Source organism: Rhodamnia argentea, chromosome 4 (genome assembly GCF_020921035.1).
Source record: "Rhodamnia argentea isolate NSW1041297 chromosome 4, ASM2092103v1, whole genome shotgun sequence".
In the NCBI taxonomy this organism is placed as follows: domain Eukaryota; kingdom Viridiplantae; phylum Streptophyta; class Magnoliopsida; order Myrtales; family Myrtaceae; genus Rhodamnia; species Rhodamnia argentea.
Window position 1 is genome coordinate 3,989,193 of NC_063153.1, and position 72,089 is coordinate 4,061,281.

Consider the following 72,089-nt stretch of genomic DNA (forward strand, 5'->3'; position numbering starts at 1 on the left):
CATTTACTTTTGCCAGGATGTGTATGTTGTTTGGTTCAGGCCTGAAATGCAGCTGACCAGACTTTATTTTACAATTTATGTCCTGTGGCTCCATATTGTAAGAGTTTGTCTTTTTTGAACGACACCTATGTCTGTGTAGAAATCGTAGTTTTAACCACTTGTTCAAATTTGAGTTGGTCAATTGGCATTTGTTGAACTGTGTTTATTGCCAACTTTCATACTTAACTGGAATGCTTGGATCTGCCGAAAGTTTGAATCATGCGCTAATGACTGACTTCATGTTTTCTCCTCAGTAAATGTGCCTTTTGACTTGCACACCTAATATGATGCATGGCTCAGTGCCAAAACCTTCTGTAAGGAATGCCCAAGGACTTCAAAGTCCTGAATCCCTTTTTTAAAATGTCATCCGGGCGTCATTCCTTTATTCCAGAAACTGAACTAACCTGGTTAACCCTGGTTCAATTAGTTTTTGACCACTAAAAAATTCAACAGTCTGAACCTGGACATGACAATGGTTAACGAGTTGAACTGCTTGTGCCAGTTCCGTCGTCTTCAACACTGACAAAAGCCAAAATGAATTTGCTTTTCCCCCATGTGCTGCCTATTATTGCATTATTGGATGGGGTGCTACTGTTCCCCAAGTCATGCTATTTTAGAGGATGTATTTCTGCTGTGATCATGAAAATGATTTTTTTTCCCACTGTGCTTTTCATCTTCCAGTGTACTGCTGGCACAGTGCTATTCCTGCATACTCAGGATTAATGACAAGACTTGTCTGACTATTTAGTTGAATCCAGGGCCATGTTCAAATTGAGGAATAACAACTAATTTTGCATATTGTGAAAATTTAACATAAGAATCATGTATGTTGTGTGATTGGATGGAGGAGATAGATAGATCTGGTACTTACAATGGTATCTCAGATATGATTGAACAAGTTTTGCCCTTTAGTACCACTTAAAAGATTAAGATGATGGTTTATGTGCACATGAGCATGGCATGGAAGTTGTGCGTGTTGCCCACAATGAATCTTTAATATGCTGTTGAACATGTTATTTCCACTAAGTAATAAAGGACATATAGAGCAATTCTAACGTGAGAACGAGAACAAAAGGAAAACTAATGGAAAAAATACAGGAACATTTACAATGCTCTTCTGTGAGTTACTTTTTGTCAATCTTTTATGATTTTGAAATGCCATTTTTGTATTCTCATGGAGTGAACTGTGTTTTCTCAGGTCAACACCGAAGGACTTAGCCGTTTGAAATTCAGCACGGAGAATGAAGTTTCATTTTCGGCCTTTTATACCCGATCTTGAAATGTGGTTCCGGTTATGTTGACCTCAGCAGTAGGCACTTGGCATTGGGTAGTCATCTCTGTTGCTTTCCTAAGAAATGACAGAAGGTCTATTGGCTTGACCCTAGGATGAGGCGCCATTGACACAATCTGATTATTTCCTTGCGATGTTACCCCGCAATTTATCTGAACAAAGCTGCAGGGCTCCAAGTGAAACACTTTCATGTATTGAGATCTATTGATTTGTCATCAAAGTTGAAGTGTCTTATTCTACTTGTCAGGTCTTTTATTTGGTAATCTTGATTGATTGATAATCTATTGACTGCTTTACTACATATACCTAGCGAAGCGGGAGCAGTGCTAGAGGCACTAAAACTTCTTATTGAAACTTCATAACAATGTTTCTGTGATACATCTTAATTTCACGTAAAAGCTAATAGGTGGGACCATGCTCTGATGATTGACAACTCGTTTGAATTAAAACATCCAATAGGATCTGGTTACAATACTTAGTAACAAGTTTTACTTCTCAATCTTGGGTTCAGAACAGGGTAACTTGCTAAGACCACCATAGCCAAGAGATACTCGCACCCTACATCCTCGACTAAGTCATGTCTTATAAGCTCTGGAAGCCACTGGAATATAGTTGAATGCTCATAAGCAAAGTCGAACTATTACGCTCCTTTCTTCAGGCTGCAGAGAAGTGGCAGCTTGAGACGAGAACAGTGTCCTATTGTTTATGCAGGAGTAACTGCAATGAAAGTGCATGGCAAGCCAGTAAATGGTGAGAACTATGGTATTTGGTACCAAACATGGGGAATTTTGATAACAGGAATATTTTCAGGACGAAGATGGATATGGATAAACAATTCAATCTTTCTGGGACATCAGATTTGTCTCAAAAGAAATGGTCTTTGCTTGGATCATGCTCCTTTGATGATGCTATAGAGTTAAAACTTTTTCCACAAGAAAAGCGAAGAAGAAACAGTAGATGGATGTAAAAAGTTATCAAAGACCACTTCCATATGTGATGGCGTGCCTTCTCTAAGCTGGAGGAGACGAACTCAAACAAATCACCAAGTCGTTCTAGCTGTTATAGAGCAGTTCATCCTTGTACTTGAGAAGGGGAAAATAGATTCCACTTCTGAAGACATGGTGATCTGCAGGGAAAGTTCATGAATAAAGTATATCTCAAATTGCACCCTTGATATTCAAGCAAGCCATGTCTTATAAGCTCTGCCATCTAGCTAAATTCAATCATTTTCAGGTATTAAACCTTATGCTAGAAATGCTCTTTACTTTGCAGTCTTCTTTGGGATATGCTAAAGAGTTGTAAAAGAAATGATATAGGGCGATTCATCCCTGGACTTGAAAAGGGAAAAACAGATAAAACCCCTGAGGACTTGGTAATCTGCAGGGAAACCTGTTGAACAAACCAAATACTGGGTCAAAAATTTGCATCTATAAAGAGAGATCACATTGCCATGCAAGTCCTCGCTCCTCCCTCGACCAATACTAGCCTGCGCAGGGATTAGAACTTGAGATCAAGGCCCTAACTCCTCTCCACAACCACAATGAAGTTTCTTTCCATTAGCTTTCTCATCTTGGCTTTGGCAACTGCCGCTACTGTTGCTTATGATCCGCAAATCCTCTTCAGGACATATACGTGGCCACCAATGACCTGAACTCTCAGGAGGTCGGTTGGTCCTCAATTTGTGAACGGGAAGTTCTGCAAGGACCCGAAGCAAGCCACAACTGACCAACAGGTCGGTCTCTTTCTTGTTTGTCAAATCATCCTATTTAGGAGGGATTTGGAACGTACAGTGGAGTATGTCTGATTGGGAAGATCTTGGTTTGTGGCATAGGAAATCTCAATTATTGAAATTTGTCTATTCATCTTGCTGCTCTTTGGCTTCATTGGGTTATATCTCCTCCTTGGGATATACCCAGTGATTTCTCATTGAGGTTGAAGTGTCTCGTTTTATTTTACAGGTCTTTCATAAGATTGTTTCATAGATCGACAAACTATTCGGCGACTCTTTACGGAGGTACGTGAGGCACAATCGAATGATCAGAACTGTCAGGTTTTTCAGAGTACTTCTTTAGGGGCTGAGCGCCGGTGGACCATGGCAAACTTGAAGCTTCCTCGAGTGAAAACTAGTAAGCAAAGCTCTCAATTATTATCAATCGTAACCATGTTGAACAGTTACAACTAGATATCGAGTTGTGCCCACGAATCCCATTCCACAAAATATGATTCCATCTACAATTCCATTCAACAAAATATGAGATAATCCTCTTAACAAAGCCCACTGTGTGATAAGATATGTTTCAGTCCAACACGTGGAAGAGCATTGCAAGCAATATATGCTCTGAATTTCCCCTGTATTTTTCTCCAAACAAGAGAGTGGGTAAAATTTTCTAATTCAACAAGGAACAACATCAGAAACCACAGACAATTCCTTTCATGAAGGCAAAGAGCAAATGTCTCTTTTTGTAATTAATGCAGTAAGTCGTTGCAAAGTAATCACAGCAAATTACTTACTAGAAATCTTACGAACTATAACTCACTACTCTGGATCTTCTACTTCTACTTTGCTACGACAAAGCGGACACGAGTCAGTCCTCTCGAGCCAATAGCAAGAATTGCAGAATCTTGAAACTTTGAGAAAGCTGCGACTCGGCTTCAAAACCAAGAATTGCAGAATCTTGAGAAATCTGGGGCTTCTGCAAAATCGAAATTCTATTTGGAGATGGAAGACAATAGCAAACCCGCGGACACCGAGAATCACTTAGGGAGAGGCCTGAAACAGAGCTTGAAGAAGAAGAAAGAAAGAAAGAAAGAAAGAACAGAGGAAGAGGGGCAGTTTGAGCTGAGCGAATGATATAGCCGTTGGTTCGTGGTCTTACAAAATCAAGCGATGGTTTCCTGTTTTGTGCGCACCCTCTCTTTCGCGGTGAATTTTAAGTCGTTGGATAGAGATTTTTCGATTTCATGCGAGATTTCGACTGATTATTTTCTTCATACAGTTCTTTTCCTCTATAGACTAATTATTTCTCTAAGGCTTTTCCGGAATAATATAATACCTACAAGTAAATTAATTTCAGTACTAGACATTCGACCTTTGACGAGGAAAAATAAGAATATTTTATTACTAAAAATTGGGACTAAACTAAATTGCAATATTGTAGGCTTATTACACTCCGTTTGATTAGCGAAAAATGAATGATTTGGAAAACGTTATGCTATAAAATGATCTCTTTGTATAGTTTAAAATAATTAGTCAATGGAAAAATACTTTCATTATTGCCGATAGTCTATGTCCCAAAATATTTACGTAGGCGATGAAAATATCTTTCCGTTTATTAATTTTTGTAAGAGATATAAGCGATCGTTTTTAGAAAAAAAAAATAATGTTTTCCAAATCATTTTTATTTAATCGTGAGCCTCCGTGACAAGTGGAGCCTCACGATTAAAAATAGCGTTGCAATTAGAGTTGTCATGTCATGTCAAATCTAGGTCGAATTCGAATACCACATGTTTGTTAACCTCATCTCACTTCGAAACCACACAATTCACGAAACAATGTTACATGACACGACACGTTTAACACATTTTCAACTGCAAAGCCTTGCCATAAAATCCAAACTTACCGTGTCTACACTAGACGTTTGTAAGTGTAACAAAATGATTGAAATAATCAAATATGACATAGTTATTATTCTTGTATAAACGGCCGGATCCATTTACGGTGCGGATATTATTGATCTTTACCCGAACACGCTTAATTACATGTCGTGTGGCCTAATTAGTGTCAAAAATTGCTAGCTCTGATTGAAATTGACGGTAGGATCACAAGTTTCCTAAATTCAAATTGAGATTTGGAAATTGGATATCGAAATTGTAACCAGAAAGTTTTAAGAAATTGAATTCAGAACACTCTATATGGAAAGCATGACTAAATTGGGATTTAACTATAAAATCGATTCCCTAGACCAACCTTGTTGTCCAATGGCCAAATAAGGGAATTTCCTCAGCCAGGTCGACTCGCCCAGAATCATATCCACTGTACAGTTTGCAAAGGAAGGATTCAAAGCCTCAAATCATTCAACCGATTTTAACAAGTTTGTTAGGATGACAATGCACTCACATTAAAGTGCCGATTCACGTGCTTTGTTACCTCTCGATATCTTGATAAAAAGGAAAGATTGGAGCCTGGAAAATCGCCTTCGTATCGCAACGGAAAACTTGCTTTTATGGCAACAAAATTAGTAGTTACGTGCTTCTATGTAGTTCAGCCTCGAGATGGATAAGGTGTTTCCCTGAACTTTGATCCATTGTGTAAAAAAAAGAAAACGAGCAGCCGTGATTTCCACCATTATCCTGGAAGAAAAAGTTGCTGTATGATATGTAATTGTATTTAAGTTACTGAGTTCAATTTTGATAAATTACAGTTGATGACATTAGCCTTTCTTTATCACAATGTGTGTGTATGGACAAAGACAAAACCCGTCTTCTTGATCTCTTTCTTGAAGCAATCAGCGTTATAACCTCAAAAAGACCATCAATGGATATAGTGGGGGAATGCAGAGACACGAATGCGTTGCTTCTTATGCCCTGATTTTCGACAATTTCCCAAAGAGCTAGAAAGCTAAAGTTAGCTTGGAAGATTTAAACCTCTATCCAGCAATTGTACAGAAAAAAAACTCAAAGACAATTCATGGAGATGGATATGAGTCTGATCAAAACCGTGGCGTAATTCCTGCTAACTGTGCAGAGGAAAATGTCTAGATTACATGCCAAGAAGGGCCAGCAGACAGAACAGAACCTTTTGGCATTCGTTAACATGTGCGCAGTCGAGAGAAATAAAAACACAGTAGCCTATCAATCAGTAATCAGTCAAATAGGGTCGTTAATTGTCTATTTTTTTTTTTCTCATTCTTCAACTGAATGACCCATATATATATAAATCAGTCATTACATATTTTTACAAGAAACTCAAAAATTCTCCATGGGTGATCTTATCTCCGTTATGTTGATGACTTATTTTAACTAAGCACGTTACCCTACATGCATGAATGTGAATTGAGTCTATCGGTATCTGGGTAGACATAATTTGAGTTGTAAGTAGTTTTCTTACTCATCGAGTAAGTCCTTCACTGATGCAAATTCTTGCAGACTGATGCCTTTGTTTGGTGGAAGATCAAAGTATGTTTGCTCATCCCCTTTACATTGATGCAAGATGTTCTCATTATCGGCGAATATATTTAGGCACAAATTATTATTGATGATAATATTATTCTAAGCGATGCAAATCTTTGATTCTTCGCGAAACAAATATTCATCAGTTTCATCATGCAAACCAAAAGTATAGTAATAACATAAAGAGAGGAGTAATGTTTCACTAAAATAGCTGTCATATAACCATACTTTATCTCATGAATCAAAGTACACAAATATCATCGTACGGCTTCATCAAGGGGTGTTTATTTTTTGAAGGCGGTAATGGCTAACGCAAGCTGGCGGCGTCGCCGAGAAACAATTGCACTCGGTTCTGATGCAAAGTCCACAGCCTTCAGCGCAAATGGTGGCACAATCCGAGTCCGTCTTGCATTCACCAATCACGGCCATTGAAGATGGAAAACTTGTGTACATCAAAACGAAGACGAGCATGAGCCCGAGAGCTATCTTGGATGAACTCTTCTCCATCTGGTTCGATCGGCTCTATTGCTGATGTAGTATTCACTCCGAATGAATCTTGTATGTAGGATGGTGCATTTTTATAGGCATCATTGAGGGAGAAAGTAATTACGTCTTATCTTGTTATATTTAGTCATTTATGGAAATCGAATCTGAATTAGAACCTTTTGTCATTTAGGTGTTTTTAATGGGGAAATAAATGTGAATTTTCTGGATTCTTTTAAAATGTATAAGTGGTATTGGAAAATATGGTACCCGCATGTTTGGCAAAAACTTTATCGTAATTCATTTGCCGCATTTTTACGAATCAATTCTCGATTTGCCAGATTTTTTTAATTTCAATTAGCAAGTGATTATTTGTGATCTCCTCTTCTTCCGAATTATTATGGTGATATCTGCCGGAGCTTTGAAATATCTAATTAAAATTCTTCACATTCTTTTGATAACTTAAAATCTTGATTTTCTTTTACCCAAAAGAAAATCTTGAAATTGAGTTGCCACGACCAAATCTTTATTTCTTTTACCCAAAACGAAGATTTTCTTCGGAGTTCTTTACAAGTGTTTGATATGTGCTCTTTCAATATACTGATATTGGTATTTATCAATCGAATATTGCGCTATCACTTTTGGAAGATTCGGAATCGTATATTTAGATATCAATCAAAAATTGAAAACTTTCCTACTTTCAAAGATACGATTTGAAATCAATCAAAACTGATAACACATTCTTTGATATCCAAAGATACGATTCTGAATCTTTCAAAATAGACAACGCAATATTCGGTTGATAATGTTGCTACTTGGCGATAGTGATGGGGACGTCGAACCTAGACGCGCACCACAAGCCGTTGCATTTGGTATGGAAGTTCTCGACTTATCACTATATCCAATGATTGGTTGCCGAAATTTTGTGGTAGTAGATCTATTCTTGGAGGATTATTTGTATGATTAGATAGCCAACTATGTCGTAACTTAGCTTGATCATGAGGAAGTTTTATGTGACGTATTCAACACAAATGAAGACTTTGGACAGAGTTCTTCTAAGTCCCAAAATTTAAAATACCCATGTTGAAAATGTTTTAGATGTCTAGACATCACATAATCATCCATATATTCTCTTAAAAGTAACTTAGTATTTTATTTTATACGATCATTTTTTGTTTCAAGATAAGGATGTAAGTATGATTCGAAGTGGGTAGATATCCTCATTTGGCTTCATCGAGGAGCGTTTTACGCTTCGAAGGCGGTCAAGACTAACGTAACTCGGTCGAGAAACAATTGCATCCGTGCATAATGAATAGTTCAATGCCTTCGGCGAACTTGGTGGTACAATCCTTGTCCGTGTCGCAGTCATGAAACCGGGCCATTGAAGAGGGTAGATTTGCCCACAGCAAAACGAAGATGGGCATGAGCATGAGAGCTAGCTTGGATGAACTCCTCTCCATCAGGTTCGATGGGCTCTATTGCAGATGTAATGTTGTAACCGAATGCATCTTCTGTGTATGATGGTGCATTTTATAGGCAGCATTATGGGAGAATGTAATACATTTTAGTATTTTATATTTAGTGATTGAGGAAATCAAATTTGAGTTAGCACTTGATGAGAAAATGGATGTGAATTTGTGGATTTTATTTAATGTGTTAGGGATCCTAGCAAAAAATGTACATACATATGGGTTTTCGCGTGACCTAAAAAAAACAAAACCAAAAGCTTCGAAGCAGTAGCAACATGTGTGTCACACCCTAAATCCTGCATGAAGGGATCGCAGTGCATGTGTTACACCGCAAATCCTACAGAAACACGTGTAATGATAGAGCCATCATTTTTTTTTTTCCATCTAAAGGATGCAGCCCCAAAGTCAAACTAACATACCAGAAGTTCTATAATCCAACAAAACGTAAGAATACATCTACAACGCATATCCAAAATTCAACTACCAAAAGTTTTCCGCTATCAGCGCTCTTGTCCTACTAAGGGGCTTGAAAATGATATGGAGAGACTGATATGAGCAAAACCAAGTGAGTAGTACATCTCTTCTAAGTAGATCGAATATCCACTATGCACATTGTATAACAATATCAAAACTCATTTATCTCAATCCAGTAGGTAATACACATACAATATCGAATGATTTGTATCAATTTAACCTAATTATACACGTATAATAAATAATCATTTAATCAACAAATTTCATAACAAACATCAATCTCAATCAAAATGAAACGACAATGGTCGATTTGATCGGCCAATTTAATGCTCAACATCTGGTTATGGTCACGCTTAATGCCCGTGATAGAGGGGGCCAACTTTACAGTGTGCATACTGACCCCCTCAATGGATTCTAATCATAATGACATGAGCATAATTCTTCAACCTCAATCTCCAATAACTCACGACTAAAACAAAAAGCCATCTGATAAATTGATTGCACAAACCTAATCATATAATCTTGCTCAATTCCATCTATCAAATAGAATGCATTTTATAAACCATTTCACAAATCAATACATATAGCTTTTGGCAATTCCTTTAGCAAAGCATTTAATTAAAATGTTCACAAACGATCATTTTAAGTAATGCCTTTCCAATGCCTTGTCAACCAATTGAAAATGTAGGAAAAGCTCAATCCAATTTATGCAAGAAATATGTACTTTCATAACCGATATTATATTAAGTCTCTACCACTTTCAAGATATGAATTTGTATATTTATAAAAGAGATGGCATCACCCTGCCAATTGAAAATCAACATGCGATGGTTACTCGAGCCAAAGCAGTAATTTCCTATCAATCATTGAAAACGATCTCAAAATTCAAGTTGTCTAACCAAGTAACTCTAGGATGAATATCCATCTAAAATCTGTCGAAATGAAACAAACTGCATCATTTAGATTATTTGATTGACTTGCTGTTGCTTCTCATTGAAGGGTGTAATTAAGATGATACGTCATTTTGTTTTTGCTTTCGATGTCCAATCTATTGGCAAGGTAAAATAAGGTATAAACATATCATAATGAATTTAGCATGGATCAAAGAATGTAATGATGCTTAATCATTTTATGTCTAAGTGGCCCAAATTACGTGCACGTGGAATTACTACGATGTAGGTATTAAATAACAAAATCCATGAGACTTGAGAATTATAAGACAAAAACTATAATAATAATGAAAGACGAAAGTCAGGGAGTTTATTGTTGAGCCAAATATAACTATTATCTATAAAAATTAAAAAAGAAATTAATCTATAATAGTAAAAAAAATTTAATTAAAATAAAAGAAAATAGATCATTCAATGGATCTTGATCACAAAGAGTGATCATGATAATCATTCTATTTCTCTATTTTTCTAGTTTTGTGAACTCGTTGATAACATCATTTTATTTTTTTTATTTCTGAAAAAAAATTAGTTTTTTTTTGTACACTAAATAAATTTTCTATTCCCGGAGGACAATAGAAATAAAATCTCTCCCGTTCGTGCCCCGAGCGCGCTCTCCATACGGCCCCCGCTGGCTGGGAATTCGCAGCATCCAGATAAGATGACCATCTTCGGGAAGCCAATTTGGCGGCGGTGCCGCCGATTTCTGCAGCGGTGGTTGTTTCATGCCCTCTCTCGGTCCATTACGCAGTTTGCCGGTCCCTCTTCCGCCTCCCCCGCCAGAGTAAGTAGTACTGCACGCTCTTTTCCCCTTATCGCGCTTCTTCTGAACGCTTGAACTTCGTCAGCAGATTGTCCGGTTCGAGTGGCCGTGTCCCGATTTAGCGAGAGATTGAAGCAGGATTAGGCGTTTGGGAAAAATGAACTGTCTGTCCATCTCTTTCTGATTCAATACCTCGAGGTTGTGCTATCACACTCGCGAGTTGCTTACATCCGAGTCGTGGTGCGGATGGAATGGAGAGTTAGGGTTTTGAAGAACTGTAAGTGGTTAATTGCAAGTGGAATTCTAATGCCATGGGCAAACGTTCATCTTTTGCTGTTTGGAACTAAGAATTTGCCTTTGCGGAACAGCATAGAGAGGTCTATTGTAACATGGAGGATTGGTAAATGATTGATATGGCCGGGGTTCATTTACCTCTGTACTTCACTTGTCACGCCCCGAACCCGTCGAGCTCGTGAACATCCCATCTAGTTGTTTTTGTTTTAGATTGGCTTCAAGGATCCTTCGGCCCACAATTTCAAAAACCCATAAAACAGGCGAATGCGGGTAAACATCTCCATACATCAATTCAAATGAATGACTTAGGACAAAAGTGGTATGCATCATACATCTGTATATTACAATTCAATTGATAGAGCGGTCAAATACCAATGGTTCAATCTTAATCCATAAAATCCAACATAATCCATAAGGCCACAAAATATCTTATATTCTGTCACGACCCGAACCCTACGAGCTGTCGACATCCCACACGGCCACGACGGTGAACAGTTCTCTAGGATCCAAAGGCCAACAAAATAAAATCTCGCGGAAGCAACAAAATCTCCGTACAGAAAACTAATAACACTACGATAACTTGGGATGGTAAAAACACACATATGTACATATATACATAGTTGTTACAAACTGTCAAACCTAGGGCTTTAGGGGCCACTGTACAAGCCCGTGACCACCTATAACAAAAAGGCACGTGGTCGAAGCCCGCAACACAACCAAAATACAACACCCTAAAAAAATTATGAGGCCAACTATCCTAATCCTCGTCCTCGCTACCCAGCACAAACCCGTATCGGGCTGCCGGCTCGGCCTCATCCAACTCTGGAGATTGCTCAGCATCCAAAGGCTCCACGACTTCGCCATTTTCTTCCGCAGGTATCGTAGTTACGGGATCGGGCGCCAAAACTTCAGGTGCAGCCTCGGGATTCACCACCTCTCCATCCGGTGGTACAGCATTCGTAGGATCGTACTCCCCGACTCCATTAAAGGGAACATCGAAACCGCTCAATGGTCCCACGGTTAGGTCCTCGTGGCAATATGTCCATGCCACGTATGTCCGAGGCTTCCAGTATAGCTCTCCGGTGTCTACCCAAACCGTAGTACCGTACCTATAATAAACTTGGTTCTCCCCGACGGGATACTCTGTCACCTGCGTATCCATGTCCCGAGGAATACCGAACTTCGGGGGTGGAACACTCATGGCTGAGGCGGAGGGTCTAAAAACAACGAACCCACGACGGGGTGAGATAAAATCTCAGTAGGAAAATCTCTAACCCTAGATCGGGTCGCTACCGCCTCCGGACACAACTTAGGCGAACAACAATTTCCAGCAACTCTTTCCTTTTTACCAAAAAAATTCCACAATTAATTCCAGTAAATTCCATTCTTTCTCCGAAAATTCTCACACCTTCTCAAATATTACGTTACACCCGTTTTGGCGTTCCACGCCTCAGTCCGACAATAAAATATTCTACGTGCTCCAGGGCCCATATTTAACACATCAGGCCGTAATATAAATATCCACATTACTCTGAAAATTTCCACGTTACTCCGAAAATATTCCATGCTATTCTAGAATATTCCATGTTACTCCACCTCTATCAAATAAGTTCATAACATTGAGCCTCGAACCTTTATGGAACACGGTCCTATATATATATCGGGGTCTCGGACACAAAGGAATACGACTCACAACTCTCGGTCTCGGACACATAGGAACACGACCGGATCAAGTCTTGGACAATTAATCGAACACGACTTTCATACTTTCTCGATCTCAGACAATCGGACAAATACGGCTCACTTTGGCCTCGGACGACTTGATTGAATACGACCCTCCCATTTTCTCGGTCTCGGATAATCGGACGAATACGGCTCACTTTGGCCTTACACGACTTGATTGAATACGACCCTCATATTTTCTCAGAATAGTTCGGGACCACGTGATTCACTCACGTTAGAGAATTAATAAATCGGGACCACCCGATTAAGTTACACTAATCCAAAGATTAATCCAGACTACCCAATCAATCTATGCTACTATAGAATCCAATCCACGCCATGCGTCCATATTATACTAACGTCGCAATATATGAATAACGTGCAATTAAAATTATACTAACGTGGGAATTATTAGGGCCGAACAACAATAATTTTCTAACGTATAATTCATTTACGACTATAGTACTAAATTATAGCAATGCCATATTTAATTAACACCATGGCATAACAACATTTGTCACATAAAAGTAACCCTAGTTAAAATATAAACTAACCATGGTTCAAAATTCACTAGAGTCAAAACTAACCTAACCATGATTAAATAATAGCATAAAGTAACTATAGTTAGGCATAAAGTAACTAGAGTTAGTAAAGTAACCATGGTCCAACTTTGACCAACCAATTATCCTCTTGAGTTTACTATTCATTTCAAGAACAAGCTTTCTCTCTCCTCCTTCAAGCAATTTTCGGCCACCTCCATTCAAGCTCAATCCCAACAATTTCATCATCAAAATTTCACAATATCATGGTCTCTTAGCAACCTAACCACCTAATTTAGGTTTAGAAATAATCCAACCTCAAAAACTTGCAAAAACCTCCGTTGAACGGTTGCGAAAAGCTCGAATCAAGTGGCGATTCCAGCGGTCCTAGCATGGCCGGCGACTCGACGACGATCTAGCAACTTCAAGCGATCCAAAGCGATGCCGGTGAAAGCTTGAAGAATTTTCGGCAATGGAGGGTGAGAGAGGGAGAATTCGGCCAAGTGAGGGAGTATGAGGTAGAGAGAGAAAGTGAGCTAGAGAGAGAGTGGGCTCTTGAAAAATGAAGAAGAAGAGGGCCAAAATAATAAAAAATATAGGTTAAGATAATTATTTGGGTCCACAAAGTCAAGAGGGATAAAAAAAAAAATTTCCTCCCCACCAAGACTAATCAATCTCGGCCAAAGGGAAAAATGACGAAAATACCCTTCGTTCCAAGTGAAAAATGGGGTATTTTTCGAGGGCAAATGGGTCTTTTCCCATTCCCAATCCAAATCTACTTTTCCTAAACCTTTTTGGGGCGAATCGCGAAGGAATAGCACACGGGATGAGGAAATGTCCAAAATTTTATTTATTGAGATCCCCGAACGTCCGACATCAAATTTTGAAGCTCGATTCGCGATCGGTCTCTATCAATAGAATTTTCAGCGTATCTCAAACTAACGGGCGGCTTTTAGGAGTTACGCGTATCAACCCGTGATTAAAATCACGTTTAAGAATTACTTGAGCCATGGCGACCTTGGTTGTCATTCAATTGCGAGGGTCAATCACTAGTCCCAATGGACACGATCGTTAGAAAATAATTCGGGGACGTTCGGAACCCATACGAGGTCGGACGGAATCACCCGTGATCCTAACGTAGGGTATTATCCAAATCGTTCCTTAATTATTCTAGGATCGTCCTATATTGGTCCAAAATATTCCCTTGACAATTTTCATAGCCAACAAGTCGGTCCGTGTCCAAGTTTTTAGGTCCACGTACTTGATTTTCCTAACTAGTCATTCCCATTTGATTAGTCTGCTCAAGATGGACCATTCCTGAGTGAGATTAAACTGAAATACATCAATAAAACTTTTCATTTAGTCAAGGCTTCAAAACGAGCCGGATTACGGGATGTCACAATTCTTTCTCTTTTACAAAAATTTCGTCCTCGAAATTTACAACAAAACTTATCTATTCAAACAAGTGGGGGTGCAGTTGCCTCATCGTTTCTTCATTTTCCCAGGTTGCCCCTTCCGTTCAATGGTGTTCCCATACGACCTTCATCGGTGGAATTATCTTGTTCCTCGGAACTTGTTCCTTTCTGTCTTCTATTCGCACCGGCCTTTCCACATAGGATACTCTTTCATCAACTTCCACGACTTCATGATCCAGTATATGAGTTGGGTCCGGCTCGTACTTCCTCAACATAGACACATGGAAAACATTATGGACTTGGGACAAGTTTGGCGGCAAGGCAAGTCGATAAGCTAACGTTCTAATCCGTTCCAGGATTTCAAATGGACCTACGTACCTCGGACTTAATTTTCCTTTATTCCCAAACCGAGATAAGCCTCGCATTAGTGACACCTTAAGGAAGACATGATCTCCCACCTAGAATTCCAACGGTCTACGTTGTCTATCCATATAACTCTTCTGACGACTCTGGGCCGTCTTTAGCCATTCTCTGATCACTTTCATTGCCTCAACGGATTGCTGAACTAGCTCGGGTCCCGTTATGCTTCTCTCGCCAACTTCATCCCAACATACTGGAGTTTTGCAAGCTCCGCCGTACAACGCTTCAAATGGTGCCATTCCAATACTCTACTGGAAGTTATTGTCGTAGGCAAACTCCACTAAATGTAGCTGTTCTTCCCAGCCCCCTTTAAAATCTATCATGCATGCCCTCAACATATCCTCAAGAGTCTGAATTGTTCTCTCCGATTGTCTGTCTGTTCGAGGATGATAGGCGGTGCTAAACCGCACTTGGGTTCCCATGGCATTCTCAAGACTTTTCCGGAAAGTTGCGATAAACTTAGGATCTCTATCTGACGTAATTGTTCTTGGCACTCCATGCAGTCGAACTATTTGGCGCATAAACAACTCAGCATACTTTTCCATTGCGAAATCCTTTCGCACCGCCGGAAAATGTGCGGACTTAGTCAATCTGTCCACAACTACCCAAATTGAATTATGCCCTCTCGGGCTCCTCGGTAGTCCCATGACGAAATCCATGCTAACATGTTCCCATTTCCACTCGGGAATCTCTAACGGTCGAAGTAGCCCTCCGGGCTTACAATGTTGTGCCTTTACTTGTTGGCACGTCGGACACTTAGCCACGTGTTTGGCCACGTCCACTTTCATTCCATTCCACCAGCAATGTTGGCGTAGATTCTGATACATTTTAGTACTGCCTGGATGCACACTATAACTACTTCGATGAGCTTCTGACAAAATCTTTTCCTTGAGCTCCTCATCGTTAGGGACACACAGACGTCCACGTAATTTCAAGATTCCGTCCTCGGCCACTTGAAACTCAGGTTTCCTCTTGGTGGCATCCATCTCCAAAATTTTCTGAATGTCGGGATCCATTGACCGCAACACTTTAATCCTCGCGTGAATCTTTGGCTCAATCCTTGGAGTTGCCGGTAGAATTGAGAGATTGCAAACTTCCAACTTAAACTCCGAATCTCTCAACTCTTCCAATAAAGTCCACTCTTTAACCAATAAATACGCCATGCTTGACTTCCGACTCAGAGCATCCGCTACTTTATTCGCTTTTCCAGGATGATATAAAATATCACAATCATAGTCCTTCAATAACTCCATGCAACGGCGCTGCCTCATATTCAGCTCTTTACGGGAGAATAAATACTTTAAACTTTGATGATCCGTGTAAATCTGAAACTTTTCTCCCCATAGATAATGCCTCAAAATCTTCAGCGCAAAAACAATTGCCGGAAGTTCCGGATCATGTGTTGGATAGTTCTGCTCATGAGGCCTCAATCGTCGCGACGCATACGCGACCACCCCGCCATGTTGCATTAATACACATCCGAGTCCCTTTAGCGAAGCATCGCTATAAATTTCAAATCCTCCAGGACTCGATGGTATCGTCAGAACCGGTGCCGTCGTTAACCTATGTTTCAGTTCTTGGAAACTCCTCTCACACCTATCTGTCCATTCAAAGCGAGTTTCCTTCTTCGTTAGCTGTGTCAACGGTATAGCTATCGAAGAGAACTTTTCCACGAATCGGCGATAATACCCTGCCAAGCCTAGAAAACTTCGAACCTCCGTGACGGACGTTGGTCATGGCCAATTCACCACAGTCTCAATTTTCGCGGGTCTCTTTGAGATTCCATTACCCGAGACGATATGTCCAAGAAAAGCTACCTGATCGAGCCAAAATTCACACTTGCTAAATTTGGCATAAATAGCGTGTTCTCTTAAGGTCCATAGAATGATGCTCGGATGATGTTCATGTTCCTCCAAACTCCTCGAGTACACCAAAATATCATCGATAAATACGATGACAAACCGATCCAAGAATTCTTTGGACACCCGATGCATCATATCCATAAAGGCAGCCGGGGCATTGGTCAATCCAAAAGGCATGACCGTGAACTCATAATGCCCATATCTAGTACGGAAAGCGTGATTCGGTATGTCCTCTTTCTTGATCCTCAACTGGTGGTAGCCCGTTCTTAAATCAATCTTAGAAAATACTAAAGCGCATTGTAGTTGATCGAACAAGTCATCTATCCTTGGCAATGGATACTTGTTCTTGATGGTCACTTGATTCAACTGCTGGTAGTCAATGCATAATCGCAATGACCCGTCCTTTTTCCTTACAAACAACACCGGCGCTCCCCAAGGCGACGTCTTGGGGCGGATAAATCCTTTATCCAGCAATTCTTGCATCCGAACCTTCAATTCCTTCAACTCTGAGAGGGACATTCTGTAGGGCGCCTTGGAAATTGGTTCTGTCCCCGGTGCTAATTCAATAACAAATTCTACTTCTCTTTCAGGTGGCAATCCCGGCAATTCTTGAGGAAAGACATCGGGATAATCGCGCACCACGGCTATATCCTCTAGCCTCGGTCCTTCAATCGACGAATCGACCTTTGCAGCCAAATATCCTTGGCATCCTTCATTCAACAACTTAGTCACTTCTAGTGACGAGATTAAGGGAATCGAGATTCCTCCTCAACTTCCCACAAACTCGAATCTAGGATGACCAATCGGATTGAATTGGATCACCCTGCTACCACAATCAAAAACAACTCTTTGCTTTCCTAGCCAATCCATTCCAATTATCACGTCATAATCATGCATAGTCAAAACCGCTAGGTCTATTAATTCTTCTCTACCGCCAATGACTATCTTACATCCAGTACACCCTAAGGTAGCCAATACTTTATCCTTTAAGGGTGTAGTTACGTGCAACATTACTTCTAGCGGTTTTAACTCAATCCCAGCTAACTCCACAAATTGAGCATATACAAATGAATGGGATGCTCCGGAATCAAATAAAGCATATGCAGTATGATCACATAAGGAGACCGTACCTGTGATCACGCCGGGCGCATTCTCCGCCTCATTGCGCACCACTGCATACACTCTCTCTTGCGCCGGCGGCCTATTCTGGTTATTACGTGAGCGGCCCTAATCCGAGGTCTCGTTTGGGGTCTTTGGGGCTGAAATCGCTGTTGCGGGGCTAGCTCCGGGCAACTCCTTATATGGTGATCAAATTTTTCACATTTGAAGCATGCCCCCGTCCTACTCGGGCAAGGTCCATTCCCGTGCCTCCCGCCACAAAATTGGCGGTTCTGATTGGACCGATATACCGGTTTTCCATTATTCCTCTTGACCGGTGGGACAAAATGTCTATTTCCCATCATTAGTCTCTTGCCAAACCGGCGGTTGTCCCTAGCTGGCATAAACCGCAATCCAGATGCGGCAATCCTCTTTTTCATGTCTCGCTCCACCATCTGACCCCGCTCATACAACTCGTCATAGTCTCTTAGGTTCAGCCGGATCAACTAACTGCGAAGCTCCGGCCTCGATCCGTCCCGAAACCTCCTCGCTCTATCCAGTGGATTCTCTACCATCCTCGGTGCATACCTCGATAATCTCGAGAATTCAGCCTCATATGATCTATCGTCATATATTCAAGCGGAGCTGCTAAAATTCTAACATTTTCTGCTCTTGAGCGGTCTCGAAAAAATATTTCCCATTAAAGACTTCCGTGAAGACGGTCCAATTCGGTGCTGTACCCTCAGGGAAAACTCTTCCCCTGGTGGCCTTCCACCAATCACTAGCCGTGTCCCGCAAGCGATATCTTGCCGGCGTCACTTTCTCCTCTTCGGTGCAACCCAACACCTCAAATGCTTTCTCCAAATCATCTATCCAACGAGGTGCAGCTTCCGGGTCACCTTTCTCGGTAAACTTCACCAGTTTCAATTTCAAGAACTGCTCTACCAACTAGTGCATATGTCTATTCCCATTATCATTCCCCCGATTGACATTGTCCCCATGGGCAGCAGAAGAAGCAACAGCAACAGCGGCTTCAACGGCTTGGGCAATAGCGGCGGCTCGTTCCTAAGTCTGCTTACCCATGAGATTTCCTATCTCCTCAAGAGCCCTAAGGACTCCATTCACTCTCGGAGCTTCTCTAACTGTAGTTCTCGAACTAGCGGCTCCCCTAAAACCTCCTCTAGATGCTCCTCTAGAACTTCCTCTAGAACCTCTACCTTGATTTTCCATTTCCAACAACTTTCTTCGCAACACACGAACCAAAATAATTCCGCCAAGGAATTAGAGACCTAAACCATCTACTCGGTCTAGCAGTCTCACACTGCTTAACACAGCAATTAGCTCAAAGCTAATAATCGTTTCTAGAAGAACGATTCAACAAACAAAACCAAGCACTCAGCACGACAACAGTCAATCAAGCGGATCACGGGCGCATATTCAAATGCCCCGCATAACGTGATTAGCTCGCGTAAACACCTAAGGTCTCTCTGTCTAACCATCCCAAAGTCATCGCTCCTTATCACTCCATAACTCTTCCAAACCTGGATCGAGCTGACCTTGCTCTGATACCACTCCTCACGGGGATGTCACGACTCGAACCCTACGAGCCGTCGACATCGCACCCGGCCACGACGGTGTACACTTCTTCAGGATCCGAAGGCCAACAAAATAAAATCTCGCGGAAGCAACAAAATCTCCGTACAAAAAACCAATAACACTACCATAACTTGGGATGGTAAAAACTCACATATGTACATATATACATAGTTGTTACAAATCGTCAAACCTAGGGCTTTAGGGGCCATTGTACAAGCCCGTGACCACCTATAACAAAAAGGCACGTGGTCGAAGCCCGCAACACAACTAAAATACAACACGCTACAAAAACTATGAGGCCAACTACCCTAATCCTCGTCCTCGCTACCCAGCACAAACCCGTATCGGGCTGCCCGCTCGGCCTCATCCAACTCTGGAGACTGCTCGGCATTCGAAGGCTCCACGACTTCGCCATCTTCTTCCGCAGGTACCGTAGTTACGGGGTCGGGTGCCAAAACTTCAGGTGCAACCTCGGGATTCACCACTTCTCCATTTGGTGGTACAACATTCACGGGATCGTACTCCCCGACTCCATTAAAGGGAACATCGAAACCGCTCAATGGTCCCACGGTCGGGTCCCCGTGGCGATATGTCCATGCCACGTATGTCCGAGGCTTCCAGTATAGCTCTCCGGTGTCTACCCAAACCGTAGTATCGTACTTATAATAAACTTGGTCCTCCCCGACAGGATACTCTGTCACCTGTGTATCCATGTCCCGAGGAATACCGAACTTCGGGGGTGGAACACTCATGGCCGAGGCGGAGGGTCCGAAAAACAACGAACCCATAACGGGGTGAGATAAAATCTCGATAGGAAAATCTCTAACCTTAGATCGGGTCACTAGTGCCTCCAGACACAACCTAGGCGAACAACAATTTCCAACAACTCTTTCCTTTCTACCAAAAAATTCCACAATTAATTCCAGAAAATTCCATTGTTTCTCCGAAAATTGTCACACCTTCTCAAATATTCTACGTTACTCCCGTTTCGGCATTCCATGCCTCGGTCTGACAATAAAATATTCTACGTTCTCCAGGGCCCGTGTTTAACACATCAAGCCGTAATATAAATATCCACATTACTCCGAAAATATTCCATGCTACTCCAGAATATTCCACGTTTCTCTACTACCATCAAATAAGTTCATAACATTGAGCCTCGGACCTTTACGGAACACGGCCATATATATATATATACTAGGGTCTCGGACACAAAGGAATACGACCCACAAATCTCGGTCTCGGACACATAGGAACACGACCGGATCAAGTCTCGGACAATTAATCGAACACGACTCACTTTGGTCTCTGACGACCTAATTGAACACGACTTTCATACTTTCTCGGTCTCATACAATCGGACGAATACGGCTCACTTTGGCCTCGGACGACTTGATTGAATACGACCCTCTCATTTTCTTGGTCTCAAACAATCGGACGAATACGACTCACTTTAGCCTCGCACGACTTGATTGAATACGACCCTCATATTTTCTCGGAATAGTTCGGGACCACGTGATTCACTTACGTTAGAGAATTAATAAATCGGGACCACCCGATTAATTCACACTAATCCAAAGATTAATCCAGATCGCTCGATCAATCTATGCTACTATAGAATCCAATCCACGACATGCGTCCATATTATACTAACGTCGCAATATATAAATAACGTGCAATTAAAATTATACTACCGTGGGAATTATTAGGGCCGAACAACAATAATTTTCTAACGTATAATTCATTTACGACTATAGTACTAAACTATAGCAATGCCATATTTAATTAACACCATGGCATAACAACATTTGTCACATAAAAGTAACGCTAGTTAAAATATAAACTAACCATGGTTCAAAATTCACTAGAGTCAAAACTAACCTAACCATGATTAAATAATAGCATAAAGTAACTATAGTTAGGCATAAAGTAACTAGAGTTAGTAAAGTAACCATGGTCCAACTTTGAGCAACCAATTATCCTCTTGAGTTTACTATTCATTTCAAGAACAAGCTTTCTCTCTCCTCCTTCAAGCAATTTTCGGCCACCTCCATTCAAGCTCAATCCCAACAATTTCATGATCAAAATTTCACAATATCATGGTCTCTTAGCAACCTAACCACCTAATTTAGGTTTAGAAATAATCCTACCTCAAAAACATGCAAAAACCTCTGTTGAACGGTTGTGAAAAGCTCAAATCAAGCGGTGATTCCAGCGGTCCTAGCACGGCCGGCGACTCAAAGACGATCTAGTAACTTCAAGCGATCCAAAGCGATGCCGGTGAAAGCTTGAAGAATTTTCGGCAATGGAGGGTGAGAGAGGGAGAATTCGGCCAAGTGAGGGAGTATGAGGTAGAGAGAGAAAGTGAGCTAGAGAGAGAGTGGGTTCTTGAAAAATGAAGAAGAAGAGGGCCAAAATAATAAATAATATAGGTTAAGATAATTATTTGGGTCCACAAAGTCAAGAGGGATAAAAAAAAAAATTTCCTCCCCACCAAGACTAGTCAATCTCGGCCAAAGGGAAAAATGATCAAAATACCCTTCGTTCCAAGTGAAAAATGGGGTATTTTTCAAGGACAAATGGGTCTTTTCCCATTCCCAATCCAAATCTACTTTTCTTAAACCTCTTTGGGGCGAACCGCGAAGGAATAGCACACAGGATGAGGAAACGTCCAAAATTTTATTTATTGAGACCCCTGAACGTCCGACATCAACTTTTGAAGCTCGATTCGCAATCAATCTCGATCAATAGAATTTTCAGCGTATCTTAAACTAACGGGCGGCTTTTAGGAGTTACGCGTATTGACCCGTGATTAAAATCACGTTTAAGAATTACTCGAGCCATGACGACCTTGGTTGTCATTCAATTGCGAGGGTCAATCACTAGTCCCGATGGACACGATTGTTAGAAAATAATTCGGGGACGTTCGAAACCCATACGAGGTCAAACGGAATCACCCATGATCGTAACGTAGGGTATTATCCAAATCGTTCCTTAATTATTCTAGGATCGGCCTATATTGGTCCAAAATATTCCCTCGGCAATTTTCATAGCCAACGAGTCGGTCCATGACCAAGTTCTTAGGTCCACGTACTTGATTTTCCTAGCTAGTGATTCCCATTTGGTTAGTCTGCTCAAGATGGATCATTCCTGAGTAAGATTAAACTGAAATACATCAATGAGACTTTTCATTTATTCAAGGCTTCAAAACGAGCCGGATTACAGGATGTCACATATTCATTCGACCCACAAATTTCGCGAATGCTAATCCTTAGCAGACTTGATGTTCCATCGTCTGATACCTGAAAAATAGGTCCCACGACGGGGTGAGATTTACATCTCAGCAAGCTTACCCTAAACCTAGATTAGGCCGTTAGTACCTCCAAACAACTTCTCAAATCAAAAACGTCTGAAGACGTCCATAAAATCAGTATAAGCGGGATGCATGTGCAAGCATAAACATTGGCAAATCAAACAATTACAACAACCAGGCATTCAATATTTCAAACCCAGCTCCACATACTAGCACAATAATCTCATTTCTCAATGCAAGGCCCGCGTAATAACGCATCAAGCTATATTATAACTGGACAGACCCGCGTAATAACGCCTCATGCCATTATAAATATTCCACATTGATCCATAGCCCGCGTTTAACGCATTAAGTTATCATATAAAATTTCACATTGGTCTAGGGTCCGCGTTTAACGCATCGAGCTATATTATAACGGGACGGACCCGCGTAATAACGCCTCAGGTTGTTGTTAACCGCGTAATAACGCCTCAGGTTAATATCCCGCGTTTAACGCCTCAGGATAATATAATTACTCTCAACGCTCGCGTAATAATGCCTCAGGTCGGTCTAACCCGCGTTTAATGCCTCAGGTTAACATCCCGCGTTTAACGCCTCGGGATGAATACAAAACCCCGCGTAATAACGCCTCAAGATATAATATAGTCTCTTATACACATTGACCCCACGTCATAACGCTTCAGGGTATAACTGCCATTCTCGGACCCGCGTTACTACGCCTCAAGTCATTTAAAATCACATGGCACTCTGGCCATTCAAAAGCACAGGACACAACATGGCAAATTATCAAGTCGGTCAATCTCGTGCCAATACAAGCATAAGTCATGCACAATGGCTAATCAAGACCCACACAATCACATAGTCAATCGAGGCTACATATACGTTGAATATCCATACCACAATTGCAGCCACATAAGTCACAAATTCACCTCAATTCAGCCAAGCATAAACTCGGCTCCTATGATCCCAATCGACATTACTTCATATAAACATGATTTGACTAGTAAAAATCATCATTTGAAGCTCAAACTTGTTTTTTAGTACCCTAACTTCCTAGTAAAGGTTTAGAGGTCACTTACCCGTAGGTCCAGTTAGCGCAATTTCTAATCCAAATGAGCCACTCAACTCAGCCCACTCAAAGCCAAAAGGGCAACTTGCGTGTACCTAAGAAAATTGCATCGAAACTCATTCATTTCTCACATCTCTTGTGCCAATATTTCGTTGATGCATCAATTAACATGATAAGGTGCCTTAACAATGAATTTAAGACAAAGTGACACCATCCACAGCCCTTAATAGGTTCGGTTTACTCAGTCCCAAAATAGGGCAAATTCTGTTCTGCCTTATACCATACCAATCAGCCCATAGCTTCACTCTAAGATTCAATTTAATGCAAAACCAACTTTCCAAAACCTTATTCTATATGTCTAATATGTTCACCGAAAATTTGAAGTCAATATAACACCTCTAAGACCTCCAATCAATCCGATTTCCTCAGGTGTGCAGGCGGTCAGAATCTGCCTCCCAGAAATCACCTCAAATCAGCCATGAAAACCCATCCTAACTCAATTAAAACTGTAACCCTATCCGATCCATCTCAAGTACTATGATTCAAGAGAGTCTCACCGAAATTTTGGAGCCATTTGAAGTCTTGAAGCCCACAAAACAGCTCCTCCCCCAAAATCGGTCAAATTCTATCCCGTCAGGACCTTTGTCCGTTCAAACAGGTCTACGGGAAAAACTACCAGGCCAAATTTTTCTCATAATATATCTCTGGAAATCCAAGACAATTATCTTTCAAATGGAGGTGACCTTACCTCAAAACGACGTCGAACGAAGGAGATATGGCCGAAACAGTGAAGGGCGTCAGGCTGGTCGGGCGAGCAGGTTCTGCTCGTGAAGAAAAAAAAAGAAGAAGGGGAAGAAGGAAACGTGGAGAGGGAGAGAGAAAGTGGTTAGCTGATCCAAGGAGAGAGAGAGAGACTTGTCCTTCAATTTTGCTTGGTCAATAAGTGAATAGTGAGCACATGGGTCAAATGGAGTCAAAATATCCCATTTCTCTTATCCATCAATTTTGTTCTAGAACCTTTGACCCTCATTGACTCTCTCTCCAACAAATTTTCGGCAGCCCTAGGGTAGAAAAGACCACAATACCCTTTGGATCACTTAGGGCAAAATTAATGCTTGAGGGGTAAAACGGTCATTTTATACTTGTCGTCTGAAATTTTGATTTTATTTCCAAATCAAATTACCATTGATGAGACAACGTCCAATTCCTATCCAATGTTAGAATTCTTCATTTCCATGCTTCCAATTTCGAGATTCCATCTCAAGTCAATAGTCTCAAAGGGTCAGAATTCAGAATGTCACATCATCGCTCTTGCTACATCTTAATGTGCCTCTAGTTATAAGTAGATTCTTCTTTTTGGGGCAAGTTTGTCCGTTAAACCTCATTTAAATTACTGAAGTATTTGGATGCTGAGTTTTGAAGTTCGGATTATATCTAACACGATTGCTTCCTGTGACGGTGAAGCAGATGAACAATACCTTCACATGATGAAAAAATCAATGTCCTTATTTGATGGTGTTGAGGTTTTGCTTTTTCTCTCTCCTTTTCCTCTTTCTAAGAAAACTGTTCAGACACTTTCTTGATTTGTGAACCTTGACTAGGTGTTCGAATGACCTGTATGTGTGAGTTGCATTGTATTTCTGTCGTCAAGGGTTAATAAAAGCAGAGTGGAACTCTGCTAGGTAGTAGTTTTGGAGGATATTGAAAAATTTAGAATGATTCAGCATTGGGAATTCACATTGGTCAACTTATTCCCAAATGATATCAAAAGTAGCATCAATGAGAGATTGGTAGTTTAGATTCGCCGATGCATATGCAAATCACATCACGTTGTTCAACAAAAGAGTTCTGCTTCTTTTAAGAGGCTCCTCTGATAAATGGATCTCATATACATGCAAACGTGAGTCTGCCATATTCATTACATAGGCCATCTAAAATGTTAGCGTAAAACAGAAAACCGATCATGAATTAGTCTTTTAAGTATTGTTCATTGACAAATAATTTTTCCTGTTCTGAATTCTTGAATCTTATGACTATTCAAACAAATATATAATCCCTCTGTTTTTCTTAATATGTTGTTTTTAAATTAATTGGTTAATCCTTATAAATATCAGGCTACATGAACAATTGAATGTTAGTGTGTGCAAAGTACGAATATGCCACTACTTTATCTTTACTTAGGATGAGGCGTTCTTTCAACTTGTACCCTGGAAATATTGTCTATCCCATTTGTAACTCGAGTTTTGTCTGGATGACTCTCATTCGTAGTGATGCTTGAGGAACTCTCTCTCTCTCTCTCCTTTTTTTATTCTTATGTGATCGTCTTTTCCTTTTGCTCTCTTTTGAAATACGGGTTAGTATCTCCGACAGGCACCGGCCAAAGAAGAAATAGAAACTAAACAAGAGAGGCAAGGGAAGTGAGTGGGTGATGAAAAACAAAGAACAGATGAGGAGAAAAGGGAATGTGGTGCCTCCTGACACAAAGTGCACAGCTCGCAAGCGCAAAGCTCTGTTTTGAATCTTTTGATCAGCGGCAGGCATGAGCTACAGTAATAGATTTCCATAATACAATTTCTGACATGGCTCATATTTAGAAGCATCGCTGGTTATGCACTGCGCTAATGTTTTTCTCTATCCAGCGGTCAAATGTAACATTTTCTTTCAAGTAGTTAACATGATCCTGCGAAAATTGAGTGATATATAAAGTTAAAATATGATGGTCACAGGTCCTACCTTTCCATCTCCTGTCTTGAGTCCTTCTACCCTCGTGTTTCTTTCACTTTCTTTTGTGGAGACCAGATTCAACCTTCTGTTTCTGGGAGATTAATGAGCTGAACATGCAGGTAATCTTGGTTTTCGATATTAGGTTTGTCGATTGTTGGTTTTCTCGTTTTCATCGGAAAGGCTGCACTAAAATATTACATGTTCTTTTGGATCTAAAAGGACGATGATGCTCATAGAGTTTGCAAGCGTTCGATTAAATGTCACGAATTCTTGGTTTTACTCAGGATGACACTCCAGGAACCCCAGGCAATTAGCAAAGAACGAGATTCTCTCATCGAGAATGCATACGATATAACACATGCAAAGCCATGGAGATCGGCAAGATTCTTCAAATGCATTTTGAAGACAATAGACTCCTCATTCAAGTAGCATCGACATGCGATCCAACACGACATGCCGACACGTCATATGTAAAAAATAAAGAATTCCAACACGTGTCGGACACCGACGCGCACACCAGCTCCTCATTAGTCCATTAAGGGTGATTCGCATGATAAATGGTTCAGTTTTACTTACGAATGAGTTCAATGCTCTGGTCATTGGTTAACTTAAATTGGAGATCATGGGTTTTTTAAAAATATGACTGCCCAGAGATTTTTGGGTTGCATTTGTTGGGAAAAAAATTCATATTAAAGCAAAATATTTTCTAGTATATTATTTTCCAGAAAAATGGTTATTTTTTTTATTAGTGATATGTGACTGAAAATATTTTTTGGTGTTTGGATTTCATTTGGAAAGGAATTTCAATCTCATCACTTTAACTCAAGCAAAAAAAAAAAAAAAATCAAACTTCAAATAATTTTTAAAACGAAAAAATTTTGTGGTGAGCCTTGAGGTCGCCAGCCTCTGGTGAACATTCGTTTTACCGAAAAACTTTTACTCAGAAAAGCACATCTTAAAGAGCATTTGTTTTATTTGATAAAAAAAGGTAAAATGACACCTCAAGTACTAATATTTATGTACGCCGCTTACTTTGATGTCGCTATTTTTTTTGGGATCACTTAAGTGTCGAATAGGAAAACAAAAATTATCATTTTAGTGTCAACGGCGAAAAATTCCAGTGACCTTATCGGAGTTGGCACTTAAATAATTATTTTTCAAAAAAATTGGCACTTAAGTGATAAAAAAAACGATCACTTTAGTGTCAACAGCGCGAAATTCCGGCGACTTCACCGGAGTTGGCACTTAAATAATCGTTTTTCAAAAAATTGGCACTCAAGTGATAAAAAAAAAATAAATATTAGCATCAAAGTAAACGCCATACATAAATATTGGCACTTGAGGTGTACTTCTACCTATAAAAAAAGAATATTTGTTTTCTTCCTTTTTTTTCAAGTAACCAAATTACAAAGCCTAACATTTATGTATAAAAAATATATTTAATATATAAGGTATTCATGTTGAAATTCTTTATTTTTGGAGAAATAACGTATCGACATGTCAATACCGCATACATCGGAGTTCCGGATGATGTTCCTGCTGGTTTGTCACTTCTGAACGCCAGCTCTCACTTGCATAACCAACCATCTCGCCAACTTCCATTACCTCGCTCTGCAACGACGATGCTCCACCATCGACCACCTGAAGCAAATCCATGCCCACACCATCATCTCCGGTCTCTTTCGCTTCGTGTACACCGCCAGTAAAGTCTTGGCCTGCTCTGCCTTCGCGCCATATGGGAACATGAACTTCGCGGCGAGCGTTTTCGCTCTCATTCCCGCCCTCGGTTGTCGGAGCCTCTGAAGAAGGAAAATGGGTTCATAATTACATGGATGAGAATGGCATCGATTACGAACTTGAGCTAGGCACTACATTGATTAACTTCTATGGCAAATATGGGTTTGTCAATTCGCACAAAAAGTTTTTGACCAAATGCCTCTGAAAGATGTGACAACTTGGAGTGCGATGATATTGGGATTTGCTGTTAATGGTGAGAATGAATCAGGGCTGCAGCTTTTCTATGAGATGGAAAATAGGGGTCCTAAACCAAATGCTGTGACGTCTATTGGAGATCTGGTGGCCTGCAATCAGAAGTGCCCAAGCACGGCGCTTGTTTGGACATATGAGCAAAGTTTACGCCATCGCTCCAACTATTGGGCACTATGGATGCAATTGTGTGTTGATAAAGTGTATGACAATGGAACCAGATGGTGCAATTTGGGCATCTATGGTGAACGGGTGTATGATGCATGGCTATGTTGAGTTAGGAGAGAAAGTAGGCAGGCATTTGATTCAACTAGAACCTCAACATAGTGAACGCTATATCCTTCTGGCCAATATGTATGCCAAGATGCGGAACTGGGGTGGCGTTTTGCTACTGAGAAAAACTACGAAGGAAAACAAAGTTGTCACAGTTTCGGCTTGGAGTTTCATTTGTTAGATTGATGAGATTGTTCATAAATTTGCTGTTGATGATCCTACCACGTGTGCTTCCAGACGCAGTGGACGTTGTTCATGAAATCATGAAGGAGTAGCAAAGCAAGAAGGAGAAAGATGGAGGCGGTTGAGAAGTGGAGGCAGCTGTGGAGGATGATGAAGTTCGGAATTCCAGTTGGGTTTGCTTAGACCAGAGGCAAGCTGGTGCCAACAGCAGATGTCAGTGCCATTAGGGCTGTGGCGAAGCTGCAACCTCGATGGTTCATGAACAGGAGAGGAGGGTTTATGGCTGTTGCCAGTGGAAAGGAACGGATGGCTCGATATAGAAGAATTGAAGGTGCGTATTTTCATCTTTATGGTATGGTTTGAGCATGGCACGCTTGTCTTCCTGTTTTATAGTTATTTGGCTTCCTGAAAGAAGGAAGTTCATCGCGTTACTGGATGCAATTGTAATGGCTTCCCGGAGTATCTTAGCTACTTCCTGTATAGATTGGTCTTTCATTTTGTGATCCTTGGTCTTTGTTCTGTTAGAGATGCAGATAGCTAGAGAAAGCTGTAAAAGTCGCGTTTATTTTAGCTGGTTCTCTTATTTTATATTTGGATGGAACAATATTACAAGAACATAAGGACTAAAACATTAGCGGATAAGCATGCACTTTGTTATTTGAATCCATCCACCACAAAATCAAGGACAGCAGTACCAAGCTCCGGAAGCAGGTGATCTCCATTATGAGTTTAAAACTGCCACTGGCACTGATTGAAATAAAGCTAGAATAGAGTGGATGTGCGGAAGATAAATTGTAAGGAAATTGACGGACCAAGACGACAGTTTCTTTCTTGTATTTCTAGCCATCGTATTTAGGAGGGATTTAAAAGGTACACTGGAGTATGTCTGGGTGGGAAGATCTGGTTTATGGCATAGGAAATCTTTCCAGTTCAAAATTGTTCTGGTTGTCTTGCTGCTCTTTGGCTTCATTTTGGTTGCAGTCATTACCTTTTGCCGGGATATGTATGTTGCTTTGTTCAAGCCCTGAAACGCAGTTGACCAGTCTTTATTTTTCAATTTATGTCCTGTGGCTCCATATTGTTAGAGCTCGTCTTTTCTCAACGACACCTTTGTCCGTATAGAAATCGCAGTTTCTGTGATTAAACACCCGTTCAAATGATTAAACACTCATTCAAATTTGAGTCAGTCAATTGGTATTGGATTGCTTGGTTTGGTCATATGTTTTAATCACGCTCTAATGACCAACTTCATGTTTTCTTCTCAGTAAATGTGCCTTTTGACTAACACACCTAATATGATCCATGGCTCAGTGCCAAGTCATGCTATTGTGGAGGATGTGATTTCTGCTATGATCATGATTACTTGCTTATTATTGGTTCTTGAAGTAAAACAGACGACTCTGAAGTTTGTTCGAGTGAAGGAATAGTAACTAATTTTGCGTAATGTGAACATTTGTAACATAAGAAACAGAATGGGTCACATTGTCTAATTTAACAAGGAACAACATCAGAAGCCACAGACTATTTCTTTCATGAATGTAAAACGAAAATATTTCTAAGACATGGAGATCAACCATTTCAACAAACTGTGAAACGGCATCTTCTTGTTATTAATGCAGTAAGTAGTTCCAAAGTAATCACAGCAAATTACTTATTAGAAACCTTACAAACTGAGACTAACTACTCTGGATCTTCTACTTCTACTTTGGTACGGCACAGCGGAGACGAATTGTTCCTCTCCAGCCACTTGATGATGCATCTGCTGTGAAAGAGATGCGAACACGGTATCTCCATCACTTTGTCTGCCCCATTCAGTTCCTCTAAACAAATACAACAGCATCCACCGCCGTCCCGGACAGAGCAGCTCTTCCTCTCAAGCTTTTCAACGGTGCTTCTGGAGACGCCCTGCACGACTTGATCATGATCTGACTCGTTTCCTTCGATGGAGACTGCCTCAACGTCTTCCATTTCGACTTCCTCTGGTGGCCAAATTCAAACTTATGTTCATGTCGAACTGTCGATGGCCATGATCCGATCCCCGTAACGCAGTAAGCATAATACGTCTTATAAGATCAGCCCGAAAGCTGCTACGAACATCCAAAGCATCGAGAACTCTCTTCAAGTGCGTTTCGCAGAGGGATTGCCATGGTAAGATGCAGAGTGGCATCTCAAGCGACTGACTCGACTCAGAAAGTGTAGTGTCTTGAAGATTTATCGGCACTCCCACTTGATCGATGAAGACTAGCAGATGGTGCCACTTGACCGAGAAGTTGAAGATGGCAGTCGGCACACCAGAATAATTGGAATTTCTTCTCTCCAGACTCAATCTATATCCGCAGTAGACTGGTTCCATGCTATTGCTACCAAGAGTGGATTGAAGAGGATTTCACGGGGTAATGCTGAAATTCCAATCACGAGAAAGCTCGAGAAGTTTCTTCACGAAATCTTCTGGAAATATATGGCAAAACGGACCGGACAAGAAGCTGCAGAACAGAAAATCCGAGAATTGAACGAACCAAAAAATTGAAGCTACTCCTCCTACGAATAGAGCAATCTGCTTGGAGACCGAGAATGGGTGAAATCTGGGATTTCAGCAGAAGTGGAAATTCTCTCTGGAGCTGACAAACAATTGCAATACGATGTAGCCGTTGGTGTGTGGTCTTAAGAAGCGAACTGAAGTTTCCTGTTTCGCGGGACAAGGAGGTTCTTGGCGGTGAATTCAAAAGACGATGTAGCCGTTGGGTTGTGGTCTTTAGGAGTTTTCTTGGCGGTGAATTTAAACGAGCGTGCTACGCACGTGCCGCTGCATACTTTCTTTTCTTTAAAACTATTCCTTTCCCTAAAATTCGTGGAATAATATAATAAATCGCAACATAAAAGTGAAATAATTTTTTCGACCAAAAAAAAAATAGTGAAATAATTTCACCAACCGAAATTCGATGTATGATGACTGAAAAATAATATAAAAAAAATCTGATTAACTGAACATTAAAATCCAAATGATAAAGAACTCGAATTTTCAAATATTACTAAAAGGAAAAATAACATCGTTATGATCAGTATTTTACACTTTTAGTGTGACGCAACCCTAATTTAAGACTTGAAATTTCTTATTCTAAATTAATTATTTTTAATAAAGCACAAATATCACACTTTTTACATGATAAAAGGAAAAAATTACTACTTAAATGTGCGTTAGTTGGTTTAAAATCAACCTGCGTCATTTAAATTATTCGATCGTCTTGCTCTTGCTTCTCAAATTTTTAATTTTTAAGTTACTAATTTTTAAGTCATTCAATCGACCTCGGTTGCTGAGGGTGTCCATAGTAACTATTTTATTTCTCTGTTTTTCTATTTTTGGGAATCCTTTGATAGCGCAATTTGATTTTTCTATTCTTGAAATAAATTTTTAGGTTATAAATAAGTTATAAATAAAAAAATAAAAAAAAAATTCTAACTTTTCTATTTCGGGAGGATAACAGAAATAAAATCTCTCCCATTCGCGCCCTGAACGCGCTCTCTATTTCGACCCCCGCGGGCTTGGAATTCGCAGCATCCGGAGAAGATGACCATGTTCGGGAAGCTGCCGCCGCTTTCTCCGGCGGTGGTTTCATGCCCTCTCTCAGCCTACTACACAGTTCACCGATCCCTCTTTCGCCTCCCCCGCCAGAGTAAGTAGGACCTCCGCTTTCTCCGGCGGTGGCTTCTTCTGTACGCTTGAATGGGGAGTTAGGGTTTTGAAGAAGCGTAAGTGGTTAATTCCTGAAGTGTTTGGATGCTGAGTTTTGAAGTTCAGATTATATCTAACATGAGTTTTGAAGTTTTGAAGTTCAGTATTTCACTGAAGGAGACATTGAATTGTTTTCTGAGCCTAAAGATCGTTCTCGCGTGAAATTAAGTGGATCTCTTTCGGTTAGCATACTTAGCTCCGGTGCTATTGTGGGAGCCTCTGACGAAGGAAACTGGGTTCAGAAGTACACAGATGAGAATGCCATTGGTTACGAACTTGAAGTGTTCTGAAAGATGTAACAACTTGGAGTGCAATGATATTGGAGTTTGCTGTTGATGGTGCGAATGAAACAGGGCCGCAGCTTTTCTACGAGATGGAAAATAGGGGTCCTAAACCAACTGCTGTGACGTTTATTGGAGTTCTGATGGCCTGCAATCAGAAGTGCCTAATCAATGAAGCATGCCCCTTGATTGGGCGTGTGAGCAAAGTTTACGGCATTGCTCCAACTATTGAGCACTATGGATGCGTGGTTGACCTCTTGGCTCGGGCTGGACATATCAAAGAGGCTGGTGTGTTGATGAAGAGTATGACAATGGAACCAGATGGTGCAATTTGGGACAACTTTTTTAAATGGGTGTATGATGCATGACTTTGTTGAGTTTGGAGAGAAAGTCGGCAGGCATTTTGATCCAGCTAGAACCTCAACATAGCAGACGGTATATCCATCTGGCCAATATTTACGCTAAGATGGGCAATTGGGATGATGTTTTGCATCTGAGGAAGACTACGAAGGAAAACAAACCAGTTGCAGTTTCTGCTTGGAGTTTCATTTAGATAGATGGGAATGTCCATAAATTTGTTGTTGGCGATCCTACCACTTGTTCAAATTTGAGTCGGTCAATCGGCATCTGTTGAATTGTGTCTATGGCCAAGTTCCATACTTACTGGAATGCTTGGTTCTGCCGAAATTTTTAATCATGCGCTAATGACCGACTTCATGTTTTCTCCTCAGTTAACGTGCCTTTTGACTTGCACACCTAATATGATGCATAGCTCAGTGCCAAAACCTTCCGTAAGGAATGCCCAAGGACTTCAAAGTCCTGATTCCCTCTTCTAAAATGTCATACGGGCATCATTCCTTTCTTCCAGAAACCAAACTAACCTGGTTCAATTAGATTTTGACCGCTCAAAAATTCAGCAGTCTGCTGAACCTAGACAGGACAATGTTTAACGAGTTGAACTGCTTGTACCAGTTCTGTCTACTTTTAGATGCATTTGGTACGGAAAAGTCTAAACTTAGCTGAAAGTCGTAAGCATAGACTTTGAGAGTCCATCAGTACAAACAAGATTTTACTTTGACTTTGATCCAGATTCTGGTGATCTATGAGTCTCCTCTTCAACACCCAAATCTGGAGACATTATTTTGCCACAAATTCCAGGTGTCTCTGATCAGCTCGCAGTTGGATCGCAATCAGCAGAGACTTCATTATCAGCCGAAGAAAAAGAAAACAGCAGACTTAGTAGAAGAGGAGTAAGCAATTAGTACCACCACCTTGTTTGTGTTTCAGAACAGAGTCGGATGCCGAAAAAGGGAAGTGCCAAAACTATAAAACAGATAGAAAGAAGTGCTTGTTACTTGTCTATTTCACAATATCCAATTAGCAAAAATAGCACTACGGGATTGTTTGCTAGGAGGCTAATTCCACAAATTCAACGCTGCATAAAAACTGAAACGAATTTGGATGGAGAGCTCCTGTTCCCCAAGTCATGTTATTTTAGAGGACGTACTTCTGCTGCAATCGTGATTACTTGCTTGTTATCGGTTCTCAAGGTAAAACAGATGACTCTGAAGTTTGTTGAACTAGACACTTCACCAAATTACGCCATTGGCAGTCAAATTAGGCCATTGCTATTCCTGCATAATCAGGACTAGTGACAAGACTAGGCTCACTATTTAGTTGAATGCAGGGCCATCTTCGAGTCGAGGAATAACAACTAATTTTGCATATCGAAGTGGAAGTGTCCAACTTTATACTGAGATTGATTGATAATCTATCAGGTGGCCGTTTTAGTACATCATATACCTATCGAAGCGGGAGCAATGCTAGAGGCACTATAACTTCTTACTGAAATTACATAACAAGATCTTTCTATGATAAATCTTGATTTCAGGTAAAATCTAAGTGAACTCGATAAGGATAATGTTTCTGTGATAAATCTGGTTTCAGTCCAACACCTGGAAGTGTCATTGCAAGCAACATATGCTCAGAAATTTTCCCCGTATTTTTCTCCAAACAACAGAACGGGTCAAATTTTCTAAATCGACACGGAACAACATTAGAAACCAGAGACTATTTCCTTCGTGAATGTAAGAAGCAGATGTTTCTAAGACATGGACATCGACCATTTTGACAAACTGTGAAACAGCATCTTTTTGTTATTAATGCAGCAAGTAGTTCCAAAGTAATCGCAGCAACTTACTTAATCCATCCAAAAAAAGAGAAAATCTTTCAAACTAAGACTAACTACTCTGGAACTTCTACTTCTACTCTAGTACGACACAGCGGACACGAATCGATCCTCTCCAGCCACTTGACGATGCATCTGCTGTGAAAGAGATGCGAACACGGTATCTCCATCACTTTATCTTCCCCATTCAGTTCCTCTAAACAAATACAACAGCATCCACTGCCATCCTGGACAGAGCAGCTCTTCTGCTCGAGCTTTTCAATGGTGCTTCTGGAGACACCCCGCGCGACTTGATCCGGATCTGACTCGTATCCTCCAATGGAGATGTCTTCCATTTCGACTTCCTCTGCGGTTGCCAAATTCAAATTTATGTTCATGTCGAACTGTTGATGGCCATGATCCGATCCCCGCAATGCAGTAAGCATAATACATCTTATAAGATCAGCCCGAAAGCTGCTACCAACGTCCAAAGCATCGAGAACTCTCCTCAAGTGCGTTTCGCAGAGGGATTGCCATGGTAGGATGCAGAGTGGCATCTCAAGCGACTGACTCGACTCAGAATGTGTAGTGTCTTGAAGATCTATCGGCACTCCCACTTGATCGACGAAGACTAGCAGATGTTGCCACTTGACCGAGAAGTTGAAGACCACGGTCGGAATGCCAGAAAAATTGGAATTTCTTCTCTCCAGGCTCAAACTATATCCACACTAGACTGGTTCCATGCTATTGCTACCAAGAGTGGATTGAAGAGGATTTCACGGGTAATGCTGAAATTCCAATCACGAGAAAGCCTGAAAAGCTTCTTCACGAAATCTTCTGGAAATATATGGCGAAACGGACCGGACAAGAAGCTGCAGAACAGAAAATCCGAGAATTGAACGAACCAAACAATTGAAGCTATTCCCCCTCCTACGAACAGAGCAATCTGCTTGGAGACCGAGAATGGGTGAAATCTGGGATTTCAGCAGAAGAGGAAATTCTCTCTGGAGATGACAAACAATTGCAATACGATGTAGCCGTTGGCTTGTGATCTTTAGGAAGCGAACTGAAGTTTCCTGTTTCGCGGGACAAGGAGGTTCTTGGCGGTGAATTCAAAAGACGATGTAGCCGTTGGCTTGTGGTCTTTAGGAAGCAAACTGAATTTAAACGAGCGTGCTATGCACGTGCCGCTGCTTACTTTCTTTTCTTTAAAACTATTCCTTTCTCCAAAACTCGTGGAGTGAAGTAATTTCACCAACAGAAATTCGATGTACGATGTCTAAAAAATAATATAAAAAAAATATCTGATTAACTGTACATTGTAGCTAAACCAAATTGCATGCGTAGTATTATGAGATCGAGATTGATACAAGAAGACAGTTATCATTGTTTTACTCAAATCCAAATTGATAAATAAGCCCAGCTTTTAAATTTTAGTAGAAGGGGAAATAACATCATTGTGATCTGTATTTCACATTTTTTAGTGTGACACAACCCTAACTTAAGACTTGAAATTTCTTATTCTAAAGAAGTTATTTTTAATGAAGCACAATATCACACTTTCTATATGATAAAAGAAAAAATCACTAAACTCATATGTGCGAAGTTATCTAACCAACTAACTCTAGGATGAATATTCATCTAAAATATGTCAGCATGAATCAAACTGCATCATTTAGATTATTCGATGAACTTGCTATTGCTTCTCATTGGAGGGTGTAATATAACAAGTTATGTCATTTTGCTTGCTTCTGATGTTCGATCTATTAACACGGTAAAATAAGTTATAAACACATCATAACGAATTTAGCACGAATAAAATAATGCAATGATCCTTAATCATTTCATGGCAAATTGCCCGGATTATGTCACGTGGAATTACTACCATGTACGTATTAGATAACAATCAAAGACGAAAGTCAAGTAGTTAATTGCCGAGCAAAGGCAACTACTATCCATAAGAATTTTAAAAAAATGAAATTAATCAATTATAGTCAAATTTTTAGTTTCAGAATTATTAAATTTTCTCAAAATGAAAGAAAACATATCATTTAATTGAAAAGGGCTCGCATAATAATTATTTTATTTCTCTATTTTTCTATTTTTGGGAATCCTTTGATAACAGAATTTATTTTTCTATCTTTAAAATAAAATTTTAGGTTGAAAATAAGTTTTAAATAAAAATTTCCGGAGGATAACAGAAAAAAAAAATCTCTCCCATTCGCGCGCTGAGCGCGCTCTCCATTCGGCCCCCGCGGGCTTGGAATTCGCAGCATCCAGAGAAGATGGCCATGTTCGGGAAGCCAATTTGGCGGCGCCGCCGCAGCTTTCTCCGGCGGTGGTTTCATGCCCTCTCTTAGTCCACTACGCAGTTTGCCGATCCCTCTTCCGCCTCCCCTGCCAGAGTAAGTAGGACCGCACGCTCTTTTCTCCTTATCACGCTTCTTCTGTACGCTTGAATGGGGAGTTAGGGTTTTGAAGAACCGTAAGTGGTTAATTACTGAAGTGTTTGGATGCTGAGTTCTGTAGTTCAGATTATACCATCTAACATGATTGTTTCGATCTTATCTTGTATTTCTGTGTACAGAATATCCAAGCGGGAAGTTTGAGACTTGTGTTCTGTTCTGCAGAGAGTCGGGGCACCCAGTCTTTGTTTCCTGTGGCATTGAAGCAGATGAACAATGCCTTGGCATCACATGATGGAAAAATCAATGTCTTTGTTGATGGTGTTAACGTGACTAATGTAGGCAGCGCTCCCTGAGTTTTTTTCTGCTTTTTCCCTCTCGATTTCGGTTTTCTAAGAAAGATGTTCAGACAATTTCTTGATTTGTGAACCTTGACTAGGTGACTCTGTTGGGTTCGTCTCCAATAGAGCTGAAAGAATACTAATGCTACTTTTTCCCTTGACAAGGGGCTAGCGCAGATTGACTGTGAAAGATGGTGACATTTAACAGATTTTTTTCTCTTATTCTTTGGTATGACTTCCATCTGAGTGTTAATGTTAGTTGATGCTACTCGTCTAGTTCTTATCTTCAAGTTTTCCTTTTGCAGGATCAATGAACAGCTAGACACCAATGAGATGGAAGGAATCCTGTAAGGTTTCTTCTGAAGCGTTGTTATTCTTGAATAGATAGTTGAATATATCATATTCATTATGTTCTGTTCCCTGCTCACTTTGGCATTTGCAATAGCTACTATCTCATTGTAGTGTAGTCTATCAGACCAATGTAATTCTAATGACCTGTATGTGTGAGTTGCATTGTATTTCTGTCGTCAAGGGTTAATAGAAGCAGAGTGGAACTCTGCTAGGTAGTTTTTTTTGGGGGATGTTGAAAAATTTAGCATGATTCAACATTGGGAATTGAGATTAGTCAACTTATTCCCATATGATACTAAAAGTACATCAATATGAGATTGGCAGTTTACATTCGTCGATGCATATGCAAATCACATCACATAGTTCCACAAAAGCTTTCTGCTTCTTTTAAGAGGCTCCTCTGATAAATGGATCTCATGTACATACAAACATCAGTCTGGCATATCCTCAATTCTCGCATCATTCATTTCACACCTAACTTATGATGCTGAAACTGTGACACGGATTCTTTTTCTTATGCAGCATTTGTCAATGGAAAGTTCTGCAAGGACCCGAAGCAAGCCACAGCTGATGATTTCCTCTTTATGTGGTTCAGGAATCCTGGAAACACAGCAAATCTGCTCAGATCAAAAGCCACACAGGCTTTCGTCGAGCAATTTCTAGGACTCAACACTCTTGGAACATCCATGGCTCGCATTGACTTTGCTCCCAGTGCCCTAAAACCTCCCCTCTCTCAGCCTCGTGGCTCCGAGGTTCTGGTCATGGTGGAGGGCATGCTACTTGTTGGCTTTGTCACGTCCAACCAATTAAAGAACACTCTCTTCACCAAGGTCCTGTACAAGGGGGACGTGTTTGTGTTCCCTATTGGCCTTATCCACTTCAGCTGAATATCGGAAACACGTACGCGCTGGCCTTTTCTGGTCTCAGCTGCCAGAACCCAGGAGTCATTACCATTGCTAATGCCGTCTTCGGGGTGAAGCCACCCATCTCCGCTGAAGCTCTCACTAAGGCCTTCCAAGTGGACCAGAAGGTTGTTGACTACCTCCAGGCGCAGTTTTGGTACAACAACAACTAAATGGATCTATCATAAGTTACACAGAATAGAGGAATCATCAGACTTATAAGATTAATATTATTTCCATTGGCGGTTGCTTTAGATACATAAGTAAACTATGTACCTCGTGTATGACCGATTTCGAAAGGAAGATTGTTCTCTCTCTCTCTCTCTCTCTCACATGATGCGATGCGGACAACCGAATTCATGCCTCAACCAAACGTGTGTGAAATCAGGGTGCAATAACATTAAGCTATATAGAATTCGAAACTTGGAAGCATGTTATCTAACGTTAAATATGACCTTCAAGATGTGTGATCTGGAAAGGGCATCAGCAAAAGAATGTGCTACGCTAACAAACAGTCTGATTTCATATAGTCCCGCTATTGGGTTGAGAGAGTGTTTGAAGAAATCGCCAGGGTGATCATTTACAAGTACTGCCTCTGGTGGCCAAAAAGGAAAACGAACAGCTTTGATTTTCATCATTATCCTGGAAGAAGAAGTTGCTGTATAATACGCCATTGTCCTTAAGGTACTCACTTCAATTTTGATAAATTGCAGTTGATGACATTAGCCTTTCTTTATGACTTGTATGGCCAAAAGAAAAGTCTTTCCTTCCTGCAGTCGTTTCCCACCTACAGTCGAAAACACGTCAATTCAGATGGATAATTATTTCCAAGACTGTCGCGGCTTACAATAAATGTGTATGAATGGACACAGTCAAAACCTTGAATTATATATGTGTTGCATTGATCTCTTTAGTGAAGCAATCAGTATTATCATCTCGAAAAGACCATCAATGGATGTAGCGGGGGAATGCAGAGACACGAATGCGCTACTTCTTATAAACTGATTCTGACAATTACAGAAAACAAACTTACGACAATTCATGGAGATGGATATGAGTCTGATCAAAATCGTTGTGGAATTCCTGCTAACTATGCTGAGGAAAATTTCTAGATTACACGCCAAGAAGGGCCAGCAGACAGAACAGAACATTGGCATTCGATAACATATGTAAATTCAAGAAAAACAACATTAACAACCCCGAGCCAAACCCCAAAATGAGTACTCAAGAACTGTCAAGAGTGAAAAGATGAATGTTAGCTTAAAGTGAAATGATTGTTTGCGTTTGGTGCATGGAATTGGGTTCGGTTCTCAGATAACTCACATGTTATAAGTCTCAACTATCCCCTCGATTGGTGTTTATACCATCCACTATTTTTGAATAACCATGCATGTTATTGAGTTGATGGTATATTTCTAATTTTACTTTGAATTTGAAATGACTATTTCTTGATTTGATGTCACTGTTACATGGCGACTGCATCAAAATTTCACTGAAGGAGCCATTGAGTTGTTTTGTGAGCTTAAAGATCGTTCTGGCGTGAAATTAAGTGGATCTCTTTCGGTTAGCGTACTTAGCTCCGGTGCCATTGTGGGAGCCTCTGACGAAGGAAACTGGGTTCAGAAGTACACAGATGACAATGCCATTGGTTACGAACTTGGAGTGCAATGATGTTGGAGTTTGCTGTTGATGGTGAGAATGAAACAGGACTGCAGCTTTTCTACGAGATAGAAAATAGGGGTCCTAAACCGACTGCTGTGACGTCCCTTGATTGGACGTATGAGCAAAGTTTAATAGTTAAAAAAAGAAGAAGGAAAACAGTCACCGCCTCAAATAATAGTGCTCCGCGGACATTATAAAAAGGAGAGAGTGCTTCATTCACTCATGAAAATAGGAAGAGGAAAAAGCAAAGAGAAGAAGAAGAAAGATAGAAATAAATTCGTTTTGGTCAAGAATCAAGCCGAATCAATTGCGTTTTTTAGCATCTAGTAAGTATTCGAGCCCCTTGTTTATACAATCAGAATAATTTTCTTAGTTATGGTAGCATTTTTGCTTGACTGTGACACCAGTTTTCGCTAAATTGATAGGATTTGAGTTTGTGGGACTAAATTAGCTTTCGAGATTTGAATTAGATTATATCAAGTGAGTCATGCTTATCTTTTCTATGAATTTATAAAGTCATATCTTGAAGGCGGTATTGATTTGATGTATATATTATGAATGCTAAAGGCATATTTGTTGCATAAAAAAAATTCTAGATCGGGCATTTACTGCTTTTTAATACTTACGAACCACTTGAAAAATGTGTTACGAAATGAATTGTGAAATACATGTTTCGATTTGTGAACCTAGTTTATCAGAAATGGTTGTGAAATATATTTTTGTGACATCCCGTATTCTGACTCATTTCAAAGTCTTGAATAAATGAAAAGTCTCATTGATGTATGTCGGTCTAACCTCACTCGGGAATGGTCCATCTTGAGCAGACTAACCAAATGGGAATGGCTAGCTAGGAAAATCAAGTACGTGGACCTAAGAACTTGATCCCGGACTGACTCTTTGGCCATGAAAATTGTTGAGGGAATATTTTGGACCAATATAGGCCGATCCTAGAATGATTAATGGACGATCTGGATAATACCCTACGTTTGGATCACGGGTGATTCCGTTTGACCTCGTTTGGGTTCCGAACGTCCCTAAATTATTTTCTAACGATCGTGTCCATCGGAACTAGTGATTGACCCTTGCAATTGAATGACAACCAAGGTCGCCATGGCTCGAGAAATTCTTAAGCGTGATATTAATCACGGGTCGATACGCGTAACTCCTAAAAGTCGCCCGTTAGTTTGAGATACGCTGAAATTTCAATTGATCGAGATTGATTGCGAATCAAGCCTCAGAATTTAACGTCGAACCTTTATGGGTTTTAATAATTAAATTTTGGACGTTTCCTCATCCAGTGTATAATTTCTTCGCGGTTCGCCCAAGAGGTTCGGGAAAAATAAATTTGGATTGGAAATGGGAAAAGACCCATTTACCCTTAGAGAATACCCAATTTTTCACTTGGACCGAATGGCATTTTAGTCATTTCTCCCCCTTGGCCGAAAATTTGACTAGTCTTTATGGGGGAAATTCCATTTTTGCCCTTCTTGACTTTTAGAACCCAAATATCCACTCCCAATAATTATTTCTTCGCCATCTTCTTCATTATTGCAAAACCATTTCTCTCTCTACCCCTCACCCTCTCACTTGGCCGAACTCCATAGCTCTCTCTCTCCCTCACCAAAAAATTTCCCAAGCCTCACCGGATTTGCCTTGGATCGCCGAAGCTCGACTACCACCACCAACCGCCTTGAACCGCCGGATTTTGTGGGTTTTTAGCCGAGCAAGGGAGTCGCCGGAGCCGCCGGTTGGAACTAAGATTCTTCTCTCGTTTCTCGCCGGAAAACTTGCTAAAATTGTGGTAAGTTGGTCCCTAACCTTAGATTAGGTATCTAGGGTGCTAATAGACTTGAGATTGAGTAGATTTGGGTGAAAAAATGGTTGTTTTTGCCCATTTTCATGCCTTGGCCGAGAATGAAGGTTAGAGGAGAGAGAAAAGATGGTGTTCTTCAATGAATAGTGATTTTGCATGATTGTTAATGGAGGGCTAGGATTTGATCTTGACTTTCATGCTTTAATCCGACAGCCCGTATTAAATCTTGTTTAGAAAGCTTGATCCGACGGCCGAGATTAATTCCTGCTATATTATTGATTAATTGGATGGTGGAGATTAAATGTACATTAGTATAGTATAATTGTATCGTACGTATTAAATGCCACGTTAGTACAGTATAATTGTACGGTACATATTTAATGTACGTTGGCGAAATTTTGATTATACGGTGGTTATTAATTGCTACGTTGGTAGAATTAATATTGTGTGGCGTAGATTAATTTTTGTGGTAGCGGGAACTAATCGTGTGGCCCGATTGGCCATTGGTCTTGTGTGACCTAATCGGGTGGTCCCGATTTATTAATTCTCTAACGTGAGTGAATCACGTGGTTCCGATCGAGTATCGCCCCAAGAAAATTTAATCGAGTGGTCTTGATTGCGCAATTGAGAAAAATTGAGAAGATTGTGTGGTTTCGGTCTTTTGTTGAAGGAAAATTGGTGAGACTGGATGGTCTCGATCCGCTAATCAGGAAATTTAGCAAGATCACGTGGCGAAGATTGATCGATCGGAAGGATTTAAGAGATCATGTGGTATCGGATGAGCGACCAAGGAATTATTGTTGTATGGTCTTAAGTGGAATATTTGAGAGGAAATATGGAATTTTTATCCCGAGGCGTGATGACGCGAGGTTTATATTTTATAAGACCATAATTTGCCTGAGGCGTTATGACGCGGGACCGCTGTAATCGGGAATTAACGTACAGTACTCACAAGGAGCAAACCCTAGGCTCTGATACCATGTAGAAGAATATTTTCCTCTATATCGAATGAATCTTTACAGCATTACAATCGTTCTTATATACAATACAGGTGCTACTCCCGACATCTCAATAAATTAGGAAAAAACTATAATAAAGAAAAGAAAAAGAAAAAATCCCTAATTTATAGGAAATACAGCTCACGCCAACAATCAGCTCGCAGTTGGATCGCAATCAGCGGAGACTTCATTATCAGCCAAAGAAAAAGAAAACAGCAGACTTAGGAGAAGAGAAGTAAGCAATTAGTACCACCATCCTTGTTTGTGTTTAAGAACAGAATCGGATGCTGAAAAAGGGAAGTGCCCAAACTACAGAACAGAAAGAAAGAAGTGCTTGTTACTTGTCTATTTCACAATATCCAATTAGCAAAAATAGCACTACGGGATTGTTTGCTAGGAGGCTAATTCCACAAATTCAACGCTGCATAAAAACCAAAACGAATTTGGATGGAGAGCTCCTGTTCCCCAAGTCATGTTATTTTAGAGGATGTATTTCTGCTGCAATCGTGATTACTTGCTTGTTATCGGTTCTGAACGTAAAACAGAAGACTCTGAAGTTTGTTGAACTAGACACTTCACCAAATTAGGCCATTGGCAGTCAAATTAGGCCATTGCTATTCCTGCATACTCAGGATTAGTGACAAGACTAGTCTCACTATTTAGTTGAATGCAGGGCCATCTTCGAGTCGAGGATATTCTGTACACAGAAATACAAGATAAGATCGAAACAATCATGTTAGATGGTATAATCTGAACTTCAAAACTCAGCATCCAAACACTTCAGGAATTAACCACTTACGCTTCTTCAAAACCCTAACTCCCCATTCAAGCGTACAGAAGAAGCCACCGCCGGAGAAAGCGGAGGTCCTACTTACTCCGGCGGGGGAGGCGGAAGAGGGATCGGTGAACTGTGTAGTAGGCTGAGAGAGGGCATGAAACCACCGCCGGAGAAAGCGGCGGCAGCTTCCCGAACATGGTCATCTTCTCCGGATGCTGCGAATTCCAAGCCCGCGGGGGTCGAAATAGAGAGCGCGTTCAGGGCGCAAATGGGAGAGATTTTATTTTTGTTATCCTCCCGAAATAGAAAAGTTAGAATTTTTTTTTATTTAAAACTTATTTATAACCTAAAAATTTATTTCAAAAATAGAAAAATCAAATTGCGCTATCAAAGGATTCCCGAAAATAGAAAAACAGAGAAATAAAATAGTTACTATGGACACCCTCAGCAATCGAGGTCGATTGAATAACTTAAAAATTAGTAACTTAAAAATTAAAAATTTGAGAAGCAAGAGCAAGACGATCGAATAATCTAAATGACGCAGGTTGATTTTAAACCAACTAACGCACATTTGAGCAGTAATTTTTTCCTTTTATCATGTAAAAAGTGTGATATTTGTGCTTTATTAAAAATAATTACTTTAGAATAAGAAATTTCAAGTCTTAAATTAGGGTTGCGTCACACTAAAAGTGTGAAATACTGATCATAACGATGTTATTTTTTCTTTTAGTAATATTTGAAAATTCGAGTTCTTTATCATTTGGATTTTAATGTTCAGTTAATCAGATTTTTTTTATATTATTTTTCAGTCATCATACACCGAATTTCGGTTGGTGAAATTATTTCACTATTTTTTTTTTTTGGTCGAAAAAATTATTTCACTTTTATGTTGCGATTTATTATATTATTCCACGAATTTTAGGGAAAGGAATAGTTTTAAAGAAAAGAAAGTATGCAGCGGCACGTGCGTAGCACGCTCGTTTAAATTCATCGCCAAGAAAACTCCTAAAGACCACAAGCCAACGGCTACATCGTCTTTTGAATTCACCGCCAAGAACCTCCTTGCCCGCGAAACAGGAAACTTCAGTTCGCTTCTTAAGACCACACACCAACGGCTACATCGTATGGCAATTGTTTGTCAGCTCCAGATTTCACCCATTCTCGGTCTCCAAGCAGATTGCTCTGTTCGTAGGAGGAGTAGCTTCAATTTTTTGGTTCGTTCAATTCTTGGATTTTCTGTTCTGCAGCTTCTTGTCCGGTCCGTTTTGCCATACATTTCCAGAAGATTTCGTGAAGAAACTTCTCGAGCTTTCTCGTGATTGGAATTTCAGCATTACCCCGTGAAATCCTCTTCAATCCACTCTTGGTAGCAATAGCATGGAACCAGTCTACTGCGGATATAGACTGAGTCTGGAGAGAAGAAATTCCAATTATTCTGGCGTGCCGACTGCCATCTTCAACTTCTCGGTCAAGTGGCACCATCTGCTAGTCTTCGTCGATCAAGTGGGAGTGCCGATAAATCTTCAAGACACTACACTTTCTGAGTCGAGTCAGTCGCTTGAGATGCCACTCTGCATCTTACCATGGCAATCCCTCTGCGAAACGCACTTAAAGAGAGTTCTTGATGCTTTGGATGTTCGTAGCAGCTTTCGGGCTGATCTTATGAGACGTATTATGGTTACTGCGTTTCGGGGATCGGATCATGGCCATCGACAGTTCGACATGAACATAAGTTTGAATTTGGCCACCACAGAGGAAGTCGAAATGGAAGACGTTGAGGCAGTCTCCATCGAAGGAAACGAGTCAGATCATGATCAGGTCGTGCAGGGCGTCTCCAGAAGCACCATTGAAAAGCTCGAGAGGAAGAGCTGCTCTGTCCGGGACAGCGGTGGATGCTGTTGTATTTGTTTAGAGGAACTGAATGGGGCAGACAAAGTGATGGAGATACCGTGTTCGCATCTCTTTCACAGCAGATGCATCATCAAGTGGCTGGAGAGGAACAATTCGTGTCCGCTGTGTCGTACCAAAGTAGAAGTAGAAGATCCAGAGTAGTTAGCTTCAGTTTGTAAGGTTTCTAATAAGTAATTTGCTGTGATTACTTTGGAACTACTTACTGCATTAACAACAAGAAGATGCCGTTTCACAATTTGTTGAAATGGTCGATCTCCGTGTCTTAGAAACATTTTCTTTTTACACTCATGAAAGAAATAGTCTGTGGCTTCTGATGTTGTTCCTTGTTAAATTAGACAATGTGACCCATTCTGTTTCTTATGTTACAATGTTCACATTACGCAAAATTAGTTACTGTTCCTCCACTCGAACGTGGCCTTGCATTCAACTTTGTAGACTGCCTAGTTCAACAAACTTCAGAGTCATCTGTTTTACTTCTAGAACCAATAATAAGCAAGTAATCATGATCATAGCAGAAATTACATCCTCCATAATAGCATGACTTGGGGAACAGGAGCTCTCCAACAAATATCACGCAATAATATGCAACAGATGGGGGAAAAGAAAATTCCTCTCGGTTTTGTCAATGTTTAAAAAAAAAAATGGAACTTTGAAGTCCTTAGGCATTCCTTACAGAAGGTTTTGGCACTGAGCCATGGATCATATTAGGTGTGTTAATTAGTCAAAAGGCACATTTACTGAGAAGAAAACATGAAGTTGGTCATTAGCGCTTGATTCAAACATATGACCAAACCGAGCAATCCAATACCTATTGACTGACTCAATTTTGAACGAGTGTTTAATCACAGAAACTACGATTTCTACACGGACAAAGGTGTCGTTGAGAAAAGGCAAGCTCTAACAATATGGTGCCACAGGACATAAATTGAAAAACAAAGACCGGTCAACTGCGTCTCAGGGCTTGAACCAAGCAACATACATATCCTGGCAAAAAGGTAATGACTGCAACCAGAATGAAGCCAAAGAGCAGCAAGACCACCAGACCAATTTTGAACCAGAAACATTTCCTATGCCATAAACCAGATCTTCCCACCCAGACATACTCCAGTGTACCTTTTAAATCCCTCGTAAATACGATGGCTAGAAATACAAGAAAGAAACTGTCATCTTGGTCCGTCAATTTCCTTACAATTTATCTTCCGCACATCCACTCTATTCTAGCTTTATTTCAATCAGTGCCAGTGGCAGTTTTAAATTCATAATGGAGATCACCTGCTTCCGGAGCTTGGTACTGCTGTCCTTGATTTTGTGGTGGATGGATTCAAATAACAAAGTGCATGCTTATCCGCTAATGTTTTAGTCCTTCTGTTCTTGTAATATTGTTCCATCCAAATATAAAATAAGAGAACCAGCTAAAATAAACGCGACTTTTACAGCTTTCTCTAGCTATCTGCATCTCTAACAGAACAAAGACCAAGGATCACAAAATGAAAGACCAATCTATACAGGAAGTAGCTAAGATACTCCAGGAAGCCATTACAATTGCATCCAGTAACGCGATGAACTTCCTTCTTTCAGGAAGCCAAATAACTATAAAACAGGAAGACAAGCGTGCCATGCTCAAACCATACCATAAAGATGAAAATACGCACCTTCAATTCTTCTATATCGAGCCATCCGTTCCTTTCCACTGGCAACGGCCATAAACCCTCCTCTCCTGTTCATGAACCATCGAGGTTGCAGCTTTGCCACAGCCCTAATGGCACTGACATCTGCTGTTGGCACCAGCTTCCCTCTGGTCTAAGCAAACCCAACTGGAATTCCGAACTTCATCATCCTCCACAGCTGCCTCCGCTTCTCAACCGCCTCCATCTTTCTCCTTCTTGCTCTGCTACTCCTTCACGATTTCATGAACAACGTCCACTGCGTCTGGAAGCACGCGTGGTAGGATCATCAACAGCAAATTTATGAACAATCTCATCAATCTAACAAATGAAACTCCAAGCAGAAACTGTGACTACTTTGTTTTCCTTCGTAGTTTTTCTCAGTAGCAAAACGCCACCCCAGTTCCGCATCTTGGCATACATATTGGCCAGAAGGATATAGCGTTCACTATGTTGAGGTTCTAGTTGAATCAAATGCCTGCCGACTTTCTCTCCTAAGTCAACATAGCCATGCAGCATACACCCGTTCAACATAGATGCCCAATTTGCTCCATCCGTTTCCATTGTCATACTCTTTATCAACACACAAGTGCATCCATATTGCCCAATAGTTGGAGCGATGGCGTAAACTTTGCTCATATGTCCAAACAAGCGCCATGCTTCATTGATTAGGCACTTCTGATTGCAGGCCACCAGAGCTCCAATAAACGTCACAGCATTTGGTTTAGGACCCCTATTTTCCATCTCATAGAAAAGCTGCAGCCCTGATTCATTCTCACCATTAACAGCAAATCCCAATATCATCGCACTCCAAGTTGTCACATCTTTCAGAGGCATTTGGTCAAAAACTTTTTGTGCGAATTTGACAAACCCATATTTGACATAGAAGTTAAATCAATGTAGTGCCTAGCTCAAGTTCGTAATCGATGCCATTCTCATCTATGTAATTATGAACCCATTTTCCTTCTTCAGAGGCTCCGACAACCGAGGGCAGGAATGAGAGCGAAAACGCTCGCCGCGAAGTTCATGTTCCCATATGGCGCGAGGGCAGAGCAGGCCAAGACTTTACTGGCGGTGTACGCGAAGCGAAAGAGACCGGAGATGATGGTGTGGGCATGGATTTGCTTCAGGTGGTCGATGGTGGAGCATCGTCGTTGCAGAGCGAGGTAATGGAAGTTGGCGAGATGGTTGGTTATGCAAATGAGAGCTGGCGTTCAGAAGTGACAAACCAGCAGGAACGTCATCCGGAACTCCGATGTAAGCAGTATGTCAAATGCCGATACGTTATTTCTCCAAAAATAAAGAATTTCAACATGAATACCTTATATATTAAATATATTTTTTATACATAAATGTTAGGCTTTGTGATTTGATTACTTGAAAAAAAAAAAAGGATGAAAACAAATATTCTTTTTTTATCGGTAGAAGTACACCTCAAGTGCTAATATTTATGTATGACATTCACTTTGGTGTTAATATTTTTTTTTTTATCACTTGAGTGCCAATTTTTTGAAAAACGATTATTTAAGTGTCAACTCTGGTGAAGTCGCCGGAATTTCTTGCTATTGGCACTAAAATGATCGTTTTTTTATCACTTAAGTGCCAATTTTTTTGAAAAATATTTATTTAAGTGCCAACTCCGATAAGGCCACTGGAATTTTTTGCCGTTGACACTAAAATAATAGTTTTTTTTTCCTATTTGACACTTAAGTGATCCCAAAAAAAATATCGACATCAAAGTAAGCGTCGTACATAAATATTAATACTTGAGGTGTCATTTTACCTTTTTTTATCAAATAAAACAAATGCTCTTTAAGATGTGCTTTTCTGAGTAAAATTTTTTCGGTAAAACGAATGTTCACCAGAGGCTGGCGACCTCAAGGCTCACCACAAAATTTTTTCAGTCTTAAAAATTATTTGAAGTTTTTTTTTTTTCTTGAGTTAAAGTGATGAGATTGAAATTCCTTTCCAATTGAAATCCAAACACCAAAAAATATTTTCAGTCACATATCACTAATAAAAAAAATAACCATTTTTCTGGAAAATAATATACTAGAAAATATTTTGCTTTAATATGAATTTTTTTCCCAACAAATGCAACCCAAAAATCTCTGGGCAGTCATATTTTTAAAAAACCCATGATCTCCAATTTAAGTTAACCAATGACCAGAGAATTGAACTCATTCGTAAGTAAAACTGAACCATTTATCATGCGAATCACCCTCAATGGACTAATGAGGAGCTGGTGTGCGCGTCGGTGTCCATCACGTGTTGGAATTCTTTATTTTTTACATATGACGTGTCGGCATGTCGATGCTACTTGAATGAGGAGTGTATTGTCTTCAAAATGCATTTGAAGAATCACGCTGATCTCCAAGGCTTTACATGTGTTATATCGTATGCATTCTCGATGAGAGAATCTCGTTCTTTGGTAACTGCCTGGGGTTCCTGGAGTGTCATCCTGAGTAAAACCGAGAATACGTGACATTTAATCGAAAGCTTGCAAACTCTATGAGCATCATCGTCCTTTTAGATCCAAAAGAACATGTAATATTTTAGTGTAGCCTTTCCGATGAAAACGAGAAAACCAACTATCGACAAACCTAATATCGAAAACCAAGATTACCTGCATGTTCAGCTCATTAATCTCCCAGAAACAGAAGGTTGAATCTGGTCTCCACAAAAGAAAGTGAAAGAAACACAAGGGTAGAAGGACTCAAGACGGGAGATGGAAAGGTAGGACCTGTGACCATCATATCTAAACTTTATATATCACTCAATTTTCGCAGGATAGAGAAAAACATTAGCGCAGAGCATAACCAGCGATGCTTCTAAATATGAGCCATGTCAGAAATTGAATTATGGAAATCTATTACTGCAGCTCATGCCTGCCGCTGATCAAAAGATTCAAAACCGAGCTTTGCGCTTGCGAGCCGTGGACTTTGTGTCGGAGGCACCACATTCCCTTTTCTCCTCATCTGTTCTTTCTTTCTCATAACCCCCTCTCTTCCATTGTCTCTCTTGTTTAGTTTCTATTTCTTCTTTGGCCGGTGCCTGTCGGAGATACTAACCCGCATTTCAAAAGAGAGCAAAAGGAAAAGACGATCACATAAGAATAACAAAAGGTGAGAGAGAGAGAGAGAGAGAGAGAGTTCCTCAAGCATCACTACGAATGAGAGTCATCGAAACAAAATTCGAGTTACAAATGGGGAAGACAATATTTCCAGGGTACAAGTTGAAAGAACGCTTCATCATAAGTAAAGATAAGTAGTGGCATATTCGTACTTTGCACACACTAACATTCAATTGTTCATGTAGCTTGATATTTATAAGGATTAACCAATTAATTTAAAAACAACATATTAAAAAAAACAGAGGAATTATATATTTGTTTGAATAGTCATAAGATTCAAGAATTCGGAACAGCAAAAATTATTTGTCAATGAACAATATTTAAAAGACTAATTCATGATCGGTTTTCTGTTTTATGCTAACATTTTAGATGGCCTATGTAATGAATATGGCAGACTCATGTTTGCATGTATATGAGATCCATTTATCAGAGGAGCCTCTTAAAAGAAGCAGAACTATTTTGTTGAACTACATGATGTGATTTGCATATGCATTGGCGAATCTAAACTGCCAATCTCTCATTGATGCTACTTTTAATATCATTTGGGAATAAGTTGACCAATCTGAATTCCCAATGCTGAATCATTCTAAATTTTTCAATATCCTCCAAAACTACTACCTAGCAGAGTTCCACTCTGCTTTTATTAACCCTCGACGACAGAAATACAATGCAACTTACACATACAGGTCATTCGAACACCTAGTCAAGGTTCACAAATCAAGAAAGTGTCTGAACAGTTTTCTTAGAAAGAGGAAAAGGAGAGGGAAAAAGCAAAACCTCGACACCATCAAATAAGGACATTGATTTTTTCATCATGTGAAGGTATTGTTCATCTGCTTCACCGTCACAGGAAGCAATCGTGTTAGATATAATCTGAACTTCAAAACTCAGCATCCAAATACTTCAGTAATTTAAATGAGGTTTAACGGACAAACTTGCCCCAAAAAGAAGAATCTACTTATAACTGGAGGCACATTAAGATGTAGCAAGAGCAGTGATGTGACATTCTGAATTCCGACCCTTTAAGACTATTGACTTGAGATGGAATCTCGAAATTGGAAGCATGGAAATGAAGAATTCTAACATTGGATAGGAATTGGACGTTGTCTCATCAATGGTAATTTGATTTGGAAAGAAAATCAAAATTTCGGACGACAAGTATAAAATGACCGTTTTACCCCTCAAGCATTAATTTTGCCCTAAGTGATCCAAAGGGTATTGTGGTCTTTTCTACCCTAGGGCTGCCGAAAATTTGTTTGAGAGAGAGTCAATGAGGGTCAAAGGTTCTAGAGCAAAATTGATGGATAAGAGAAATGGGATATTTTGACTCCATTTGACCCATGTGCTCACTATTCACTTATTGACCAAGCAAAATTGAAGGACAAGTCTCTCTCTCTCCTTGGATCAGCTAACCACTTTCTCTCTCCCTCTCCACGTTTCCTTCTTCCCCTTCTTCTTTTTTTTTCTTCACTAGCAGAACCTGCTCGCCCGACCAGCCCGACGCCCTTCACTGTTTCGGCCATATCTCCTTCGTTCGACGTCGTTTTGAGGTAAGGTTACCTCCATTTGAAAGATAATTGTCTTGGATTTCCAGAGATATATTATGAGAAAAATTTGGCCTGGTAGTTTTTCCCGTAGACCTGTTTGAACGGACAAAGGTCCTGACGGGATAGAATTTGACCGGTTTTGGGGGAGGAGCTGTTTTGTGGGCTTCAAGACTTCAAATGGCTCCAAAATTTCGGTGAGACTCTCTTGACTCATAGTACTTGAGATGGATCGGATAGGGTTACAGTTTTAATTGAGTTAGGATGGGTTTTCATGGCTGATTTGAGGTGATTTCTGGGAGGCAGATTCTGACTGCCTGCACACCTGAGGAAATCGAATTGATTGGAGGTCTTAGAGGTGTTATATTGACTTCAAATTTTCGGTGAACATATTAGACATATAGAATAAGGTTTTGGCAAGTTGATTTTGCATCAAATTGAATCTTAGAGTGAAGCTATGGGCTGATTGGTATGGTATAAGGCAGAACAGAATTTGCCCTGTTTTGGGATTGAGTTAACCGAACCTATTAAGGGCTGTGGATGGTGTCACTTTGTCTTAAATTCATTGTTAAGGCACCTTATCATGTTAATTGATGCATCAACGAAATATTGGCACAAGAGATGTGAGAAATGAATGAGTTTCGATGCAATTTTCTTAGGTACGCGCAAGTTGCCCTTTTGGCTTTGAGTGGGCTGAGTTGAGTGGCTCATTTGGATTAGAAATTGCGCTAACTGGACCTACGGGTAAGTGACCTCTAAACCTTTACTAGGAAGTTAGGGTACTAAAAAACAAGTTTGAGCTTCAAATGATGATTTTTACTAGTCAAATCATGTTTATATGAAGTAATGTCGATTGGGATCATAGGAGCCGAGTTTATGCTTGGCTGAATTGAGGTGAATTTGTGACTTATGTGGCTGCAATTGTGGTATGGATATTCAACGTATATGTAGCCTCGATTGACTATGTGATTGTGTGGGTCTCGATTAGCCATTGTGCATGATTTATGCTTGTATTGGCACGAGATTGACTGACTTGATAATTTGCCATGTTGTGTCCTGTGCTTTTGAATGGCCAGAGTGCCATGTGATTTTAAATGACCTGAAGCGTAGTAACGCGAGTCCGAGAATGGCAGTTATACCCTGAAGCGTTATGATGCGAGGTCAATGTGTATAAGAGACTATGTTATATCTTGAGGCGTTATTACGCGGGGTTTTGTATTCATCCCGAGGCGTTAAACGCGGGATGCTAACCCGAGGCATTAAACGCGGGTTAGACCGACCCGAGGCGTTATTACGCGAGCATTGAGAGTAATTATATTATCCCGAGGTGTTAAACGCGGGATATTAACCTGAGGCGTTATTACGCGGTTAACAATGACCCGAGGCGTTATTACGCGGGTCCGTCCGGTTATAATATAGCTCGATGTGTTAAACGCGGACCCTAGACCAATGTGAAATTTTATATGATAACTTAATGCGTTAAACGCGGGCTATGGATCAATGTGGAATATTTATAATGGCAAGAGGCGTTATTACGCGGGTCTGTCCAGTTATAATATAGCTTGATGCGTTATTACGCGGGCCTTGCATTGAGAAATGGGATTATTGTGCTAGTATGTGGAGCTGGGTTTGAAATATTGAATGCCTGGTTATTGTAATTGTTTGATTTGCCAATGTTTATGCTTGCACGTGCATCCCGCTTATACTGATTTTATGGACGTCTTCCGACGTTTTTGATTTGAGAAGTTGTTTGGAGGTACTAACGGCCTAATCTAGGTTTAGGGTGAGCTTGCTGAGATGTAAATCTCACCCCGTCGTGGGACCTATTTTTCAGGTATCAGACAATGGAACATCAAGTCTGCTAAGGATTAGCATTTGTGAAATTTGTGGGTCGAATGAATATGTGACATCCCGTAATCCGGCTCGTTTTGAAGCCTTGAATAAATGAAAAGTCTCATTGATGTATTTCGGTTTAATCTTACTCGAGAATGGTCCATCTTGAGCAGACTAACCAAATGGGAATCACTAGCTAGGAAAATCAAGTACGTGGACCTAAGAACTTGGTCATGGACCGACTCGTTGGCTATGAAAATTGTCGAGGGAATATTTTGGACCAATATAGGCCGATCCTAGAATAATTAAGGAACGATTTGGATAATACCCTACGTTAGGATCATGGGTGATTCCGTTTGACCTCGTATGGGTTCCGAACGTCCCCGAATTATTTTCTAACGATCGTGTTCATCGGGACTAGTGATTGACCCTCGCAATTGAATGACAACCAAGGTCGCCATGGCTCGAGTAATTCTTAAACGAGATTTTAATTACGGGTCGATACGCGTAACTCCGAAAAACCGCCCGTTAGTTTGAGATACGCTGAAAATTCTATTGATCGAGATTGATTGCGAATCGAGCTTCAAAATTTGATGTCGGGCGTTCGGGGGTCTCAATAAATAAAATTTTGGACGTTTCCTCATCCCGTGTGCTATTCCTTCGCGGTTCACCCCAAAGAGGTTCAGGAAAAGTAGATTTGGATTGGGAATGGGAAAAGACCTATTTGCCCTTGAAAAATACCCAATTTTTCACTTGGAACGAAGGGTATTTTGGTCATTTTTCCCTTTGGCCGAGATTGACTAGTCTTGGTGGGGAGGAAATTATTTTTTTTTATCCCTCTTCACTTTGTGGACCCAAATAATTATCTTAACCTATATTATTTATTATTTTGGCCCTCTTCTTCTTCATTTTTCAAGAACCCACTCTCTCTCTAGCTCACTTTCTCTCTCTACCTCATACTCCCTCACTTGGCCGAATTCTCCCTCTCTCACCCTCCATTGCCGAAAATTCTTCAAGCTTTCACCGACATCGCTTTGGATCGCTTGAGGTTGCTAGATCGTCTTTGAGTCGCCGGCCGTGCTAGGACCGCTGGAATCACCGCTTGATTCGAGCTTTTCGCAACCGTTCAACAGAGGTTTTTGTGTGTTTTTGAGGTAGGATTATTTCTAAACCTAAATTAGGTGGTTAGGTTGCGAAGAGACCATGATATTGTGAAATTTTGATGATAAAATTGTTGGGATTGAGCTTGAATGGAGGTGGCCGAAAATTGCTTGAAGGAGGAGAGAGAAAGCTTGTTCTTGAAATGAATAGTAAACTCAAGAGGATAATTGGTTGGTCAAAGTTGGACCATGGTTACTTTACTAACTCTAGTTACTTTATGCCTAACTATAGTTACTTTATGCTATTATTTAATCATGGTTAGGTTAGTTTTGACTCTAGTGAATTTTGAACCATGGTTAGTTTATATTTTAACTAGGGTTACTTTTATGTGACAAATGTTGTTATGCCATGGTGTTAATTAAATATGGCATTGCTATAGTTTAGTACTATAGTCGTAAATTAATTATACGTTAGAAAATTATTGTTGTTCGGCCCCGATAATTCCCACGGTAGTATAATTTTAATTGCACGTTATTTATATATTGCGACGTTAGTATAATATGGACGCATGTCGTGAATTGGATTCTATAGTAGCATAGATTGATCGGGCAATCTGGATTAATCTTTGGATTAGTGTGAATTAATCGGGTGGTCCTGATTTATTAATTCTCTAACGTAAGTGAATCACGTGGTCCCGAACTATTCTGAAAAAATATGAGGGTCGTATTCAATCAAGTCGTCCGAGGCCAAAGTGAGCCGTATTCGTCCGATTGTCCGAGACCAAGAAAATGGGAGGGTCGTATTCAATCAAGTCGTTTGAGGCCAAAGTGAGCCGTATTCGTCCGATTGTCTGAGACCGAGAAAGTATGAAAGTCGTATTCAATTAGGTCGTCGGAGACCAAAGTGAGTCGTGTTCGATTAATTGTCTGAGACTTGATCCGGTCGTGTTCCTATGTGTCCGAGACCGAGATTTGTGGGTCGTATTCCTTTGTGTCTGAGACCCCGGTATATACATATATATAGGGCTGTGTTCCGTAAAGGTCCGAGGCTCAATGTTATGAACTTATTTGATGGTGGTGGAGAAACGTGGAATATTCTGGAGTAGCGTGGAATATTTTCGGAGTAACATGGAAATTTTCAGAGTAATGTGAATATTTATATTACGGCCCGATGTATTAAACACGGGCCCCGGAGAACGTAGAATATTTTATTGTCGGACCGAGGCATGGAATGCCGAAACGGGAGTAACGTAGAATATTTGAGAAGGTGTGAGAATTTTCGGAGAAAAAATGGAATTTTCTGGAATTAATTGTGGAATTTTTTGGTAGAAAGGAAAGAGTTGTTGGAAATTGTTGTTCGCCTAGGTTGTGTCGGGAGGCACTAGTGACCCGATCTAGGGTTAGAGATTTTTCTACTGAGATTTTATCTCACCCCGTTATGGGTTCGTTGTTTTTCGGACCCTCCGCCTCAGCCATGAGTGTTCCACGCCCGAAGTTCGGTATTCCTCGGGACATGGATACGCAGGTGACAGAGTATCCTATCGGGGAGGACCAAGTTTATTATAAGTACGATACTACGGTTTGGGTAGACACCGGAGAGCTATACTCGAAGCCTCGGACATACGTGGCATGGACATATCGCCACGGGGACCCGACCGTGGGACCATTGAGCGGTTTCGATGTTCCCTTTAATGGAGTCGGGGAGTACGATCCCGTGAATGCTGTACCACCGGATGGAGAGGTGGTGAATCCCGAGGTTGCACCTGAAGTTTTGGCACCCGACCCCGTAACTACGGTACCTGCGGAAGAAGATGGCGAAGTGGTGGAGCCTTCGAATGCCGAGCAGCCTCCCGAGTTGGATGAGGCCGAGCCGGCAGCCCGATACGGGTTTATGCTGGGTAGCGAGGACGAGGATTTGGGTAGTTTGCCTCATAGTTTTTGTAGCGTGTTGTATTTTAGTTGTGTTGCGGGCTTCGACCTCGTGCCTTTTTGTTATAGGTGGTCACGGGCTTGTACGGTGGCCCCTAAAGCCCTAGGTTTGACAGTTTGTAACAACTATGTATATATGTACATATGTGAGTTTTTACCATCCCAAGTTATTGTAGTGTTATTGGTTTTCTGTACGGAGATTTTGTTGCTTCCGCGAGATTTTATTTTGTTGGCCTTTGGATCCTGAAGAACCGTACACCATCGTGGCCAGGTGCGATGTCGACGGCTCGTAGGGTTCGGGTCATGACATCCCCGTTAGGAGTGGTATCAGAGCAAGGTCGGCTCGATCCAGGTTTGGAAGAGTTATGGAGTGATAAGGAGCGATGACTTTGGGATGGTTAGACAGAGAGACCTTAGGTGTTTACACGAGCTAATCACGTTATGCGGGGCATTTGAATATGCACCCGTGATCCGCTTGATTGACTATTGTCGTCTTGAGTGCTTGGCTTTGTTTGTTGAATCGTTCTTCCGTAAACGATTATTAGCTTTGAGCTAATTGCTGTGTTAAGCAGTGTGAGACTGCTAGACCGAGTAGATGGTTTAGGTCTCTAATTCCTTGGCGGAATTATTTTGGTTCGTGTGTTGCGAAGAAAGTTGTTGGAAATGGAAAATCAAGGTAGAGGTTCCAGAGGAAGTTCTAGAGGAGGTTCTAGGGGAGCCGCTAGTTCGAGAACTACAGTTAGAGAAGCTCCGAGAGTGAATGGAGTCCTTAGGGCTCTTGAGGAGATAGGAAATCTCATGGGTAAGCGGACTCGAGAACGAGCCGTCGCTATTGCCCAAGCCGTTGAAGCCGCTGTTGCTCGTTCTTCTTCTGCTGCCCATGGGGGCAATGTCAATCAGGGGAATGATAATGGGAATAGACAGATGCACTAGTTGGTAGAGCAGTTCTTGAAATTGAAACCGGTGAAGTTTACCAGGAAAGGTGACCCCGAAGCCGCACCTTCTTGGATAGATGATTTGGAGAAAACATTTGAGGTGTTGGGTTGCACCGAAGAGGAGAAAGTGACGCTGGCAGTATATCGGTTGCGGGACACGGCTAGTGATTGGTGGAAGGCCACCCGGGGAAGAGTTTTCCCGGAGGGTACAACACCGAATTGGACTGTCTTCATGGAAGTCTTTAATGGGAAATATTTTTCGTAGACTGCTCGGGAGCAGAAAATGTTAGAATTTCAGCAGCTCCGCCATAATATATGACGATAGATCATATGAGGCTAAATTCTCGAGATTGTCGAGGTATGCACCGAGGATGGTAGAGAATCCGCTGGATAGAGCGAGGAGGTTTCGGGAGAGACTGAGGCCGGAGCTTCGCGATCGGTTGATTTGGCTGAACCCGAGAGACTATGACGAGTTGTATGAGCGAGGTCGGATGATGGAGCGAGACATGAAAGAGAGGGCTGCCGTATCCGGATCACGGTTTATGCCGGCTAGGGACAACCGCCGGTTTGGCAAGAGACTAATGATGGGAAATAGACATTTTGTCCCACCGGTCAAGAGGAATAATGGAAAACCGGTATATCGGTCCAATCAGAATTGCCAATTTTGTGGCAAGAGGAATGGGAATGGTCCTTGCCCGAGTAGGACGGAGGCGTGCTTCAAATGTGAAAAATTTGATCATCATATAAGGAGTTGCCCGGAGCTAGCCCCGTAACAGCGATTTCAGCCCCAAAGACCCCGGGCGAGACCTCAGATTAGGGCCGCTCACGTAATAACCGGAATAAGCCGCCAGCGCAAGAGAGAGTGTATGCGGTGGCACGCAATGAGGCGGAGAATGCGCCTAGTGTGATCACAGGTACGGTCTCCTTATGTGATCATGCTGCATATGCTTTATTTGATTCTGGAGCATCCCATTCATTTGTATATGCTCAATTTGTGGAGTTAGTTGGGATTGAGTTAAAACCGCTAGAAGTAATGTGGCACGTAACTACACCCTTAAAGGATAAAGTATTGGCCACCTTAGGGTGTACTGGATGTAAGATAGTCATTGGCGGTAGAGACGAATTAATAGACCTAGCAGTTTTGACTATGCATGATTAGGACGTGATAATTGGAATGGATTGGCTAGGAAAGCAAAGAGTTGTTTTTGATTGTGGTAGTAGGGTGATCCAATTCAATCCGATTGGTCATCCTAGATTCGAGTTTGTGGGAAGTTGAGGAGGAATCTCGATTCCCCTAATCTCGTCACTAGAAGTGACTAAGTTGTTGAATGAAGGATGCCAAGGATATTTGGCTGCAGTGGTCGATTCGTCGATTGAAGGACCGAGGCTAGAGGATATAGCCGTGGTGCGCGATTATCCCAATGTCTTTCCTCAAGAATTGCCGGGATTGCCACCCGAAAGAGAAGTAGAATTTGTGATTGAATTAGCACCGGGGACAGAACCAATTTCCAAGGCGCCCTACTGAATGTCCCTCTCAGAGTTGAAGGAATTGAAGGTTCGGATGCAAGAATTGCTGGATAAAGGATTTATCCGCCCCGGTGCGTCGCCTTGGGGAGCGCCGGTGTTGTTTGTAAGGAAAAAGGATGGGTCATTGCGATTATGCATTGACTACCAGCGATTGAATCAAGTGACCATCAAGAACAAGTATCCATTGCCAAGGATAGATGACTTGTTCGATCAACTACAATGCGCTTTAGTATTTTCTAAGATTGATTTAAGAATGGGCTACCACCAGTTGAGGATCAAGAAAGAGGACATACCGAATACCGCTTTCCGTACTAGATATGGGCATTATGAGTTCACGGTCATACCTTTTGGATTGACCAATGCCCCGGCTGCCTTTATGGATATGATGCATCGGGTGTTCAAAGAATTCTTGGATCAGTTTGTCATCATATTTATCGATGATATTTTGGTGTACTCGAGGAGTTTGGAGGAATATGAACATCATTTGAGCATCATTCTATGGACCTTAAGAGAACACGCTATTTATGCCAAATTTAGCAAGTGTGAATTTTGGCTCGATCGGGTAGCGTTTCTTGGACATATTGTCTCGGGTAATGGAATCTCAGCAGACCCGGCGAAAATTGAGACTGTGGTGAATTGGCCAAGACCGACGTCTATCACGGAGGTTCGAAGTTTTCTAGGCTTGGCAGGGTATTATCGCCGATTCGTGGAAAAGTTCTCTTCGATAGCTATACCGTTGACGCAGCTAATGAAGAAGGACACTCACTTCGAATGGACAGATAGATGTGAGAGGAGTTTCCAAGAACTGAAACATAAGTTGACGACGGCACCAGTTCTGACGATACCATCGAGTCCTGGAGGATTTGAAATTTATAGCGATGCTTCGCTAAAGGGACTCGGATGTGTATTAATGCAACATGGCGGGGTGGTCGCGTATGCGTCGCGACGGTTGAGGCCTCATGAGCAGAACTATCCAACACATGATCCGGAACTTGCGGCAATTGTTTTTGCGCTGAAGATTTTGAGGCATTATTTGTGGGGAGAAAAGTTTCAGATTTACACGGATCATCAAAGTTTAAAGTATTTATTCTCCCGTAAAGAGCTGAATATGAGGCAGCGCCGTTGCATGGAGTTATTGAAGGACTATGATTGTGATATTTTATATCATCCTGGAAAAGCGAATAAAGTAGCGGATGCTCTGAGTCGGAAGTCAAGCATGGCGCATTTATTGGTTAAAGAGTGGACTTTATTAGAAGAGTTGAGAGATTCGGAGTTTAAGTTGGAAGTTTGCAATCTCTCAATTCTACCGGCAACTCCAAGGATTGAGCCAGAGATTCACGCGAGGATTAAAGCGTTGCGGTCAATGGATCCCGACATTCAGAAAATTTTGGAGATGGATGCCACCAAGAGGAAACCCGAGTTTCAAGTGGCCGAAGACGGAATCTTAAAATTCTGTGGACGTCTGTGTGTCCCTAACGATGAGGAGCTCAAGGAAAAGATTTTGTCAGAAGCTCATCGAAGTAGTTATAGTCTGCATCCATGCAGTACTAAAATGTATCAGAATCTACGCCAACATTACTGGTGGAATGGAATGAAAGTGGACGTGGCCAAATACGTGGCTAAGTGTCCGACGTGCCAACAAGTAAAGGCACAACATTGTAAGCCTGGAGGGCTACTTCGACCGTTAGAGATTCCCGAGTGGAAATGGGAACATGTTACCATGGATTTCGTCATGGGACTACCGAGGAGCCCGAGAGGGCATGATTCAATTTGGGTAGTTGTGGACAGATTGACTAAGTCCGCACATTTTCTGGCAGTGCGAAAGGATTTCGCAATGGAAAAGTATGCTGAGTTGTTTATGTGCCAAATAGTTCGATCGCATGGAGTGCCAGTAACAATTACGTCAAATAGAGATCCTAAGTTTACCGCGACTTTCCGGAAAAGTCTTCAGAATGCCATGGGAACCCAAGTGCGGTTTAGCACCGCCTATCATCCTCGGACAGACGGACAATTAGAGAGAACAATTCAGACTCTTGAGGATATGTTGAGGGCATGCATGATAGATTTTAAAGGAGGCTGGGAAGAACAGCTACATTTAGTGGAGTTTGCCTACAACAATAACTTCCAGCAGAGTATTGGAATGACACCATTTGAAGCGTTGTACGGCAGAGCTTGCGTAACTCCAGTATGTTGGGATGAAGTTGGCGAGAGAAGCATAACGGGACCAGAGCTAGTTCAGCAATCCGTTGAGGCGGTGAAAGTGATCGGAGAATGGCTAAAGACCGCCCAGAGTCGTCAGAAGAGTTATATGGATAGACAACGTAGACCGTTGGAATTCTAGGTGGGAGATCATGTCTTCCTTAAGGTGTCGCTAATGCGAGGCTTATCTCGGTTTGGGAATAAAGGAAAATTAAGTCCGAGGTACGTAGGTCCATTTGAAATCTTGGAACGGATTAGAACGTTAGCTTATCGACTTGCCTTGCCGCCAAACTTGTCCCAAGTCCATAATATTTTCCATGTGTCTATGTTAAGGAAGTACGAGCCGGACCCAACTCATATACTGGATCATGAAGTCGTGGAAGTTGATGAAAGAGTATCCTATGTGGAAAGGCCGGTGCGAATAGAAGACAAAAAGGAACAAGTTCTGAGGAACAAGATAATTCCACCGGTGAAGGTCGTATGGGAACACCATTGAACGGAAGGGGCAACCTGGGAAAATAAAGAAACGATGAGGCAACCGCACCCCCACTTGTTTGAATAGATAAGTTTTGTTGTAAATTTCGAGGACAAAATTTTTGTAAGAGGGGAAGAATTGTGACATCCTGTAATCCGGCTCGTTTTGAAGCCTTGAATAAATGAAAAGTTTTATTGATGTATTTCAGTTTAATCTCACTCGGGAATGGTCCATCTTGAGCGGACTAATCAAATGGGAATAGCTAGTTATGAAAATCAAGTACGTGGACCTAAGAACTTGGTCATGGACCGACTTGTTGGCCATGAAAATTGTCGAGGGAATATTTTGGACCAATATAGGCCGATCCTAGAATAATTAAGGAACGATTTGGATAATACCCTACGTTAGGATTACGGGTGATTCTGTTTGACCTCGTATGGGTTCCGAACGTCCCCGAATTATTTTCTAACGATCGTGTCCATTGGGACTAGTGATTGACCCTCGCAATTGAATGACAACCAAGGTCGTCATGGCTCGAGTAATTCTTAAACGTGATTTTAATCACGGGTCGATACGCGTAACTCCTAAAAGCCGCCCGTTAGTTTGAGATACGCTGAAAATTCTATTGATCGAGACCGATCGCGAATCGAGCTTCAAAATTTGATGTCGGACGTTCGGGGATCTCAATAAATAAAATTTTGGACATTTCCTCATCCCGTGTGCTATTCCTTCGTGGTTCGCCCCAAAAAGGTTCAGGAAAAGTAGATTTGGATTGGGAATGGGAAAAGACCCATTTGCCCTCGAAAAATACCCAATTTTTCACTTGGAACGAAGGGTATTTTGGTCATTTTTCCCTTTGGCCGAGATTGACTAGTCTTGGTGGGGAGGAAATTATTTTTTTTTATCCCTCTTGACTTTGTGGACCCAAATAATTATCTTAACCTATATTTTTTATTATTTTGGCCCTCTTCTTCTTCATTTTTCAAGAGCCCACTCTCTCTCTAGCTCACTTTCTCTCTCTACCTCATACTCCCTCACTTGGCCGAATTCTCCCTCTCTCACCCTCCATTGCCGAAAATTCTTCAAGCTTTCACCGGCATCGCTTTGGATCGCTTGAAGTTGCTAGATCGTCGTTGAGTCGCCGGCCGTGCTAGGACCGCTGGAATCGCCACTTGATTCGAGCTTTTCGCAACCGTTCAACGGAGGTTTTTGCAAGTTTTTGAGGTAGGATTATTTCTAAACCTAAATTAGGTGGTTAGGTTGCTAAGAGACCATGATATTGTGAAATTTTGATGATGAAATTGTTGGGATTGAGCTTGAATGGAGGTGGCCGAAAATTGCTTGAAGGAGGAGAGAGAAAGCTTGTTCTTGAAATGAATAGTAAACTCAAGAGGATAATTGGTTGGTCAAAGTTGGACCATGGTTACTTTACTAACTCTAGTTACTTTATGCTATTATTTAATCATGGTTAGGTTAGTTTTGACTCTAGTGAATTTTGAACCATGGTTAGTTTATATTTTAACTAGGGTTACTTTTATGTGACAAATGTTGTTATGCCATGGTGTTAATTAAATATGGCATTGCTATAATTTAGTACTATGGTCGTAAATTAATTATACGTTAGAAAATTATTGTTGTTCGGCCCTAATAATTCCCACGTTAGTATAAATTTAATTGCACGTTATTTATATATTGCGACGTTAGTATAATATGGACGCATGGCGTGGATTGGATTCTATAGTAGCATAGATTGATTGGGTAGTCGGGATTAATCTTTGGATTAGTGTAACTTAATCGGGTGGTCCCGATTTATTAATTCTCTAACGTGAGTGAATCACGCGGTCCCGAACTATTCTGAGAAAATATGAGGGTCGTATTCAATCAAGTCGTCTAAGGCCAAAGTGAGCCGTATTCGTCCGATTATCTAAGACAGAGAAAATGGGAGGGTCGTATTCAATCAAGTTGTCCGAGGCCAAAGTGAGCCGTATTTGTCCGATTGTCCGAGATCGAGAAAGTATGAAAGTCGTGTTCGATTAATTGTCCGAGACTTGATCCGGTCGTGTTCCTATGTGTCCGAGACCGAGATTTGTGGGTCGTATTCCTTTGTGTTCGAGACCCCGATATATATATATATATATATATATATATAGGACCGTGTTCCGTAAAGGTCCGAGACTCAATGTTATGAACTTATTTGGTAACCGTGGAGTAACGTGGAATATTCTGGAGTAACGTGGAATATTCTAGAATAGCGTGGAATATTTTCGGAGTAACGTGGAAATTTTCGGAGTAATGTGGATATTTATATTACGGCTCGATGTGTTAAATATGGGCCCTGGAGCACGTAGAATATTTTATTGTCGGACCGAGGCGTGGAACGCCGAAGCGGGAGTAACGTAGAATATTTGAGAAGGTGTGAGAATTTTCGGAGAAAGAATGGAATTTATTGGAATTAATTGTGAAATTTTTTTGGTAAAAAGGAAAGAGTTGCTGGAAATTGTTGTTCGCCTAGGTTGTGTCCGGGAGGCGTAGCGACCCGATCTAGGGTTAGAAATTTTTCTACCGAGATTTTATCTCACCCCGTCTTGGGTTCGTTGTTTTTCGGACCCTCCGCCTCAGCCATGAGTGTTCCGCCCCCGAAGTTCGGTATTCCTCAAGACATGGATACGCAGGTGACAGAGTATCCTATCGGGGAGGACCAAGTTTATTATAGGTACGGTACTACAGTTTGGGTAGACACCGGAGAGCTATACTGGAAGCCTCGGACATACGTGGCATAAAAATATTGCCACGAGGACCTAACCGTGGGACCATTGAGCGGTTTCGATGTTCCCTTTAATGGAGTCGGGGAGTACGATCCTATGAATGCTATACCACCAGATGGAGAGGTGGTGAATCCCGAGGCTGCACCTGAAGTTTTGGCACCCGACCCCGTAACTACGATACCTGCGGAAGAAGATGGCGAAGTCGTGGAGCCTTTGGATGCCGAGCAGTCTCCAGAGTTGGATGAGGCCGAGCTGGCAGCCCGATACGGGTTTGTACTGGATAGCGAGGACGAGGATTAGGGTAATTGGCCTCATAATTTTTTTAGCGTGTTGTATTCTGGTTGTGTTGCGGGCTTCGACCACGTGCCTTTTTGTTATAGGTGGTCACGGGCTTGTACAATGGCCCCTAAAGCCCTAGGTTTGACAGTTTGTAACAACTATGTATATATGTACATATGTGTGTTTTTACCATCCCAAGTTATCGTAGTGTTATTAGTTTTCTGTACGGAGATTTTGTTGCTTCCGCGAGATTTTATTTTGTTGGCCTTTGGATCCTAGAGAACCGTACACCGTCGTGGCCGGGTGGGATGTCGACAGCTCGTAGGGTTCGGGTCGTGACAGAATATAAGATATTTTGTGGCCTTATGGATTATGTTGGATTTTATGGATTAAGATTGAACCATTGGTATTTGACCGCTCTATCAATTGAATTGTAATATACGGATGTATGATGCATACCACTTTTGTCCTAAGTCATTCATTTGAATTGATGTATGGAGATTTTTACCCGCATCCGCCTGTTTTATGGGTTTTTGAAATTGTGGGCCGAAGGATCCTTTAAGCCAATCTAAAATAGAAACAACTAGATGGGATGTTCACGAGCTCGATGGGTTCGGGGCGTGACAAGTGAAGTACTGAGGTAAATGAACCCCGGCCATATCAATCATTTACCAATCCTCCATGTTACAATAGACCTCTCTGTGCTGTTCCGCAAAGGCAAATTCTTAGTTCCAAACAGCAAAAGATGAACGTTTGCCCATGGCATTAGAATTCCACTTGCAATTAACCACTTACGGTTCTTCAAAACCCTAACTCTCCGTTCCATCCGCACCACGACTCAGATGTAAGCAACTCGCGAGTGTGATAGCACAACCTCGAGGTATTGAATCAGAAAGAGATGGACAGACAGTTCATTTTTCCCAAACGCCTAATCCCGCTTCAATCTCTCGCTAAATCAGGACACGGCCACTCGAACCAGACAATCTGTTGACAAAGTTCAAGCGTTCAGAAGAAGCGCGATAAGGGGAAAAGAGCGTGCGGTACTACTTACTCTGGCGGGGGAGGCGGAAGAGGGACCGGCGAACCGCGTAATGGATCGAGAGAGGGCATGAAACAACCACCGCCGCAGAAATCGGCGGCACCGCCGCCAAATTGGCTTCCCGAAGATGGTCATCTTCGCTGGATGCTGCGAATTCCCAGCCCGCGGGGGCCGAATGGAGAGCGCGCTCGGGGCGCGAACGGGAGAGATTTTATTTTTGTTGTCCTCCGGGAATAGAAAAGTAAAAAAAAAATTCTTATTTCTATTTAAAACTTATTTTTAACCTAAAAATTTATTTTGATTAAAAAAACCTAAAAATTTATTTAGTGTACAAAAGAAAACCTAATTTTTTTTTTAGAGATAAAAAAAAATAAAATTACGTTATCAACGAGTTCACAAAACTAGAAAACAGAGAAATAGAATGATTATTATGCTCACTCTTTGTGACCACTATCAATTGAAAGATCTGTTTTCTTTTATTTTAATTTTAATTTTTTTTCACCGTTATAGATTAATTTATTTTTCAATTGAAAGATCAGTATGCACATTGTAAAGTTGGCCCCCTCTATCACGGGCATTAAGCATGACCATAGCCAGATGTTGAACATTAAATTGGCCGATCAAATCGACCATTGTCGTTTGATTTGATTGAGATTCATGTTTGTTACGAAATTTGTTGATTAAATGATTATTTATTATATGTGTATAATTAGGTTAAATTGATACAAATCATTCGATATTGTATGTGTATTACCTACTGGATTGAGATTAGTGAGTTTTGATATTGTTATATAATGTGCATAGTGGATATTCGATCTAGTTAAAAGAGATGTATTACTCACTTGGTTTTGCTCATATTAGTCTCTCCATATCATTTTCAAGTCCCTTAGTAGGACGAGAGCACTGATAGCGGAAAACTTTTGGTAGTTGAATTTTGGATATGCGTTGTAGATGTATTCTTACGCTTTGTTGGATTATAGAAGATCTGGTATGTTAGTTTGACTTTGAGGCTGCATCCTTTAGATGGAAAAAAAAATGATGGCTCTATCATTACACGTGTTTATGTAGGATTTGGGGTGTAACACATGCACAGCAGTCCCCTCATGTAGGATTCAGGGTGTGACACGCATGTTGCTGCTGCTTCGAAGCTTTTGGTTTTGTATTTTTTTTTTTTAGGTCAAGCGAAAATCCATATGTATGTACATTTTTTGCTAGGATCCCTAACACATTAAATAAAATCCACAAATTCACATCCATTTTCTCATCAAGTGCTAACTCAAATTTGATTTCCTCAATCACTAAATATAAAATACTAAAATGTATTACATTCTCCCATAATGCTGCCTATAAAATGCACCATCATACACAGAAGATGCATTCGGTTACAACATTACATCTGCAATAGAGCCCATCGAACCTGATGGAGAGGAGTTCATCCAAGCTAGCTCTCATGCTCATGCTCATCTTCGTTTTGCTGTGGGCAAATCTACCCTCTTCAATGGCCCGGTTTCATGACTGCGACACGGACAAGGATTGTACCACCAAGTTCGCCGAAGGCATTGAACTATTCATTATGCACGGATGCAATTGTTTCTCGACCGAGTTACGTTAGTCTTGACCGCCTTCGAAGCGTAAAACGCTCCTCGATGAAGCCAAATGAGGATATCTACCCACTTCGAATCGTACTTACATCCTTATCTTGAAACAAAAAATGATCGTATAAAATAAAATACTAAGTTACTTTTAAGAGAATATATGGATGATTATGTGATGTCTAGACATCTAAAACATTTTCAACATGGGTATTTTAAATTTTGGGACTTAGAAGAACTCTGTCCAAAGTCTTCATTTGTGTTGAATACATCACATAAAACTTCCTCATGATCAAGCTAAGTTACAACATAGTTGGCTATCTAATCATACAAATAATCCTCCAAGAATAGATCTACTACCACAAAATTTCGGCAACCAATCATTGGATATAGTGATAAGTCGAGAACTTCCATATAAAATGCAACGGCTTGTGGTGCGCGTCTAGGTTCGACGTACCCATCACTATCGCCAAGTAGCAACATTATCAACCGAATATTGCGTTGTCGGTTTTGAAAGATTCAGAATCGTATCTTTGGATATCAAAGAATGTGTTATCAGTTTTGATTGATTTCAAATCGTATCTTTGAAAGTAGGAAAGTTTTCTATTTTTGATTGATATCTAAATATACGATTCCGAATCTTCCAAAAGTGATAGCGTAATATTCGGTTGATAAACACCAATTTTAGTATATTGAAAGAGCACATATCAAACACTTGTAAAGAACTCCGAAGAAAATCTTCATTTTGGGTAAAAGAAATAAAGATTTGGTCGTGGCAACTCAATTTCAAGATTTTCTTTTGAGTAAAAGAAAATCAAGATTTTAAGTTATCAAAAGAATGTGAAGAATTTTAATTAGATATTTCAAAGCTCCGGCAGATATCGCCATAATAATTCGGAAGAAGAGGAGATCACAAATAATCACTTGCTAATTGAAATTAAAAAAATCTGGCAAATCGAGAATTGATTCGTAAAAATGCGGCAAATGAATTACGATAAAGTTTTTGCCAAACATGCGGGTACCATATTTTCCAATACCACTTATACATTTTAAAAGAATCCAGAAAATTCACATTTATTTCCTCATTAAAAAAACCTAAATGACAAAAGGTTCTAATTCAGATTCGATTTCCATAAATGACTAAATATAACAAGATAAGACGTAATTACTTTCTCCCTCAATGATGCCTATAAAAATGCACCATCCTACATACAAGATTCATTCGGAGTGAATACTACATCAGCAATAGAGCCGATCGAACCAGATGGAGAAGAGTTCATCCAAGATAGCTCTCGGGCTCATGCTCGTCTTTGTTTTGATGTACACAAGTTTTCCATCTTCAATGGCCGTGATTGGTGAATGCAAGACGGACTCGGATTGTGCCACCATTTGCGCTGAAGGCTGTGGACTTTGCATCAGAACCGAGTGCAATTGTTTCTCGGCGACGCCGCCAGCTTGCGTTAGCCATTACCGCCTTCAAAAAATAAACACCCCTTGATGAAGCCGTACGATGATATTTGCGTACTTTGATTCATGAGATAAAGTATGGTTATATGACAGCTATTTTAGTGAAACATTACTCCTCTCTTTATGTTATTACTATACTTTTGGTTTGCATGATGAAACTGATGAATTTTTGTTTCGCGAAGAATCAAAGATTTGCATCGCTTAGAATAATATTATCATCAATAATAATTTGTGCCTAAATATATTCGCCGATAATGAGAACATCTTGCATCAATGTAAAGGGGATGAGCAAACATACTTTGATCTTCCACCAAACAAAGGCATCAGTCTGCAAGAATTTGCATCAGTGAAGGACTTACTCGATGAGTAAGAAAACTACTTACAACTCAAATTATGTCTACCCAGATACCGATAGACTCAATTCACATTCATGCATGTAGGGTAACGTGCTTAGTTAAAATAAGTCATCAACATAACGGAGATAAGATCACCCATGGAGAATTTTTGAGTTTCTTGTAAAAATATGTAATGACTGATTTATATATATATGGGTCATTCAGTTGAAGAATGAGAAAAAAAAAAATAGACAATTAACGACCCTATTTGACCGATTACTGATTGATAGGCTACTGTGTTTTTATTTCTCTCGACTGCGCACATGTTAACGAATGCCAAAAGGTTCTGTTCTGTTCTGTCTGCTGGCCCTTCTTGGCATGTAATCTAGACATTTTCCTCTGCACAGTTAGCAGGAATTACGCCACGGTTTTGATCAGACTCATATCCATCTCCATGAATTGTCTTTGAGTTTTTTTTCTGTACAATTGCTGGATAGAGGTTTAAATCTTCCAAGCTAACTTTAGCTTTCTAGCTCTTTGGGAAATTGTCGAAAATCAGGGCATAAGAAGCAACGCATTCGTGTCTCTGCATTCCCCCACTATATCCATTGATGGTCTTTTTGAGGTTATAACGCTGATTGCTTCAAGAAAGAGATCAAGAAGACGGGTTTTGTCTTTGTCCATACACACACATTGTGATAAAGAAAGGCTAATGTCATCAACTGTAATTTATCAAAATTGAACTCAGTAACTTAAAGACAATTACATATCATACAGCAACTTTTTCTTCCAGGATAATGGTGGAAATCACGGCTGCTCGTTTTTTTTTTTTTACACAATGGATCAAAGTTCAGGGAAACACCTTATCCATCTCGAGGCTGAACTACATAGAAGCACGTAACTACTAATTTTGTTGCCATAAAAGCAAGTTTTCCGTTGCGATACGAAGGCGATTTTCCAGGCTCCAATCTTTCCTTTTTATCAAGATATCGAGAGGTAACAAAGCACGTGAATCGGCACTTTAATGTGAGTGCATTGTCATCCTAACAAACTTGTTAAAATCGGTTGAATGATTTGAGGCTTTGAATCCTTCCATTGCAACCTGTACAGTGGATATGATTCTGGGCGAGTCGACCTGGCTGAGGAAATTCCCTTATTTGGCCATTGGACAACAAGGTTGGTCTAGGGAATCAATCTTATAGTTAAATCCCAATTTAGTCATGCTTTCCATATAGAGTGTTCTGAATTCAATTTCTTAAAACTTTCTGGTTACAATTTCGATATCCAATTTCCAAATCTCAATTTGAATTTAGGAAACTTGTGATCCTACCGTCAATTTCAATCAGAGCTAGCAATTTTTGACACTAATTAGGCCACACGACATGTAATTAAGCGTGTTCGGGTAAAGATCAATAATATCCGCACCGTAAATGGATCTGGCCGTTTATACAAGAATAATAACTATGTCATATTTGATTATTTCAATCATTTTGTTACACTTACAAACGTCTAGTGTAGACACGGTAAGTTTGGATTTTATGGCAAGGCTTTGCAGTTGAAAATGTGTTAAACGTGTCGTGTCATGTAACATTGTTTCGTGAATTGTGTGGTTTCGAAGTGAGATGAGGTTAACAAACATGTGGTATTCGAATTCGACCTAGATTTGACATGACATGACAACTATAATTGCAAAACTAGTTTTAATCGTGAGGCTCCACTTGTCACGGAGGCTCACGATTAAATAAAAATGATCTGGAAAACATTATTTTTTTTTCTAAAAACGATCGCTTATATCTCTTACAAAA

The 72,089-nt window shown here is 40.7% G+C and overlaps 5 protein-coding genes and 2 pseudogenes across 5 annotated transcripts in view; 4 read left to right on the forward strand and 3 right to left on the reverse strand.

The window, feature by feature from the left end:
• Positions 1-30,809: 30,809 nt before the first annotated feature.
• On the reverse strand, positions 30,810-31,482 carry LOC125314646 (E3 ubiquitin-protein ligase RNF181-like). Its single transcript, XM_048277495.1, has 2 exons — positions 31,191-31,482; positions 30,810-31,108 (listed from the first exon to the last, which is right to left on the reverse strand). The coding sequence occupies exons 1-2, from the start codon at positions 31,480-31,482 to the stop codon at positions 30,810-30,812; spliced, it is 591 nt and encodes a 196-aa protein (XP_048133452.1).
• Positions 31,483-32,694: 1,212 nt separating this feature from the next.
• LOC125314647 lies at positions 32,695-33,735 on the forward strand (annotated as a pseudogene).
• A 1,649-nt stretch (positions 33,736-35,384) lies between these two features.
• LOC125314648 (E3 ubiquitin-protein ligase RNF181-like) lies at positions 35,385-35,864 on the reverse strand. Its single transcript, XM_048277497.1, has one exon. It carries the CDS (start codon positions 35,862-35,864, stop codon positions 35,385-35,387), a length of 480 nt encoding a protein of 159 aa, XP_048133454.1.
• A 2,786-nt stretch (positions 35,865-38,650) lies between these two features.
• On the forward strand, positions 38,651-39,479 carry LOC115732990 (germin-like protein subfamily 1 member 7). The gene is made up of 3 exons (XM_048277498.1): positions 38,651-38,705; positions 38,927-39,234; positions 39,288-39,479. Exons 1-3 carry the CDS (start codon positions 38,651-38,653, stop codon positions 39,477-39,479), a joined length of 555 nt encoding a protein of 184 aa, XP_048133455.1.
• A 6,455-nt stretch (positions 39,480-45,934) lies between these two features.
• LOC125314649 lies at positions 45,935-46,609 on the forward strand. Its single transcript, XM_048277499.1, has one exon. It carries the CDS (start codon positions 45,935-45,937, stop codon positions 46,607-46,609), a length of 675 nt encoding a protein of 224 aa, XP_048133456.1.
• Positions 46,610-48,453: 1,844 nt separating this feature from the next.
• LOC125314650 lies at positions 48,454-49,144 on the reverse strand (annotated as a pseudogene).
• A 16,524-nt stretch (positions 49,145-65,668) lies between these two features.
• LOC125314651 (E3 ubiquitin-protein ligase RNF181-like) overlaps positions 65,669-72,089 on the forward strand; it is a 7,283-nt gene continuing 862 nt past the window's right edge. Inside the window, exon 1 of the mRNA XM_048277500.1 lies at positions 65,669-65,841. Coding sequence (XP_048133457.1) covers positions 65,669-65,841 — 173 coding nt within the window. The remainder of the gene's footprint in view (positions 65,842-72,089) is intronic.

Bases quoted from the DNA above. Each gene is read 5' to 3' on its own strand.
- LOC125314646 (XM_048277495.1), bottom strand. From the start codon at position 31,482: ATGGAACCAGTCTACTGCGGATATAGATTGAGTCTGGAGAGAAGAAAT. The intron at 31,109-31,190 runs GTATTATGCTTA...TTTGGCCACCAG, and splicing joins TCGGGCTGATCTTATAAGAC to AGGAAGTCGAAATGGAAGAC.
- LOC125314648 (XM_048277497.1), bottom strand. From the start codon at position 35,864: ATGCCACTCTGCATCCTACCATGGCAATCCCTCTGCGAAACGCACTTG.
- LOC115732990 (XM_048277498.1), top strand. From the start codon at position 38,651: ATGATTCAACATTGGGAATTGAGATTAGTCAACTTATTCCCATATGAT. The intron at 38,706-38,926 runs GTACATCAATAT...TTTCTTATGCAG, and splicing joins ATTCCCATATGATACTAAAA to CATTTGTCAATGGAAAGTTC. The intron at 39,235-39,287 runs GTCCTGTACAAG...TATCCACTTCAG, and splicing joins AGAACACTCTCTTCACCAAG to CTGAATATCGGAAACACGTA.
- LOC125314649 (XM_048277499.1), top strand. From the start codon at position 45,935: ATGGAACCAGTCTACTGCGGATATAGACTGAGTCTGGAGAGAAGAAAT.